General features: G+C 40.0%; 2 protein-coding genes across 2 annotated transcripts; both read right to left on the bottom strand.

The window, feature by feature from the left end:
- Positions 1-21,734: 21,734 nt before the first annotated feature.
- On the bottom strand, positions 21,735-25,427 carry POLR1F (RNA polymerase I subunit F). Its single transcript, XM_074150939.1, has 4 exons — positions 25,169-25,427; positions 24,865-25,006; positions 23,338-23,546; positions 21,735-22,199 (listed from the first exon to the last, which is right to left on the bottom strand). Exons 1-4 carry the CDS (start codon positions 25,384-25,386, stop codon positions 21,797-21,799), a joined length of 972 nt encoding a protein of 323 aa, XP_074007040.1. The 5' UTR covers positions 25,387-25,427; the 3' UTR covers positions 21,735-21,796.
- Positions 25,428-48,464: 23,037 nt separating this feature from the next.
- Positions 48,465-66,158, bottom strand: TMEM196 (transmembrane protein 196). Its single transcript, XM_074150908.1, has 4 exons — positions 66,012-66,158; positions 54,827-54,883; positions 52,761-53,015; positions 48,465-48,527 (listed from the first exon to the last, which is right to left on the bottom strand). Exons 1-4 carry the CDS (start codon positions 66,156-66,158, stop codon positions 48,465-48,467), a joined length of 522 nt encoding a protein of 173 aa, XP_074007009.1.
- Positions 66,159-72,089: the final 5,931 nt, after the last annotated feature.

The following is a 72,089-nucleotide window of genomic DNA, read 5'->3' as shown; positions in this document are numbered from 1 at the left end:
TTCTTTTCAGCCTAGACTATGTCAGAGTGGCAGGGACTCCTTGAAAACTTCTAAAGATTTTACTAATTATCCTAATATATATGGAAGATGCCCAGCTACTTTGGTAATGAGCAATAGGTAGGTTAGGAGTGTAACAGTAACTCCATTTTTCTAAAGAACTTATCTGATTTGACACCGCACCGCTTAGCACATGACATGAAACCTGATACCAGAATATACCAGTGTGTATATTCCATATTTCACGCCCCAGTTGATGTACCTGTACTGAACAGTTCATCAGTGCTGGTGCCTGTTACCTCCAAAACCAGATAAAGTAGTTCCTTCGTTATTTCATAGCTGTTGTGATAAGGATACTGGGACTCAGTGGGACCTCACCGATTTCTCCAGCTTCATCTTTCCTGAATTTTCAGCCCAGAAGAATGAATTTCAAAAAAAATAGTCACTTCTCTCTGCAGGTCTCAACGTCAAATTGCTAATCTAATTAACATCCGTAACAATTTAAACAATACATTGACTCGATTGTTCTTGGAGCCCCATGACACCTAGTTAAGTTACTTTCCAACACTGCTGTAAATCAAAAGAGAAAGGCTAAGGTCACTGTGTTTGCTGTACACTTCAGCTTGGGACCCTGATTGCTTTACCAACTGCTCATTGATCTTGTTTTTATAACTTGCTAAGGAATACTTCATTTCTTGGTCCAAGTTTTTTATTTGTATCCTCACCTGACACGCAAGGTAGCCTCTAGCTTGAATATATGCACAGATTTAAACACAAAAAACGATTCAGGAAAGTACTTGCAAAGAACAAAGTGTACAGCAAAGATTTAACATAATCAGCAGAAAAATACATATTTCTTCAGTGTTTTGCTTTTAAGGTTTCCATTCCAGCTGGGCATGATTCCCATTCTTACAGGGAGCATTATGGATGTATTCTTTGAGAGGGAAGTAAAAACTTGGACAAAATATTCAACAAGAGTTTCTGTTGAGGGAGTGGCCAGCAAAACAAAGCAATGGATAAATAGGGGATCACAATGTTATTGGCTTGAACTGATAGATGGCAATGGAAAAGCAGGAAGAGAGATTGTAGCCAGGCCCAGGGCAGGATCAGTTGTTGGGACAGTTGTCTGTCTGTGACAGTGTCAGAGACGTGGATGGGACCGTTCCTCTGCTCGGGGCTGGAGTGCAGCAATTTCCTTAGGGCATCAGAGATGCAGCATTGCACGAATCTCTCACCCAGAGTTTTGGGCAGGTCTGGGTAACGATGCTCACTGTATTTTAAACAATAATTTTTGTTGCGCTCAATAAGTGTTTGGGAAGCATCAGTTCAGTTCCCAGTTGTGGAAATTATGTCACAATGCAATTTCTAAACTAATATAAAAACTGACAGTGAAAAATTATTATCAGCAGCAGTAGATATTACAGATTCCCAAATAGCCGACCTTTAATGTTTTGTACCACTACAAGTTAAATTGGTTTTACCTGCCTTACATTTGTTCTGCCTTTCGTGTGATACTGTGAAAACCATTCTGTTCAATTTGAAGAAAAATAATAGCATAGTCAGGACTCAATACAAGCCCAAACTGTTGGTAAAATTCAACCAAGTCTATTCAGGGAGTGGGTCTTCCCTTAGAAAGTTTTCACTTATTTGTAGACAAGACTGTTTTACTTGAAAAAAACTGAGATTATGAAATCGGGCGAGTCTGATGTGGCCCTGTGAATTTGGGCACACAGATGAGTTGTCTTCCATTAAAACAGTTCTGCATAAGAAGTAGTAAGTCTGGGAATGAAACTTAGTATATTTGGTCATCCACACCTTTTTTACCGTTTGTTTGGTTTTTTTTTTTTGCAAATGTAAAAATTTACAGAATACAGCCTCTGTATTATTTTTTTTTGTGCAAATGCCTTTTTAAATACCTTTCCAAGACCCTCGCACTCTTGGCATGTCATGTCATTTAAACTTTGGCACTTTTTTGCGTATGTGTTTGTTTTCAACTATAAAATACCCCTGTATATTTCTTGGTCCTCTTTTAGCCCTCAGTGATTTTTTACTACCTCTTTTTTTAAGGTGTATGTCTGGAAGTAACCATTGTATTTGGGCTTGCATACTGCCCCATTGTCCCTACTGAAAGTTGTATACAGATTTTGCAGGGTGAATACATTGTTTTATTTATTTCTAAATTAATTAATAATCCTTTATTTACTCAAATGAATCACCTACTATGAGTATTAATTCTGAACCAAAGCACCTAAACTCAGGCTTCATCTAGTACTTTACATGGTTGGCTATTTCAGACATGGAAAAGACTTTATTTTAAAGACTCATTTAAGGAGAACACAGGACTCATAAATGATGTGGATTTGGGTTTGCGATGAACTCTACAAAGCCTCTGTTGCCACGATGTAAGCAAGCATCATGTTATCTCCTGACTTTGAAAACCATCCAACACTGTGTGAATCAGATTCTGATTTGGATGTGGGGATGTACTGTAGCACACTTTTCTTTTTTTTTTCGTTAGTATGTAAATGGATTTTCCTAAGTGTAAAATCTAGTTCAATATTTTTCAGACAACTTGACTACCTTGAGGGTTTTTGTTATTTAAGCTGACATATTTGATAATTCTTGGGCATATGTTTTCTATTAGCCTAGTTACTCCTTTCTAATTTTCATAGAGTCTATCAAACTGTAAATAGACATCAGATATTATTTTTCTATTCCCCTATGTCCAAACAAATTATAATTTAATGAATAACGTGCGGGTTTTAATTGAACTGGAAAAGAACCGAGGATCAGGTTTTGCAGCTGCGGTAAACACGGCCTAGCGCCACCCAGTGGGTTTTGTTAAAAAGATGTAATTTCAGCATGCCCCACGTTTCCAAAAATCTCCATAAAAGTTTCCATGACCAGCTGTGACTCCAAGCCCATCACAGATACAGCTACAGAATGAGTGGGATTTACCGCAGCCTCCTTTTCTTAATCTCCAGAGGATTTCTACTTACTGTCTAAACAGCTCACCACATGAAATTGTAAAGCAACTCTAAGGCTGCTCATGGTACCGTGAGATGATGGGTTTGCACTGGCTGCTCTTCCAGCAAAGCTCCCGGGAGCTGATGCGGCTGCGGCAGAGCTCAGGGCTCCCGCCGGGCTGCTGCTGCGTGTCCTCCACCGAGGGCTTTGATGGAAAACCATGGCTCAGCCCTTTGGACTTGTCACTGGGGACGATCAACCTGTGGGAGAGTTAACGGCAGGGCAGAAAAAGTCAGCCAAGCTATTGGGATAAGCGCATCAAACCTCTGTCGGGGCTGCTGGTTTCGGAGTCATACCCCACCTGAAATACGCCCTCCTAAGCTTCTCCTCCAGTTTCTGGAAGTGATGGTTATTTCAGAAGAAATCAATAAATGTCAGTGTGCATAAAATATGGGACAGATCAAATAAAGGTATTTCAGTATTAAAAGCTATTAATTTTGTGCAACATACATTTGAATTACAATATTATTAAATTCCATTAAGCTAAAATGATATATTTAACTCAGACTTCAGAGTGTTAATTTCATAGTCTCCTCCAAGCTGTTCCTGCAAAGGTGTTAGGGGTAATTAACTGCCATTTTCTCAGTAATTCGGAATCTGCAATTAATCAAAATGCAGGGCCTGAGTGATTGTAGAAAACAGTAACACTTAGTTTATTATGTAGCACATTCTCATTCTGGTTGTTTTATGATGGGATCAGCTACACTTTTCCTCCAGAATTTATTATGCTTACCCTTCAGCCAATTAGTTTTTCTCACTTTACTTTAACTTAAAACCTGGTGAGTTTGTTATATATATGTGTAAGGTTGCTTGTCAGTTATACTGGTCGGAGACCTGCAGGACTGCATGTGTTTAAGCAATTAGGAACCCGGTATTGTCCAGAAAAATGGCAACTTTGCTTTCTTAAAGCGATGGTTTTTCTTTAAAAACTGGCAATGGAAAAATGAGAGCAACGAGAAAACTCTGTTTGCTGCAGCTGTAAGTGACCGGCATGGAGGGACACGCAGAGTTGGCTGCTGGGACAAGCTGTGGAGTCCACGTCTACAGTTGTTCTATTGTGGATACAGCCATGCTTCCAGATCACACAGGCAGTGCAAAATTAATTGGTACCAAGGCATTGTGACAATGATGGAGCAGAAACGTTTCATTTCCGTATTCAAAATCAAACTTAAAGGTACCGTTTTCACCGAGGTTCTCGTGTGTTGTTGGAACTAAATCCTGGTGCTTTGGCACATGTTGATTTTACAGCTAGTCTCACGGGGAAGGAGATTTTAAAATTATAGCCAGTTAAGTGACTAGTTCGCCGAATGCTACTTGTGTGGATAATAGCAGTAGGCCTCCAAGATGGCCTGATGGGATAGTTGTAATGGGCTTAGTTCATTTTTGCTTCCTAGCCATTTAAACCTGCATGTGGGATTCCTTCTCTAATTTCACCACTGTGATGCTGAAACACATACTGTGGCGGGGGGGGGGGGGGGCAGTGGAGTTTAATCAGTGTTAAAAAAGATGGAAAGTCTGGAGCAAACCAAACCTTAGCAAGATAATTACCAATGTAAAATCATAAAAAGGACAATACTGAAAGACTCCTGCTGTTCCTAAGAGTGATGGTAGGAGTTAATGTCCCACTTTGATAGGATTAACGCTGACCGAATGGTAGGCAGTATGTCAGACACCCACAGCCCTACAACCTCTTTGACCAGGACATTAATGTAACATGATTATCACTTAAAAATCTCTGCTGCTGGAGATTCCTTCCTAACCTGTGTTACTAACCCCATCTCTCTGGGTGCTCAGAAAACCAGGCCTTTATGATTAAAAACAGCTCCTGGGTGGGGCTCGTGCTCTTATTCTGCCACTGTGATAAGAGGGGCCTTGTGTGAACGCATTCAGAAGTCCTTCTCTGCGCTGGTTTTTTTCATTGTTTTTGATTTATAGGAGCCTGGTTAACGCATTTGGCAAACCTATAGGATAGTCCTTTAGGGTTAATTCCTACTATACTGGTGTTAGTGCTGCCCTCTACTGAGAGCAGAGCCCACTCTCAGCTAAAGGATGGGGTTCGTGTTTGGCTCCTACCAGCTATTGCTTTCCCTTACTGATCTACAGCAGCCAAAAGACACTTTTTGATGGGGTCACAGACTAGGTCAAGAGTGGCCTAGCTCACAGCGGCACGACACAGTGTACTGACAAGTGGAAGACCCAAATACATCTACAGAGTACAGGTTTGGTGCACAAAGCCATCCTTCCAACAGCCAACGCCAAGGAATGTGGAGGCAGAGGTTCTTCAGTTTGTAGATGGCATCACTAAATATAACACTGTGGGGATGCACAACAGAAAGTGAGAGGATCAAAACCAAACCCCTGACTTGAAATAAGTGCGGTTTTAAAGATATTCCTTTTTGACTCCTGTATCCTCTTTAGATCTGGATAATCCTAATGACTTCGCAAAGTATCTGAGAGCACTCAATTTGGCACAAATTTGGCAAGATAAATTGAATACTTAATTCCCAGGGAGCCTAAAGAGAGGTGATATTGAAGGAAATGACACAAAGTTGAGATTTCACAGCATTTTAGGTAGATGTTAGATACACACGAGAAGTATCAGTATTATCCTAGTGATTGTTGCAGTGATGTAGTCAAAAAATGACAAGTGGTATTTCAGTCTATCTTGCATGGCACCACACAGTCTCATTACTTTTTTTTCTTGAAAAAATAGTGCCAATATATATTTCTGTTTCTTGGTTCCAAAAATATAAAATTATATAGAAAGAGGAAAAAAAAAAGGTCTTGTATTTCTTTTAGGCTGAAAGAGAAACGCACAGGAAAGTGAAGTAATAGAGAAATTTAGAGAAAAGGAAAACTTAGGAACAGATGTCATTGTTTATTTTTATTTCTCTCTCCCCCTCCTTATGATTATAATAAATTATCTCTTTATGCAATGATTAGGGAAGAAGGGGATTACAGCAAGGTTGGACAGAAGCAGCAGATAAAACAGAATATAACCCCACTAAAATCCTCTATTCAACCTCACTCCGAGATGGAATTCAAGCTACTGTGTGAATCTGGTGCTTTAAATGAGTGAAGCTGGCAGGGTAGAGAACTGTCTTTAGACACACTAAAAAAATCTGAGGTGATTTTCTATCTGGTCCTTGAATTGATTTTTATATTCTGTTGTGGATTAACTAGATCAGCCACATATCTGGCTATTTTATGTTTCTTAAATTTTGAAGAATAGGAAAGGCAAGTAAGGATTCAGAGATGTCAAAAGCAAAGGTCACGTCAAAAAAATGGGGCCATTCCACATATTTCTGTGCAACCGACAGTATAAAAGACATTTATATTGTTGATGAGAAGGCTAGTTTGTCTGAACTGTTTGTAACACTTTAAATTACTAATGTTGAAGAAACAATTCAGTCAGCTACATTTTTAACTGTTCATCCTGTTTGCCTGCTTTTTTCGTATCTGAACTTGGAAAATCAAAACAGACATTTTTACAGCAGATTTTTAGCTCTTTGTTCCAAGTGTATTTGTCACATTCCAGAGTTAGAATAAGATCCAAGTCCACTCCATGACATAATCCACCCCTAAAGGTTTCTAGGCTGCATAAAAGTATTGTTAATCACCTTCACGTTATTTTCTAATGCAAGCACGGAGATCAAGTAGATAGCAAAAAGTACAAATCCTAGAAACAAACCTCTGTGTTTTCATGAACATGAATATGACAAATTGTTTTCAAACTTCAGTGACACTAACTTCTGTGATAAATGCATGGGCTTATTGGAAATTTCCACTTTGGAAACCCTCCTGTGTTAGAACACAAATAAAAGGTTTTTCGGTTTGGGGGGATTTTTTTGTTTTGTTTTGTTTTGTTTTGTTTTTCTTTATAGTCAGACAAGTCATGTTATTTATCTATCCTGTAGAGGAAAACCATTATGTGGTTTCAGCAAGCTGTAACTGAGCGGAGACTCTCAGGTCATGGAAAGCCAAGAAGGTCTCGAAAAATTGATATCGATGAACTAAAAACAAAATTATTGGGAGCGTCTCCGCCTAGCCTGAATCACTTGGAAAATCTTAAGCCGGGTCAAAATGTGTGTGGATTGTCACGAGCCACACAAATTCACCTTTTAAAAGGAATTGTTAAGTTTCCTTTTAATTTATGAACTATTACTTCTCACAAAAACATAGGACAAATGGCTTCTTACCTTCTCCTCCCACAAAACCATATGAAGCTTTATGCCAGGCTAGTAAGCATTAGCAAAAATGTTAGTTTTGTATTGTAGGAATCTATCTCCTGGGATACAGATACAGTAGCATGATTTACAGCTTTACCGTATTAAGGTTCTTTAAGTTTCTGCACACGCTGCAATTTTAATAGAATGTGTACATTCTTTCTGCACTCAAATGTTTTTTGTATTATACTTTGTTCTATGAAAAAAATGACACATATGAAACTGCACTTAGGATTAAGATATGACTACTTCATTATATAATTCTCATACTTTAAGGAACGATTTCCTTAAAAATGGTTCAAGCTGAAACTTGGCATACAGTGCTCTAGTTTGGGAAAGGCTGGGATGCAGAGTGGTTTTACAAAGTTTCACGTAAATCAGCCTTGTCGTTTTTTTATTATTTTTACAGAAGACCACAACACTCATTTGAGTACCATTTCTTGTTCTCTTAATATTTACCGAGTCTTAAATAGAAATAAGTTATTTTTCTGAGTTGTTTTCACAGTCTTTTCTTGTCAGTTTAAATGATTGTTTCATCTTAAATAGAAAGTTTACCGAGTCTCAAATCCTACTTAGCACTTGTTTTGCTTCTCTCAAAGCCTGTGTAGTGATGAATGTTTTAAGTTAATTTAATGCTGTGAAAGGTGCCAAACTGTCAGACATGGAAACTAAAATAGTCTATTTGTGCTGAGAATGTTTATTTTATTTTATTGTTAAAATTGCAGTTGGAAGCGTCTCCCGCTTTGTGCAGCCACGGAGACCTGTAACATTGGCGGACATGGGAGCTGGTGACAGGGATGAGGCTGTAAATGGAAGTTTGCTGGCTGATCTGTGCAATGGAAAAGATGACCTGGCACAGAGCACTGCATTTTAAGTACTTCTAGGATACTCATCTCCCTCCTCGCCAGTTTATCCAAAATTTTTCTGAAGGCAAAGGAAATCGCACTGGGATAAAACAGTGTTTGATAGAAACTCAATGCCAATATACAGCAAAAAGATCATTAAAGTAATTTCCCATGATTAAGCACAGTGCAAGCTACTGTCGAAACCTCTTAGCTAGAAACTGTCCCCAGTTGCTCCCCTGCAAATCTAATTATTCACCTAATTTTCCAGTCAGAAAAGCAAAATAATAAGATATGAATTTTCTCTGGTTAAGGATAGCAACTTCAGTTCATTTTGTACCAGTCCAGTACAAAGTACATCCTTCCTTCTTCTATCTCCTTATGATTTTAATTTTTTTATTTGTTTGGGGGTTTTTTTGGGGTTTTTTTTTAGGTTAGGAAGGAATTAACCTATGTCTTCTAAATATGTACATCCAAAATGACTAGTAACTGACAGATTTGTGCAGACATATATTTCTTGGTGCTGTTGAATTGGGAATTTATTCCCATTTTAGTTGTATCTTGTTATTATTTTGCATTTAAAACAGTACAGTACAGAAAGAGTGGACTCTTTCACTCCTTGGGCAAGGACCTACATTCTCAGTAAAAACCACTAGAATTATGTGAGTTAGAGAATATGTCCCAATTTACCTTTAACAAACCACTGTTTGTTATTTTTCATTAAGTTTATATTCTCTTACCAGAAGCGTTTTGTTGGTAACAAATTCATAAAAATAACTCCAGCCCTTTGGGTGGGGGGACTTTTTTGGTAGTTCTTATATCTGCTACAGTCTGTTCAATGTCAGTGTGTTAGTGCAGGGATACGGCTATAACATTCTTGCATGTGAAGCTGTACATCAGGCACACTTTAACAGATTTATGTCATCAACCCCCACACAGTATTAATCATTCTTCAAGGTCATTTTTAGCTATCAAAGTAAGTGCCTTAGTAAAATTGTCAAGGCAGCTTTCAAACCAGGCCAGTTGCAAGTTTTCAGGTGCTGGAAAAGGAAAAAAAAAAAAGAAAAAGGGAAAGAAAAAAAAAAAAAAAGCTGAGGAATTCACAAAACAAGTTTCTTGGCAAAGTGTCCATAAAGGTCTGTGATGGGAGAGTAACCATTCATCAGCATACATGCAAGCTGTCTCTGTTATGGAAACCAGGGCACATTTAAAGGAAAAATAAACAGATTTATCAGTCTGGTTACAATTTTATGAAGTACAACGTTGAAAGGTTTCCCCTGTCTGTTTCAGACACTGACAAGATAAACTAGACATGGCTCAGGCTGAATGTGTCCCTTCTGTCAGGTGCTATGATAAGTATGAAAAGCCAGGTATGCTTCACACACGGTCTCCAAATAAATCTCAGACAAGGTTTATGTTCTTTCATTTTGTTTTCCATATTTCATCATCGCTGAAGCCAAACAATCAGTGACATAAGATTTGGGGATGTTTATTACCACACCAAATGGCTGAAGCCTGCAAGTATGGAAAAACACATCAAATTGTTGGTTTTATGGGAGATCATGCTGACATTTAGTAAAAAATATTTCACTTAAAATCACTTGGGAATTCCTCTCTTTCCTTTACATTTTGGAGAACTCGGTGACAAGAAGATGATGGTTTTCTGGGTGAAATTCAATTATAAAGGCTGTGCAGGCACAAGAGGCAGCCTGGAGAACAGTTAAAATACACTAGCATTTTACCAGCATACGGGTACCAAATACTTGCTGTTGAGCAAATTCAAGAGCTGATCAACGCTTGCAGTGTTTCTACATTAAGTTTAGGATTATTTTTCACATAAATAAAGCTTGCAGGTATTGTTATTAGGAAGACAGAACAGAAATGTTACAAGTAAGGATATCTGCAATGAGCTCCTTTTTCTCCTGCTTCTTCCTCTTCTACATTTTGTTCCCAGAAGCCCTTTTTTAAAAAAGAGACAGAAAATGTCACACTAAAAAGAACTTTAGTTCTTTTAGTTTTAGTTCTTTTCAATTCTGGTATGGTGAGGTGTCTCTGCCCATGGCAGGGGGATTGGAACTCGATGGTCTTTAAGATCCCTTCCAACCTGAACCATTCTGTGATTCTATGAAAAATTACTGAAGGTGAGAGTTTAGTGTCAGGTTTATTTTCTAGACTGAGCTCTTCAGTATTCACCTGTTTTTCTTATCCCATGCTCCTCTGAGATAATTCATGCAACTGAGCTCTTGGGCTTTTGCCTCAATTTTTTAAAAAAACAGAGCTGGTGTGTTCACTTTGATGTGCTTGTGAACCTCACTGCAGCGCTGGCAGGTGTCTCAGCAAGTTTGGCAAGATGCTCAAACCACCTTAGAGCCAAGGCCATGAGCTGCACAGGAGCCTGCTATGTGGGCTCTCAGGTTCACAGTCGCCTTTGCTGGCACCCACCCTGTTTGAACAAAGCTGACATCGAATATGGAGTATTTCCATTGCCCAGTCCTTCCTTTATAGCAGCTGGGGTTACATGAACTTGTGGAGCTCAGTGGCTTTTATTGCATGATGCACAAAAAAAACGGCTCGATCATAGAGGGTCAAAATAACACCCAGCTTAAATACGAATAAAAAATCTAGACCAAAACAAACAGGGGGGAGTGAGGCAGCAGAAAAGCTCTGTTTTAATTAGAGCAATGATGTTCTGATTCAGGACAGGATGGGAAAGCTGTGTGAGACATGATGTTGAGAAGCCAGCCAGAGATTAAACCATAACTTTGCACCCAATACACAGAAATAATCCAAAAATTATTCTGAGAGACCTGAGCATCAGAAAAATCTGTCAAAGAGTACCACTTGGTGACAAGTAGGAAAAACATGCTTTTTTTTCCCTGATGTGTACATTAAGTCATTTTAAATAAAATTACATAATTTTCTGATAAGAAATTTTTACCTTTACCAAAGTCCAACTTTCTCCAAGAGCAAGCACTTCAGCAGAAGAAAAGTAATATGCCATCTGTTACTGTGTAGGAATAAAGGACATCATGTTACATCAGAATGGGGACTGCAGACACTTTTTTGTGCTGAGCTTTTTAACGGCTTGACGCTGCCGATTACATGTTCATAAAGAAGAATGGAGATATTTTCTACCACTCAGGAGAATGAAAAGAGTTGATTTCATCCAGCTACCCTGCCAACATCTTCAAATAGGGAACCATAACGAACTGACTATTTATGGGCTCCATCTACCCACAATGAGAATTACACTCCCTGTTAAGGAGCAGTTGACTGTTGGTACTTTCTAATGAAGATCATGGTCGTTTTCCTCTATTTGCTGGATCCTCAGGTACATAATCTTGGGTTTGACTTCAAAATTTGCTATTTAGGTTCTTGTGATCAGTTTTAAGGACTGGAGAATGTAAAAAAACAAATTTTCTTATGTAAATATGTTTGTTATTTATGAAAATGAAAGGGAAAACCATACAAAGCAACAGATTGGTAGATTTACACTATAAATACAGAAAAATGGAAAGGTTTTTCATAAAAAAAAAGTTAGTTCTTAGAACTAGAGAAAAAAAATGAAGTATTCAGAAGAGATATTTACTCAGTTATGCATAAAGATAAAAAACTTTTTAAGTCTAAAAAAGAAATTAAAATAAGCTGACTTCCATGAACTTTATTTCCACCTCTGCTAACTGACTGAACACCTTAAGTCTATTTTGCCATATTAAAATTCAGTACTGTTACAAAGACAATAATGACGGAAACAAGAAGAGGCAACCTGATGTTCACAGATAAAAATGAGCAATAAAAATGTATCTGCTGGGATTCTGGGTTTGATTTCAGTAGCCCCACTGCTCTGTGGCAAAAATCCTATTGACTTGATCAAGACTAGACTTTCACCCTTGGCTTTTAAAAGGGAGAAATAATTTTAAAGAAATAACAGAGGCATTGTGCCAAGTGCACATTAAATACAGATGGGGATTCCCATTTAACTTCAGCTTCAGCTGCAGAAACCAGGCGTTCATGATTAGAAAAGTAAAGGAAATCTGTGATTCTTTGAAGACTGCAAGAAATAGGATTAATTTGTTGGGGTCATGTTGAGAAAAACAGAGTGACAGAAAGAGCACCTAGTGAGTGGAATCAAAACTGAGAGTTGGGGATGGTGCTACCTCCTGAAGCACAGATGAATCAATAAATAGAAAGCTGAGAAACACTTCTAGAAGTTGTTATACTAATACAATTAATCAACTATAACATACTGTGCTCTAAACAGCAATTTTAAAGCTGAATAAGATGAGGAAAAAAAAAGTATAACACATATCACTGTCAAATCCTCCTAAATCTAACTCACCGTCTCACAAAGCTGAGGCAGGTGTGGTCTCCTTGCACCCAGGATGCTTGTATGTGTGCTACCCTCTGACCTACTTACCCTGAAAGCCTGCCCTTGGACTGCTCCAGGTAAGAACCTTCCTTATGATTCTCAAAAATTAGTTTTGCCTCTTTCAACTCCTGTCTCAGGAGTAGCTGTTAATGACCAGAACATGATGAAATATCATTTATGTAACTGAGACATACAAGTTTAGCGTGATATGAAGAAGGATACCAAAGGGCCAGCTCCCTTCCCAATTCATGACAGTTCTAAGTTTTTCTTTCTGTTGTTTTTTTTTTTTTAATTATTTCAGAATTTTAATTAATCCAGAATATACTTGGCTCTTGGGTGGCACACATTTCTCCAGCTAGAGTCACGCTTTGAATTGAGATGGGGTTTACACATACACCTCTAGCCCATGGAGAGGAAAGCTGAGGTTGAGGCTGGATGGGGGCAGCAACACACCCCGACAGCCCCCTGACTGATCCTCAACAGCAGGATCCAGCTGGTGAAGCATGTGGCAGAGCCCCTGGCATAGCCATAAATTACCTACAGTGTGTGTGACTATGATTAGCTGTTTGACTTCTCGTTAAGCAACACTTACAATATCTGTAGGTGCACAGTAAGCAGTTTGGAATCGCTGATTGCACTCTGATTTATGAGGGGTGGTGCAGAGGGATGAAGAGAGACATGAATCTCGTTACTCTTACTGCAGCTTGGAAATGGGTAGCAAAACTTAACTCACAAGGAAACTAGAGAAAAATTTAGTTGTCACACCACAATAAGTATATTTGGGGCTTGCCTTTTATTTATGTAATTTTTTTAAGTAATTAATGCACCATTTCTCTTACTAGTTTCAGCTGGAAAGAAGAGTACCAAAACAGAGAAAAAAAGCTCTCCATATAGCATTCAATTACTATCCAACCTAAGCAAAACCAATACTGATAAGTGTAAGTTCAAAGCACAGTTCAGATTTGTGATATTTCCAGACAAAACAAGGTTAAATGTGCTTGGAAGAAGTTCGGCTATAGATCTGCATTTTGGACACGTCTCTTCATAACTTCCAAGCTGTTGGACACTTGCTCATCGTTTCTTTCTCAAATGGTGTTTCCAGATCAACAAACTTATCCTTCCCTGGGATCAATCACTTCCTAAGTCTTGCCTTTTAGAACGCAACCCTTTTTCTGTCTGTTTTATGACAACTAGTAATGCTCTGTGCTTCAGCTCTGTATTATTCTTCTGAGAATGTTATTTATTTTACAGTATTGGCACAGCAGGAGACTTTCCTCTGCTTTTGTCGAGGGGCCCTGGAGACAGCTGACACACCACTAGCACCGTGCCAAAACAATACTGTAGGACCTTCAGTCTAAATGAGCATAAAATATTAAGATAACACATTCATTTCTTTTTCTTCTGATATTGATCAGATTGGTATATTATGTTATGAAGAGTGGACTGAAATCAAAGCTTTACTCTCCTGTAACCTCCTAACCATACCCTCTTAAACTGTCTTAGCTTCAGGTCTTCAGCAGAAGTCCTGCGATTCCCCATCCTGGCCCTGCTGCACAGTACTGTGAATCATAATACATAAATTGCACAGACACACGAAAGTAAGAATTTACTTTATTTGCCACTTAAACAATATTTTAGTCCTGATCTCACAAACAGCCTGTTAATTTTATATTAAACTAGTGAGAATGCTACTCTCCTTATAGTTTGTGCATAAAGCTTTTGCAATTACAAAACCTGCCAACTCAAAGGGGAAAAAAGTGGTTTGGATTAAATTTAGTACCTGAAAACAAAGAAACACTGCCAATTTGCTAATACTAAAGACCTTTCACAAAAAGACATTTTTTATTTCAAAATATATTGTTGGTGTTTCAAGATTAAGAGCAAATGAAAGAGCTCAGTGGTGAAAGGCTCTTTTTAGTAAGACTAATAGAATGAAAGTCTTTAAGCACGGATAGTATCTGTCAAAGAGAAGCTCCTGTTTTCTAGAGTTTTAATAAGCAGAGTTGCATGAACACTGGTCCCACATAGACTTTTTCTTGATAGGGTCCTACACTAATTTTAATATCCCATCCCACTAGAAGGCAGTGTGAACATCTTTAGTAGTTTAGTTTATATCCCATTAGCTGCCTTTCACAGCAGATTTATTCAGTGCTGCCTCTAAAGTTATGAATTAGCCTTTTTAGATTTGAGATTTTAGACAATCCCCTTAATTCCACTCTCTAGTTAACCTCAAAAAAACACTGCAATTCCTAAACTAAGTCAATGGATACTTTCATGACTAAGCTTGAAGCAATCAGAACCAGATCCACATCCACTCCAGAGCCCAGACATACCACAAGCATAGTCACATACTCTATCACCAATATATTCACACTCATGGCAGAGTCATACTGATGTTTTTAAGTCCCTGCACACACAAGCCTGAAATCCCTCTCAAACACAAATCCCAGCAACCATTCCATAAGCAGAGCTCGGTTTGCTCTCAAAATGTAATTCATTCCTAGAGGTAAAGATTTTGTTATCCACCTTTTCTGCCAGATTCTAATGGTTACATTGCCTGCATGCAAAACACATGGATTTATATTCAGGTGGGAACATCACTCAACATGCTAAACAGGATTAAGACACCTTTTAACCTTCCCAGTGAAACAAGCACTTAGGACACACAGACAAGCACTTAAGACACTCTTATCCAAAACAAGGACAAGCGGAACTGGGCACATTACCATAGTTCAGGGCAGTCAAGTGGGTTATGGTCTCAGCTGCCAGGACAGGTTCTGTATGTTACTTTGTGACTGATATAGTGCAGAGGGCGAAAAGCGTAATCTGATGTCATTCTTTTTACATTAATATAATACCAATGTGACAGGTGGCGTTGTCACAGCACAGCAGCCTATGCAGGTTGGCAGTTCACAGAGAAATTCCCCCCCCTCCAAATTGCTCCTTAAAATCTGAATTCCAGGTTTTGCATCAGCCATTGAGACTTGACATGATCAATACTGAACTTTTGATGATTAACAGTGGCCTTATGTGAAAACTAAAATGCCTTGATGAACTGAAGACTAGAGACTTTTCAGCCTCTTTGTCCCACATAAACAAAGGAGAACAGATTAGTATACAGCAAACCCAGAAAAACAGAGAAGTCTGAATAAACACAAAATAATTACATGTTGTAAAAAAAACACAAGTGCAGTAAAGACAAAACCAAGTTGTTTCCTCAGCACCAGAGCCAAGGATGCCTCCCTTCCCACCCCCTTGTGCCTAAGGTGCATAAGGTGCAAAGTTCTGCCCAAAGTTTTTCCCACTGCTGTGGAGTCCACAGAAGGGTTAGGGCTCACCACAGCTGAACTTGGGTCACTTTTTCCTCAACAGGGGAACAAATATAATTTCTCTCCCCTGCCCAATGACTTGTTTCCATGCAACTTATAGGAATTCAGTATTTCAGTTAAGTAAACAGAAGTCTGCAAACTGGCCAATAACTAAAAATTTGCTAAGGAAGGACAAACAAGTGTACCTACACATCACAGCATTTGCTTGAGCTTGTACTCACAGCATGGCCACATAAGCCTCTTTCCATATACAACCAAATTAAGGAAAGGATCTGAAATACAAACAGTGAAAAACTGTATGAATGCATGTATTAACTGCACTTTCAGATATATGAAAACTAGAAACTAAACTAACATGGTCACAGCAGCCAGTGTATATACAAAGGTTTTGATGCTGAAATACAGAGCATATACAAGTTCTGTTTGCCTCTACCAGTCTTATTTCAGTTAGCTCACTAGCCCTCTCTGCTGTGGCTGTATTATACTTCATCCTGCTAAAATATTATTTAGACTAAAAAAAAAAAATGCTGCTTTACATATTAGTTCATTTTTCACCTGAATAAACAAGTTTTCTTTACAGTCGACTGTAATACAGAAGTACCCTGCTATGTCGCAAAGGAAGGAATGAAATAAATCTGCTGGCTCTCACTGACTTTATTAATTTAAAGGAGGCATTATGAATGTCATCCAAGGCTGGAACAGCAGCAGTCAAAAAGTACAACAAAGTGCAGAAGTGTCCTTTGTCATTCAGAACCCTTTGTGTTTTTGACAAGGGACTTTGTAATTGCTCCAGTAGCACAGCACTAATAGAAAGTAATGCTCTGAAGTTAAAACACTTACTAGAAACTTCCTCTCATCAAATACAAGTTCACAGAAGTTTTGAGTACTTTAGATGACAGATGTGGTGGAAAAGCCTGACAGAAAAAGCAATACTCCACCGTGTGGCATAAGGTGAGAACTGGCAGAACCCTCCTGCAAACCAGACTGTTCCAAGTCCTACGTTGATTTGACATATAAAGTGTAAATTCATAGTAGATCAGAGCAGTTTTCTTGGAACCACATTCTGACACATTTTCAAAAAAAAAAAATCAGGCAATTTCACCAGAATATGAATTGGGAGAAAAAAACCCTCTTGGTTCCTTGTTTAACAATGTCATTCAGATACCTAGAACAGAATTCTTCTCTACTTGAAATGACTATTTGCACATTTTTAATATGCTATGTCACACTTCCAAAAAATAGAGAAGCATTTTAAATTGACTGAAAACCTTCTGGTGGAGAGAGAAACTTCTTTTAAGAGAAGTCTTTGAGTTTCCTTCTGTTCTTAGGAAGATTTTGAGGTTTCAAAAATTTCCTTAAACTGAAATTTCACCCTTTGTACTCTGGGTTTATGAAGAGATTCCCAGCTTTTTTTTTTTTTTTTTAAATTCCTTCTGTCCTTGTCAGTTTTCTATAAAATTCATTGAATTGTCTTAGACCATTTTCCTAAGTGTGGTCCAGTAAAGAAACAAAATTCTAACCATAAATAACTGCAATCATTAAAAAGAAAAGCACCCAAACAAAACCTGAAGTATCAGAACTCTCTGTACTCAAGTTTTCCTAACCACTAGAAACATTATTTAAAGAATAGCTTTTTATTCAGTGGTAACAAAAAAGCATCACCACCAAAATAAAAGTGCTACAGAAAATTAAAATATAGGGGTTCTTCCTTTTTACATTTATCATTATAGAATTAGAATCGTTCGATAGAAAAACACTGAGGGAAAGAATCCGTCACCGAGTTTTCACCCAATCTTTATGATATGAAGAAGTGCTGCTACTACCGACGGTCCCTTGCTGGTGACGTTGAAGTGCCTTGCTGTATCGCAACCTGAAAACGTTTAAGACTGAAACTTACCTCAAGCCTAGTGAGAACTCTCAGAGTGATACATTGCAGAGATATTCAGTCTATTTTTTCTCTTTACATCTACAGCTACTATTCAGCTAAAAATTGTCAATCTTTTTTTTTTTTATTTCTTCATGAAACAGAGATCTGTCTTATTGACGGTATTTAAATTCCATCCAGTTCATTAACATCTTCCAACTATCTTTTCTTTCAAGCGTAATTCAGAAACTTGGTTGTCTGTCTCACAAATACAGTAATTACTCTTCTATTTCTAAGACTTGTTCATAAAATGAGAAAACAGCCTTTGGAGAATTCGTTGTGCCTGAGAAAAGACACTTGCTGTACTTAATTAGTAGGAAGATAAAAAGTTATTTGCAACAGCTTGTCCTCACATTCATCATCATAATATTGCGCAACCACAGATTTACAGAATGGAGGGTAGGTAAAGTGAGAAAACTAAAGCTCATTCCTTCTTACCCATCTTTACTTGGGACAGTCGGCTCCAGGGGAATTTGAATCAGGTCAATTGAATGGCTTGCTACAAGACTTACATCTGAACTTAACCCAGCTCTAACTTAGTTATGTGTAAAGTCATGATGAAGGAAACAAAAGTCATGATCCGTGTCTGTAAAAAACTGACAATGTCGGAGAATTGCAAAGCTTGATTTTCAGAATCTTATTTTTGTTCACATGAATCCAGAAGACAAAGTATCCTCTCCCTATAAACAGACTAAGTCTAATGGATGCTGAAGTCCTTCAAGCTTTACTGAAATTACAGAATTTCTGAAAGCTAAGTAGCAGAATAGAATCAACATTATGGTAAAAAAAATATATGCCTTATTAGAAAGAAACTATTTCAGTCCTTTCATAGCCAACCCTAATAATCCTGAGAGCATCAGATCACATAAGCTCTTCATAGATATATGGAAAAAAAATACAACTCCAACAGTTTGGCTACATAACTACCCCCATGCTTTTTACAGCAAAGGTCTGTACTGTCTGAGGGCTATCAAAAGTTGGGATTCTTCCAAAGGCAAACTGTTTATTCAGAGGCAGATTTGATCAAGGCTCATGTTTTCCAAAAGGCAGCTAGCTTAGGCCCTTTAAAAAAAAAATCCTTTCCCTAGAACTCATCCTCTGGGCGGTTTGGGCTGCATATTTTAAGCAGGAGAAATCTGCCAAGTCAAAAGTAAAGAATTTGTTTCTAAGCAAAGCAAGGAAAAGACAAAGAGCAAAAGTTAACACTGCAGATCATTGCAAGCTTCAGAGAGTACAAGACAATTGTTTTAATGAGGGCTAAAAATACTTTCTTCTAAGAGCGCTTGCTCTTCTGCCAAAGGCACGCAATACACTGAGAAGTATGTTTGCAGAATCAAAATATTTATAATTCTACAAAGAAACAGTCCCTACTTTAGAAACTTATGGCTGGTTAAGTTGGAACTACAGTTTTCATAATCCAGACAAAAGATTATCAACCACAGACAGAAGTGAATATTGGCTTTGTTGCCAACAATGTTAAAACATTAGGAAAAAGAAGAGCATATATTTTCTCTAGATCACCTGATAGTTACATTGGTGTAACTATTAATATAGTTATAGGACAAAATACAATTTGACTTTCTAGCCTTCTCTTTGTTATGTGACAGGAATGAGCTATACTAGAATGCAAATGAGAAGAGGGAACAGAAGGGCCATGCAAACAAATATGAAGTCACCTGGCCTCACCAGAAGCTTTACAAATGTTTGTTCTCTACATTCAAAAATCTCAGCTCAACTCAAAATTCAACACAACTCATTTGTAGTCCAGTGGAACACAGAAAGCTAAACATCTATAATAATCAAACCTCAGCGAGCCACAAAGATATCAGAGGAATGGAGCACCTCTCCTATGAAGACAGGCTGAGAGAGCTGGGGTTGTTCAGCCTGGAGAAGAGAAGGCTCCGGGGAGACCTTATAGCAGCCTTCCAATATCTGAAGGGAGCCTACAGGAGAGCCAGAGAGGGACTCTGTCAGAAAGCGTAGTGACAGGACAAGGGGTAATGGTTTTAAATTGGAAGAGGGGAGATTTAGATTAGATACCAGAAAGACATTCTTTCCTGTGAGGGTGGTGAGACACTGGAACAGGTTGCCCAGAGAAGCTGTGGATGCCCCATCCCTGAAGGTGTTCAAGGCCGGGCTGGATGGGGCTTTGAGCAACCTGGTCCGGTGGGAGGTGTCCCTGCCCATGGCAAGGGGGTTGGAACTAGATGATCTTTAAGGTCCCTTCCAACTCTAACTGTTCTATGATTCTATAGAAATGTGTATGTGAAGCATCAAGTTCGGCTTCTTTCCTTTGTCAATTTGAAGCATTGGAAAATCTTTTTTTTTTTAAGGGGACAAAACAGAAGTGATTTAAAGTCATGAATAGAGTAACAATTTACTTTTGAAAATCCAAGTTTTCTTGCCATATTTAGCTAATGCTGAAACACAGACTACAGCAACATCGACAGTGCAGCTGTGAGGCTGCCAATACTGGCTCCAACTTGTGAAAAGCACTTTTCTTCAAGTCTTTTCTTCACTTTTCCCCTTCCAAAGACACAAAAAAGCAGAAAACCACCGACTGCTTCCTACAATTGTCAGACAATGGAATCTATAATTTTATTTTGTAGCACAGTTGCTATTTACCTATTAACCTAGCAAGAGTTGAATGTAGCGTTACATTTAATGTAACAAAGTTTGCAACATTGGAGCAACAACTTGCTCAGCTATCACGAAGTTCCTGCATTTAATTTATTTTTTAATTGCTCTCGTGTGTTGTAAGCCAAGAAGGAAAATTTAAAAAAATTATACAAAAGGGTGCTGGTCACACTTGCGTGCAAAAAAAACCCCTGCCTTTAAATAAAGCGCGTAACTGAGACAGGATACATTAGGCTTTCAGAAAATTTGCTTAATACTGTCAAAACTCCAGTTTGCATAGTTTGTTAAATTACAGTAGGCAATCCCTTTTCAGTAAGAGAATGGAAAAGCAGCAAAAGAGCATTCAAAGTGCTGAAAAGCATTTATACTCTTTATGTTACTCTATTCCTTAGTTGCAACTTCAGCTCTTCCCCTCCAAAGGTCTCCCCTCTCTCCACGCTGATGAAATACTGGAACAGAGCAAGACAAAACTCATGGTGCTACAGGCTGGTTCTACAGACTGGTGGGGCTTGGCTCATGCTGCAGCCACCAATAGCGGGTCTGCTGGAGATGGGTTTCCCTTCCGTAGAAGGGAAAGTGAGCTATAACGATTATTATGGACTGACAGACACAGTCACACAACTCTCACAGCCTTTGGTTCATCTGCAGTAGCAACTGCCTCCACCTTTCTCTTCCTGTAGGCATCAACAAAAAATGCCATCCACCTCTCTGATATATCCTCCATACCTACCCACCCAACTTCTTCCCTCTACATCAATTTATTTAAAATAAAAATGAGGGGGAGAGCCAACCGCTTTCTGGGTCTGTATCTCAGTGGTACGTCATTACACCAGATTACATTAATCTTCTCCCATCTTCCCTGCTTGCTCTGGATCAACTGATCATACTGTTTTTCCTTGAGTACCACAAAAGGTGTTTTGAAAGATTCAAGACACTAGAGTTTGCTTAACCTTTAAGTCAGGCTGCAGAGTCTCATTCACAGGCATTCATGGCCCCTCACTAAAATAAAAAAATAAAAATAAAAATAATCTCTTCTCAGCCCCTGGGGAATTGAGGTTTATTTCCCAGAATCTCAAACATAAGCCTCATCTACTCATAAAATCCAGACACTGAGCAGCAAAGATGGAATTAGAGTAGCAAAGACCACAGGTAGCTACTGATTAATGCGTGGAACCAGGAAGCAGACCCTGTAATTACGTGCCACTCTTCTTCTGTGCTTTATTTTTCCAGTAAATAAAACAGGCAGATATTGCTTCTATCCCATTTCCTCTATCACTTCTTCAAAAACTGCTGCCTTTAGAGCTGTTGGTGCACATATTCACACAAACATCACCTCACCTAGCAGAGCAGATTGTTTAGTAAAGAAATATACACATGCATTTTGAAAACAGGATTTTATTGGAAGCATAGCAAAACCATCTGAAATCTTATTTAGGAAAGGCACTTCAGACTTTGTCCCTTTTCTTTTTAGCTTTGGGTTCTTGGAACAGCTGAGATAGTTCCATTTCTTCGACTTCCTCACAATGCTTTCTTTTCTTTTTCTTTGACTTTTTATGGTCACTTTGGTAACCACTGGAGTCACTGGTAGGCAGTACAGGTTCCTGTTCTTCTTGCTTATGCTTTTTCTTCTTCTTCTTCTTCTTGCTTTTATCATCACATAATCCATTAACAGCATCAACACTTTGCTCTTCTGCATTTTCCATTCCAGCGTTATCCGTCTCACCTAGAGGCTCCCCTGTGACATTGTCCCCCCCAGAGTCGTTCAAGCCATTTCCTTGGTGGTCAAGCTTTTGAATTTCATCTCCATTTGTACTGTCAGTAACGGTCACAGACTGTTTGGGCCGCATGCTGTAAAGAAATATACAGAATAAGCCGAAGTAGAGACATCTAAGCGCACCTCACCCAGTGAACGTCAGAATTTGCTAAAACACAGCATTTACAGCAAGTAAATAAAAGATAAGCATTTGCTAAAAAACCACAACAAATGGAGAACATGATACTGTAGTTACAGGCAATCATAAAGCCAGCTTAATACTTTGATGGCAACTTCTATTACATGACTAGCTTCCTTCTTACCACGCAATCAATATTCTCTTCCAAATCTTAGCCTAAATTTCTTCCCTAAAATGCTGTACAGCCCATTTTGATATTTCCACTTTTCTTGTACTCCTTCATCCATGAATTCATAGTTACACATTATGTAGTAAAGCTTTTTTTTTTTTTTTAAGTTATTCACAAACATGCACAGCCTGTTCAATCATACATGAGACACACTGTGGGTTTTACCAAGCAAATGGCTTCCAAAAGTCTATACACTTAAAACAAAGGTGATGCCAGAAAAGTCAAAAAGCGAAGAAGAAAAAAAAAAAACCCAAACAAAAATTAAAAAATCCAGCAGATACCTTGCAACTGAGAGCGCTGGAGAAAATGTCCAGGAAGACAAATATGGAAAGAATGCAGTTAAAAACCATGGAGGAGGAGATGTCCCCAGAGGCACCAAGGACAAAATCATTATGTTTCATTGTAAGTTCACTGAAACAATCCAGAACATCCTTCCAGATTAAAAAAAGAAAAACCAAACAAAAATATTATGATTTTGTCAGTAGTAGGACAGTGTGTGTGTCTTCATTTTTTTCATTTTCATTTGTGTTTTCATTTGAAAAGCGTATGCACGCTCATGAACACAGCTACTGAAGACATTTGGGAGTGCTGTTTGGAATATATATTATTTATGCAATCAAGAGTTCATAGCTCAGCACACTCAAGATTTTTAAAACTCAAAAAAATCTAATTTTATTTTTCCAGAGAAAACTTCTATGCAAGTCCTTAGCACTAGAAAGTTTAGTTTAAGATAATACAGGCTATATATAGATGTGGGCTTGTATAAAAATAAGAAAGCTTAAAAACTAAGATGTTAATTCAAATCATTTAGCTTGTAATAAACCCATTAAAACAGTTAAAAATATTCTCTAGTAGGGCACAATACCTGCTCTTAGTGAGTCCTCCTCGAATGAAGAACACCCCAGCTGCATCAGAATCCAAGTGCAATACTTGAAATTTCAGTTCATCCCCTATTTTTAACCCCAGCTCTTGCCACTGTACAATCGACATTTGTTCGGGCTTAGGGATAGAAGCATTGAAGCATCCATGTATCAGGCAGCCAATATGACTAGGGGCCACTTTATTAATTATACCCTGAAACAGAAAAGGAATGTCATACAAAGCTCCAGTAAAGATCACCCCTTCAAATGCATACATGATATATATTTAGTTTCCTATATGGACACTTTTCAACAAGACATTATTTGCACAAGTTAAAAACTCAGTTTATCTAGCAAACAAGCTAACTCTTCTTCACTAAAATCAAAGCTGTTCCTACATACTCTCCATACAATTCCTCCCAAAATAGAAACGATCCTGTATCGGGCAAGAGAAAGAAAGTCAAAACATGGGATTTGGCCACAGTGAGTACCTGAATAGAATCATAGAATCGTCTAGGTTGGAAGAGACCCTTGGGATCATCGAGTCCAACCATCTACCCTACTCTTACAAAGTTCTCCCCTATACTAAAACATAAGCTGCTTTGCTTTTCCTTCCAGCTGTTGAGGCAGATAGAACAGGTAACTCTTTCCTCACAGAGTTGACAGCCATCAACTTTGCTTTAAAGCATTTTCAAGTCTGATTTACTTGCCTAAAATGGCCTTCATGCTGGAACAGCACTACTGAGCAGCTAAAAATAGAGATGACACATTAAAAGCATTTAAGTATTCCATTCAGTGGGTTTCTGACACATTTGCACGCCAAATGTTATTCACCTTTGTTTTCCCCAAGGCTGAATGAAAGCCTGAATGAAAGACAGGGAGGGTTTTTCCATTCTCTTCCTAGCATGGGGACACATCCATTTCACAATCACAATTAGAAAGACACAGGTAACGCTGCAAAAGGTATGGCCCAACAGCACATGGAAGCCATTTCTCAACTTATTTTTCCCCCAAGTACTGAAGCAAGGGTGTTAACAAGCTTAAAGCTGTTCTGTGAGCCACACATCCCGTTTTACTGAAAGGCGGGCTTCAACGCGATGTGCTGCCTCTTGTACTTGAAGGAAATAAACTCGTGAGAACATCCTAAACATTCCTGCCACTATTAAATAAGAACAAACACACCTATTTGAGAATTATCTGGTCTTCAGAAAGAAGCATTGGTATAAATGATATACAAAATTATGACACAGTATTTAATAATATATAAACCTTATGAGCCAAAAATTTATTTAATATTTAGTCTAACAAATATAGGGACAGATAATACAGATAGATGAAAATAAAAACTATTAGTACAAACTGCTAATAAAGTACTGTAAACTACTCATATGTGAATAAACTACTAATATAAACTAAACTAAACTAAAACTCCACCTAAATGCCAGACCTGTGCTGACGACAGAGATAAGCCAAGTTGTGATCACTTAATTAAAAAAGAAACGCCCCATGAGACGTCAACGTCAACTACCTACCACCAGTTTCTTCCCTTTTTTGGGGCTGAAGATGACGAAGTCCGCCTCGATGTTTAGGTGGATGAACCCTTGGTCGTCGTAAATGTCCCCGAGCTCGCCCACCACTTTGATGTTGTCGTAAGCCACCGGCACACCCTGAAGGCTGGAAGGGGAAGGGGAAGGAGGGCGGAGGGGGGGGAGGACACCGTTAGCTCTTAGGCCCGAGACAACCACCACCGAGCCGGGGGGGGGGCGGCGGGCCCAGGTGGCGGCGTGGAGCCCCGAGCCGGGCCGCCGAGCCGAGCCCCCCGCTCCCCGGCCGCACCTTTCCGAGTAGCGCAGGAGCTCGGCGTCCAGCTGGGCGCGGATGCCGCTGCGCTTGCGGCCCAGGTAGCGCGGAGCCAGGGCGACGTGCCGGCGGTGCGGCGCCACCACCAGGCAGGAGTAGCGCCGCCCCACCAGGCCGCGGGCCACGGCGAATGAAGGGATGGCGGCGGCGGGCAGCGCCGGGGCGAGCGGCGGCGGCTCTCCAGCCACGGCCATGCTGCGGGCGGCGGAAGCAGTCCCGGTGCACGCCACGGCGCCTTGTGATGGCGTCACGCAGGGCAGGAGCGCGGAGTGGTGGGGTCCCGGCCACGGGAAGTGACGCACTTCCGAGTAGCGGGGGGAGGTGGGGAAGTGGGGCTCGCCGTGTGGCCCGGTTGTGACAGGGCCGCGGTGCTGGGTCTCCCGGGCAGGTGGCGGGCCCGGGGGAGGCGGGGAAGCCGCCCCGAGCAACTGCGGCGGTTGTTTCGGTGTCAGAGGGCCCCGGGGCTTGTGGGTGTCCAGGGTCGCGGCCCCCCAGGCTCCTGCCGGCCACCAGTGCTACAGCCCCGGGCCGGTGGGGTGGCCTGTGGCAACACCTGGAAGCAGGGGTTTGTCTTCCCAGCTCGTCTGTACGGCCTCAGGCGCACCTTTTACTGCCTCTTCAGATTACACCTCTGTGATCGGCATCACTTATTCTCTCTTTTCAAATGATTTTGTGTCCAAGGACCGCCTCCCCCCACCCCGCCTCACGGGGGTTCAGTTACTCCATAAACCTAACTCAAATGTTTGGTAGTGTAGACATAAGACTGTTGTGATGTCGTTATAAATTTAAGTTGAACATACGATGATTCAGACAAAAGACATCAAATTACCTTAAATGCTCTTCTTCATATATGGCAGTTCCAAGTGCAAAATTTGTTTTCTCTTACTGGGGCCTAGGTCTAATTTGTGCATATAATGAGCAATTTCTTAACACTTATTAACCACATACTAAAAGAAGGAGAAGAAAGAGAAAACTTAACAAAATCATAAAAAGGGATGCAGGTGAACTGTACACTCCAATTATTTAGTTCCATCTAAACATGAGGAGGACCTTCTTTGAGGGTGGCAGAGCACTGGATGAGGCTGCCCAGAGAGGTGGTGGGAGTCTCCTTCTCTGGACACATTCAAAACTCACCTGGACACGTTCCTGTGCAACCTGCTCTGGGTGACCCTGCTTTGGCAGGGGGGTTGGAGTAGATGATCTCCAGAGGTCCCTTCCAACCCCGTATCATTCTGTCGTTCTGTAATTCTGTGACCTACAAAGTGAGACACAGGAATAGCAAAAAAAAAAAAAGCTTGTTTTCCTGTTGTAACAAATGGAACTTGTGGCTGATGAGTGAAGACTTTGTCCAGGAAAGTCAGTCAGGCTTTATATAAGCACAGAGTTGCACAGTGTTGCTTGAAGAATTAATTTTAACCTGATTTAACTGAACTGGTGCAAAACATTGAAAAATTATTTTTGCTTGGATTTAAATCTCATATCGGCTTGTTCTCGTATCGGCTCGGCTTGTTTTAGTAAATATACACTGTCAAGCTGATTGAATCCACATGGGGAGTTATAAAAATAATTTTTTGATATATCAATTCTATTAAAAGTGTTAACATTTCTTTACATTGTGGAGGCTTCAGAAACACTGTTGTTCTATGAAAACAAGCCTTACATCAGATGACAGAAATCCTTGAACTCCCTATAAAACGTTAAGTGATGCAAAAGCCTTTGAAACTACTCAAATACTATATCAGCAGGTTTTCTTTGCCTGAATGCGCTGTGAAGACAGGGCCTTGTTAGTTTTCACAGGTAAAGCAAACAGTATCATTTGCAGTGCTTTACTCAAGCTAAGTTGGATTAGTGTGAAAGAACTGACATAATGGCTTTCAGATGTCAGACTGAACTTGCTAAATTGAAAGAGAAAATGTCTAGAACTACTGTAATCTGCATTCTCTCGTGGCTTTAATCCTCCAAGGTATTTTACGTCGAAATTAATTGTATGGTTTATACTCTCAGCTTTTATGGAAAAAATATCTGTACTTTTTATTTCATCTCTTCAGATCATATTTAATCCTTGCAATGTGCTTTCAATCTTGGTTAAAGACCTCATACAACAACTGCATCCACTTCTATTTCTAAATGAAATATACATTTTATAACTCTTATTTATGAGTGGATTTAGTTTGCAGTGAGAACATATAATGCACCAAGGCTTACACTCAACTTTATCCGGAATAATAAAAAACTAGCTCTGCTCCTTAAATAAAAACTCTGGACAAGATGGAAAGGCAGCTTGAACGAAAATGTGGGCTTTTGTCTTTCCCCCTGTAGGCAGGTTGGACAAGATGGTGCCAGAAGGGTTTCCCCCCTCTGCTCCTGCAGGAGTCGGGGATTATCCCCATGGACTTCTGTCCCCAGAAAAGTCCTTACTCTTGCGTGCCGTACCCCGGAGCACGCAGCATGTCTCCTCTCTGGCAGCCTACGCAAAGTCTCACTCTGACAGGCTGCAAAAATTTTTTTTGCTTTGTGTCAGGCACTGTAAACTGAAAACCCGCAGCAAAATAATAACATCTTAAAACCTAGAGATACTGTATGGGGCCTACAGAGGACTGGGCTACACCCTGAACTGTGTGGACAAGGCCAGTAGTCTTCAAAGAGGGTGGTGTTTTAGCATCCGCTCTGTCACTTGGCCTGGAAGCCAATAAACCCAACTCATAAACTAAATCCACTTGGCCTGGAAGCCAAGAGTCGCTCCCCAAGGCAGATGGTGCTGTGGTCACGTGTAGATATGTTAGTTGAGATCAGGTCTGCACTTTCTAGTTGAATCTCCATTTATCCCTGGTACTGTGCCTTGGTTTTCATTGCAAAGTGCTCTTGGGTCTTCCAGATCTCCTTTCAGGCTAAAGTAACCTGGAGAATGAACTGAGAACTTTGTAGAGTAGGGTAGATGGTTGGACTCGATGATCCCAAGAGTCTCTTCCAACCTAGACGATTCTATGATTCTGATTCTGTAAATCCTAATGGCCACTAAGTGTATGGGGTCAGGCCAGAGCTAATTCAAAATAGTCCTCTTGAAACTCTTTTTGTGTAGATACCTGATCCCAACACTAGCTTTTTTTTTTTCTCTGTGAGTCCACACCTGCCGGGTCACACTGCTTGCTGATGCAACACAGCCTGTCTCAACCAAAAGCAGCATTGTCTTGCGGTCTCCTAGAGACTTCAGACCTACCGTATGACTTGGGCTTTCATTACCTGATTGTAAAAGGTGTCCTGACAAAAGAGAGGGATCTCAATCCAGCTGCCACCTCGCCCTGTCACAGTTCAGTTCTTAAAACCACCTGGACCGTAACATTTAAATCCTGATATCCTCACATGCATTTCTAGTCTTCTTTTTTCTTCCCTAGTTGTATATCTTCTTTTCACTTCTCGATGTTAGCTTTCAGTTTAAAAACAGTCTGTCTCAGCTGACTTTTTAGCAGCACTGACTGCAGTGAGCCTGTGTCCAAAGAGGCAGCTAAAATCAATGTCTAAAACAGCACAGCGTTGGTGTGTTTGCCAAGTCTCACAGTGGCTGATAAAACTCTGCTGAGCCTGTTTTCGTCTAGCGGTCAGGTTGCCAGTAACAATCAGGACCAAAAATAAAAGCTGCATTTTCAATCACTGCTGTTCTTTTCCTTTCTGTTTTATCTGTGTTTGTCTTGTTTTCTCTTTATGGAAAGGAGGCCAGCCTCCAGTCAGGAGACTCATTAACAGCCACATATCCAGCACCTCTCAGCTGATCTTTGCTTTTATTCCCATATGGTCATTGCCATCTTCAATCCAGGTTTCTGAATTGACATCGTATGTTGGGTAGAAGCCTTGTCCAACTGCCCATTCATGCTCTTTTGTGGCAGTTGCAGCTCATTCATTCAGAGGGCAGCCTCCATCCAGCATTAAAATCCTGGAAATGTTAGCTGCCATGGAATGTACTCCATCTCGTGCAGAGTGGAAGGGTGCCTGTGGCACTTTGCTGGAGTAGAAGATACACCCCCTCTTAGGGCCATGTGCTACCAGGACTTAGCGCATTTTGAAATTGAATCCATTCCAGGTTCCTCATCACACAACTCGTGCTCTATAAAAAAAGAGAAATGAAGAAATGCCTCACAGTTACAAAGAAAGGGTGGAGAAAACTCATGCTCAGGTTATTTTTTTTCAAATATTTTAGCCACGTTTTTCAGATGATATCATAAAAACCTACAGTATTTTTAATGGCAAATGTTGCTGTGGTACTTAGAATGAAGAATCAGTACTCAAACTCTCAGTTCTGTTTGAAGTTGCATTGTATGGCTTCAATATCTTTGACCCTCATCCCAAATAGAGACTAATCCTAGGATGTTTGGCCAGTGAGAATTAAGCATCTAAATTACATATAGGGTCTCAACACGTGGCCCTAAATATGGAAGTCTGTTGGGCTAGTTTTTTAAAGTGTTTTTGAGAGAGCCACCATTCAACACACAAAATCAGTCAATGTTAAGGGGTAAGGTAAAGTTACAATAGTTACAGGAGTAAAAACTCATTTGTCTGGAAATATGAGAGGAATTAAGTTATTATTCTCAGGCAAAAATCTAATTTGAGCAAATAAGGGATGATAAGGTGAATACTGTTTTTTCTCTAAGAAAGGCATTGACCAAAGAAGGTAGATTCTCCTGTCAGTACGTTGGGCATCTCTGTATTATTGGGTTTGTACATAATGAAAAGGTACCAAATACTGCTGAAAATCCACCAGATGGCACACTAAAGCCTTGATACTGAAAAGTGCCGTCATCCAAGAGAAGGATAGTAACTGCATGGCAGGCTGAAAATTTAAAGTGCCTATGCAGACTGTGATGTGTAGGTCAATCTTTAATAGCTAGGAAATTACTTAAAGAAACATTAAGGGGAAGAAATGCGATAAGACAGGGATTATGTTAATTTTTTTGCAGCTAATAATTTGTCTTGATTTGTAGTGACATTTATGATTATTGTGGTTTAACCCCAGCTGGGAACTAAGCACCACAGCACCACTCGCTCACTCTGCCCTGGTGGGATGGGGGAGAGAATCAGGAGGGAAAAGTGAGAAAACCCATGGGCTGAGATAAAGACAGTTTTATAGGTAAAGCCAAAGCCATACATACAGGCAAAGCAAAACAAGGAATTCATTCACTGCTTCCCATGGGCAGGCAGCTGTTCAGCCATCTCCAGGAGTGCAGGGCTCCATCACATGGAACGGTTACTTGGGAAGACAAATGTCGTAACTCCAAACGTCCCCCTCTTCCTTCTTCTTCCCCCAGCTTTGTATTGCTGAGCATGATGCCACATGGTATGGAATATCCCTTTGGTCGGTTGGGGTCAGCTGTCCCAACTGTGTCCCCAGCCAACTTCTTGTGCACCCCCAGCCTGCTCGCTAGTGGAGTGGGGTGAGAAGCAGAAAAGGCTTTGACTCTGTGTAAGTCCTGCTCAGCAATAAGGAAAAAATCCCTGTATTATCAATGCTGTTTCCATCAGAAATCAAAAATGTAGCCCCATACTAGCTACTATGAAGAAAATTAACTCTATCCCAGCCAAGACCAGCACAATGATGTCTGGGATGGACATCTCCTAGAAGTTGGGGACTGACTAGATTTGCCTTTGGGCCCTTGATTCTCCAAGTAGGTTGCTGCCTTCCAGGAAATGGCTGATATGGCTGGCCGTCAGTATTGCCAACATTGTGAATAACTCTTCTGGAGATAAAACATCTCATCTATAAATATATTACTGAGAGAAATGTGTCCAAGTAGCTTGGCCTTACATCTGTGGAAAAGAGAGAACAGCCTTCTGTGGCTGTGGTGCCCCTCTCCAGCTTTGCTGATGTTTGAAGGCATAGTTTCAATGATAGAGACATCATGACCTGTGGAGATCTGGCTGTTGATCTGATGCCGAGTCTCTCCTCCGTATTTCCAGGGAGTGGGTGAAGTGTGTTCAGATACTGGCTGAAAGTATAGCAAATAATGTGACAATGTGACTTTTCCCGTGCATACAAGAGGTGATGTTGCCACAGAAACAAGGGAGGGAAACAGCCTGTGCCAACAGAAAGAGCAGTAAGGCCTATCTACAGCATTATAAATATAAATTCTGACAAATTGTGCTAACAAATGAGATGGATGCACAGGTTGTAAATGGGGTAAGTGTGGTGTCTCAACAATCTGGCTGTGTTATTTTGCTGTTCATACTCTACGAGACTTCAAGCAACCGTTTACTCCAGCTCTTTTAAAATTGCAAGGAAAGATAGGAATTAAGGATCAACAGGGGATTGCCTCCAGAAAAGCCAGCTGTTATTAATTTTAAGAGTTGAAGATGTCTTTTTGCCATCCTGCTTTATGACTCCTGTACTTCTTCAAGATACTACAGAAGACAAAATAATACTAGTTCTCTGTCTTCTGTGTGTCCGTATCGTGTTAAATCATGTAAAGAATTGTGAAGACATTTATAATGAAATTAAGAACATTCAGACATTTATACCTATATCCTTGCTCAGACAAAACTCTAGAAATTATATAGTGTTTGCTGAGGCACAGAAATTTATAACTTACAGTGCCATTCCAAATTTTGCATCTCTTACCATAGGGGTTTTTTTAATGGAAAACTGTTAATCCTTCTGGCCTGGAGACCAGGTCCCTAACCTGAGGAGTTTGCCATTTAAGAGAGATCCAAAGTAACCACCCATTTGATCGAAAGATATTTGATTTTATCTGCTAGGCTGCTTTCAAACTAAAGCCCCAGTCCTGCAGTCTGATTTTTGCAAGTGAGTTTCAGGAGGGTTGACACTTGAGAAGCGTTAAAAACAAGGGCAAGGAATTCAGTTATGTGGATATTTGTTTTCTGTTCAACTACAGACTTTAACAGGTAGATTATCACCTGTATTTATGGTAACATATTATTCTGCTTTCTTTTGTCTGTATTTTCTTCTGCAGTTAGAAGTATATGCTTTTCTATTGAAAGACTGGAAAAACGAAGCCTTTACCCCAAGTGTAATGGAAATGGAAAATGGAGAGACAAGTCTTTTTTGAGGTTCAAAAACGTGACCAGTTTTTGTTTTGTGACTATATAGTTTTGTTTTGGATCAAATATGGACTTGTTGGAATATCATTGAAAAAGTCCTCATTGTATTTCCAGCCTACAAGAATGAGAAAAAATACTTCAAATCTGATGGGAATTTTGTTCTCATATTGTAAACCAAAGAGGCTGAGTAAGCATCATAACATTTGGCTGTTTATTCTGTTTATTCTCCCCAAATACTGGGATTCCTGTTCCAGGAATATCCTTTGTTAACTGAAAGACAATATTTTAATTATTTTGAATTAGTATATGATATATAAAGATCTGCCTAAATTATGAAGAAATTCTTCCTCAATCTCTGCTTGGAGGTGAGCATTAAAAAAAATGTCATCGGTGGAAAACAATTCCAGATTTATTATTTTTCTGCTGCCCTTCTTAGGCAGTGTATACAACTTCAGAAAATCTGTAATGTCATTGATTTTCTTAGAAGAGCTGAGCCTTTGACTATCAATAGCAGCATTATCTACCTTCAGGCAAATAAAGGATAGTAGTCATTATTCTGAGTGGATACTGAAGAGCTCCATGTCACCATTTGCATCTGAGCAGAGCAGCTCCAGGTACTGAAGCAAATGCACCCGTAGTAATTTAGATAATCTCCAATGTACTGTGCCTATAGTAGCTCTTACCTTGTAAACTATTTCAGTGTCCCTCACCTCTAAGTGATTCAGTCCTAGGTATCTCTTTGTGCCTGAATGATATCTCTGAATGATAGGGCTTAAGAACAGACCTAGGATAATTTTTAGGCAATTGTCAGGTTGTCCTAGTTTAAAGAGAGAATTTTCTGTTCTCTCTTAACTTCCTGCTGAGTTCATGGTTTAGTTTGGCAGCTCACAGGGTTCTCATTGAACTGATTCAACTAGTTACCATCACATCCATCCACCCACATGCAAAAATCCCAAGATAACGTAAGTCATGGTTATAGTAAAAAAAAAAAAAAAAAATCAAAACAAAAAACACAACAAACAAGCCAGCCACCCAACAACCAAAGCAAAACAAAACAGGAGAATCAGGGATTCTTCCGTGAGAGTCATGACAAAAGTACAATTTTAGTGTTCCCTAGACTGGTGAAAGTAGTAAAAAAATAAATGCAGCGTGGACAAAATGCTGCTCTCATTTCAGATTCTCTTTCACTTACCCAAATCCCTTAAGAGCATGAGAAATTTCTGAAGTGCAGCATTGTCCTTTATGTAAATTTAAATGTGACATTAATCACAAGGTTCTCATCGTTATTTTTACCATCACCATCTTCCTGGAAGCAAATGAGATGCAATAGTCAAATCCCAAGATACATGTTAGTCTTCACTCAAGCAAATTTCAACTGAAGCCAAAGGAATTAGTCTGAGTAAAGACCAGTGCGACGTGCTTGCTCCATTGTAGAGGTACCTCAGTGTGTCCCTCAACGTCACACCCATTCTCCAAGGCAAAGGTGTCTGTCTGATAGAAGTGTAGCCCTTAGTTGCCATCTGGACCATGCGGTGCTCTGCGTTTCCACTCCTGCCCAACATGCGGTATCCTGCCAGCTCTGCCAGTACCAACTCACACACAGCACAGGCATTTACTTACCCACCAAGTAGCTAGAGAAGAAGTCCCTTGTGTGTGATGGAGGGAAGGTGTAATGCCTGCGGTGCTGCCGTTTGCTCTAGAGGTGGACCCCTTGAGCTGACCTATATTAATGCATATAGCCAGCAATTATTCATGTCATTTTAAAACACACAGAAGACAAGAAATTTGAATGGCATCTTCATGAAACAATGGCAACTTGGAAAAGTGTGTAGTTACTAACGTCATATAGAGTAATAAAATATTATGATGCAGTGGATCTGCTTCTCTTTGGGCCTTAGAAATCTACAGAGGGATCTGAAGACTTAAGAATATATTATGAGAGTACATCTCTTCTGTATGTGAGTAATAGAATCATAGAATAGTTCAGGTTGGAAGGGACCTTAAAGATCATCGAGTTCCAACCCCCCTGCCATGGGCAGGGACACCTCCCACTAGACCAGGTTGCTCAGAGCCCCATCCAGCCTGGTCTTGAGAATAACCTACTTTGTCTCTAGTTCTTGTTTCTGCATAATACAGTGGAACTCTTTTCAAGTGTTTGTTGGACCTATTCAAAAAATACCAACTTGACTCTGAATGGAGAGAACTCTTTTTCTGTTTCATTGTGAAAAGAGATGTAAAGGCTCTGTAAACTGAAGTGTCTTGACTTAAAGCCAAGACTGAGTTTTTACTTTGATTTCAGTATGTTCTGGATGGGGCCTTTAGAAATGGTTTCTGCCCCTGCTACAGGGGATTAACATGGCAGCAATCTTTGAGCACTCTGGCTAGTAAGACACAGACAGTTGAGTCCCACTTAGCCAGGTTTGCCTCATCAGTAAATATGGTTAATGAAATATTACTAATATCTTCAGTGCGTAAAGGACATACACTGCTGTGCCATATTTGACGCAGAGAAGTGATAGTACAATGGCTATATAATGGAGAGGCTGAGAGAGTTGGGCTTGTTTGGTCTGGAGAAGAGAAGGCCAAGAGGGGAATTAATTGGCTCTCTTCAACAACCTAATGTTTAGTTATGGAGAAGATGGACCTGTAGACTTCCTGGCAGTGCACAGTGAAAGAATGAGAGGTAGTGGGTGCACATTGTAGCAGGGAAAATTCTTGCTAGATACGAGGAAAGGTTTCTTTACAGTTAGGGTGATCACACACTAGAACAGGTTGCCTGGAGAAGCTGTGGGATCTCTGTTCTTTGAAATACTAAAAAAATGCTTTGGACCAGATGGCCTCCGAAGGTCCCATCTGACTTGAATTATTCTATGAGTCTAGATTAAATGACAGCTTCATTACAGAAAAATAAGTATTTGGCAGTGACACAAACAGGGCCATGGCAGTCTTTTAAATCAGAGTTCATACTAATAAAAGCTGAGGAAAGCAGAACAGATAGAACTGTGCCCTGCAGCAGCCCTCAATCTGCTGCCTCAGTCCTGTGGTCTGAGACATATTTATACATCAACATTTATACATTTACAAGGCAGACATCAGCAGAAGCATTCTAGATGCCTCAGGGAGTGCTTAGAAAGTACTCTCTAGTTGCAAGCTGAGACAGTATAGGATACACATTAATATACTCCTCCTGCTCTTGGGACAAATAGAGACCATCGCTCCATTGTGTCAATTTGTCATGGACAGAGACTTCTCCAGAGACCCTGGTGGTTGTAAGTTGTATTCCAGGTGTGGTCTCACCAGTTGTGAGTAGAAGGGAAGGATCATCTCCCTCAACCTGCTGGCAATATGTTGTCTGCTGTAGCCGAGGATACCATTTTCCACCTTTGCAGCAAGGGCATATTGCTGGCTCATGTTCAACATGGTGTCCGCCAGGACCACCAGGTCATCTTTTACCAAGCTGCTTTCCAGCTGGGTGGCCCCCAGCATGTACTGGAGCATGGGATTGTTTCTCCACAGATGCATGACTTTGCACTTCTCTGTGTTGAACTTCATGAGGTTCCTGTCAGCCCATTTCTCACAACCGTCAAGGTCCCTCTGGATGGCAGCACAACCCTGTGGCACATCAGCCACCCCTCCTCCTCTTGTGTTATCTGCAAACTTGCTGAGGTTACAGTGTGCCCCATCATCCAGATCATTAATTAAGATGTTCAACAGGATGCCATTGCTCGGCTAAATAGATGTTAAACAGTAATGCCACTGTGGTTGTTATCCATAAAATATCAACCACCTTTCACCAAAAATTGCAACACTGCAGTTGCTGAGTTCTGTAGTATTCATCTCAACTTGAATCAGGAAATAAATGTCCTAGATGCCCCTCTGTGGTTACTCTTGGTTCACTGACATTTAATTAATGACGTTTGTTGTACTGCTGCTCAGCAGATATTTCGGATTGCGTAGTATATGGTGGATGAGGCAAAGCGTAACTAACATGTTTACTCAGCACAACAGCAGGGTATTACATGGGCGTACTTCGCAAATTGAAATAGGCCTTCTCAAAGTACTCTGTCCTCCAAAAATAACGTGACCCTCCAATTGCAACTCTCATCACTGCTCAGTATTCTGACATTGCTGATATTTGCTAATGATCAGGTGCTGAAAGAAATTCGGAAATATCACATTGCGAGGCTCCAGTTGGACAACATTCTAAATCTCAGCTCTTCAACACTTAGGCACACAAATCACTTTGCTCTGAAAATGGACTTCAGTGAAACCACTTGTGCTGGCTGATAAACACACGCCAAAGGCTTGGCAAGGGCTGGACGCTTAGGTGGAGTCCACAGGCAATGTAGCTGCCCAGGCTAGGCTGGCCTTTGACAAAAAGGGCAATTCAGTAAGAATTTGAATTAGGAGTTTAAATTATTCTCTCACCAGTGAACCAGTCTCCTGGGCTCATCCAACACTCTGCAGTCTCCCCACAGAAGTTTGGAGGACAGGAGTCTAGACCAGGGCAGCTGGGCACAGAGCAGTCATTTTAACTGCTTGTGCTTAATGCTGATCTGGCATATAATATACAGATCCCATATTCCCCTTATATATTCTTATAAGTCTTGTAAGACATATAAATGAGAACTTTTATTGAAATCAGTGTAGCCTCTCACAGAATGTTTCTTCATTGCATGCATTTTTGTGTATTAGATATATGTGAAAGATGAGAGACATGAGTGGGAAGCTGAAATGCTAAGTGTATTTATTTATATAAGTTTATATTTGGAGCTTAGTGAGCTAATAGTGAAAGAATTTAAAGAACACATATACATTTTAAGGAGGAATTTGAATCTACAGACAGCTTGATTGAATTGTGCAATTAGAATAATTTGCACTTACCACATAGACATTATCCATGATTTATACTTTGTAAACATCTATATTAGTGTGTTTTGCATGGCTTTAAGAGTATTTGCTTTTGTTTTCTTTAATTAAATTAATTTCTTGTAAATATCTCCAGCTATTTGTGATACTTGTGAGTACTCCTATCAACAAAGGAACTCAAATATGCTGAAAGAAAATTATCTGATTTCCTGAAATACATCAGTTAAACATGCAGCTTAGCTGTTTGAGTATTCTATCAGCAAAATCAACTAAAAAGCATTCCTCTTGGGGCTGGCTACTATTATTATGGCATTATTTGAGATTAGTAAGAAGCTCATGGTGTGTGATTTCCATTTTTATTTTTTATTTGTCACTACTGGTTAGGTTAATAAGCAGCTAAAGGGTATAATAGTCCTGTTGAACTGGTGAGGCAGAGCACGCTGGAACTTCATTCTGGTAGAGATAAGAAGCCATATGTTACTGCTGTTCAAACACTTCTTTTTGCTGTTGCCATAAAGAGTTTCTCAAACACCTAACACTCTAGAAATACAATAAGTTTTTCTTTTAAAATTATGATCATGTAAATGGTGGTTTCCTATACCATTTTTGTAAGCCTAACTTTGTGTTTATGTTGAAATGTGTGTACGTGTGTCTGTAAGGCATGCTGCCTAGTAGTTAAAGTTAAAATTAGATGTTTGGTTCATTCAGTTGGCCCTGTTAATGACTGCCAAGGGAGCAAGGGCACTGTCCCACAAAAAGGATCACATCCTATGAAAGACTTAAACAGCTAAAATGGGATTGAGAGGGATTTCCTCAGAAATTCCATTTTAATCCTGGGACAAAACTCAGTATGAGCTGTTCTGTGCTGCCTGAAGCTCAGCATGATGCACTGGGCTGACCTGCCCAACTTCATAAGGCTCCTTCTCAACCTCCATCCTAAACCTTGCTGAGACCCAACGTCTAAGAAGAACAGGTCTTGACAGCCCTAATCTGTGGCGTGTGATGAGAATACTTGTAAAATCTGTGGATGGTATCAGCTGTCTGCTCCCCCCAACACATTTGTAGTCTTTTTTTCGAATGGAGGTGGATGACAAGCCCTTATTTTATGCAGTGGCCAGAAGAGTGAGCCAGGGCTTTGATGCCCTTCCCAGCCAGAGGAGATGCAAACCTGCAGTATTAGGAGGTGCTTTAACAACCCAGCTGGATGGCTGAGAGAGGACAGGGAAAAAGATTGGGGTTGAAACTGAGCTGCCCTGCAGCTGCTGGAGAGGGAGGTGGCATTGGGTAATGCTGCTTTTTTTCAGTAGTCTGCTTCGGCTTTGCGGTTTGCTGAGGCAGCCATGGAGGAAAAAAAACCCCAACACCCAAACCTGAAATAAACGGTGCGACAAACTGACAGCAAAATTCAGGGCTTGTAGCTGACTCTCCTAATCAGTAGCTTCCAGAGCTGTGCTCCTCTGTGTGCAGTAAATTATGCATGCTTCGTTTGGACGGAAGAGGGCCTCCCAGCTTAACCTTTAGCGAGACATTTGGTGAACACTCCTGAGACATGGGGGTAGGAGCTGGAATGCAGTCAGGCTGAGCAAAGTGGGCTCTTGCTGTCGAGGTGCGATTCAAGAGGTAGAACCATGAAGTCCTCTCAAGGCAGACTGAGTTAAGTGCTCTGTTCCTTCACAGGTTCCTGATTTAAGGCAAAGATTCAGAGCTGTGGATCCCGAGAGGAGGAAGTATTTCCTTTGCAGGAGCAAAGCTCATCCCTTTCTCCCTGACTAGCCTTAAGAATATCTTAAGAAACTTTGGATATTCCGCTTTGAGAGTGAGGCACAGAAGATTTCAGGCTTGCAAGGCCTAGTTTACAGCTACCCAAAATGTTTATCAGAATCTAATCCCTTTTAAGCCTGTACTAGATTAATCAATGGGATTTAAGTTTACCTGACCTTAAATTATGCTTGGCCTCAGTTCGAGTCCATGTTACACTGTTTCCACTGGAGGCTAAGAAAACCCAGACTTGTTAACACACTGGGGATCACCAGCACAACCAAGCTGAAGCCAAACTCTAGAGAAGAGCGGTGTGAGGACATGGTGTGCTTTACTACACGCCCAACTTCTTCATGGCCAGATGAGCCAGGGGTGGTGTGAGAGCGTCCAGCCCGGTTCGCTCACAGGCAGCCAAGGATCAGCTCTTCCAAAGCAACGTGGCTGCAGTGGTGATGAACAGTGAGGGCCACAGGGTTCAGCACACTTAAACCCATGCTCAAGCCTGCTCCTAATCTCTTGCTGCTGACCTATCCAAAAATCCAACTAATCTGGGCTAAAACAGCACTGCGCTCATTCTCAGTGAGTGGCATCCGCTTCTGCAATCACTCCCCGTGCAATCAGTGGGGCTGTTCTTGTGGCAGTGTGTATTGGGGGGGTCAGTTGGAAAAATACACCTTTTTTTTCTCATTCTGTTTTCATTCTGTGTGTCGGAGCAGAAGGCAAGATGCTTATATCAGTGTTGCGCATCTTTGGACAGTTGCTTGCTAACAGGAGGAACTGAATGCTTGTTTTCACTACAACTATATTCTGATGAAACCTATGGGATATTCTGACATACAGTATAATTTTCCTGGCAAATCACTGCTACTATTTCATACATAGAGGGTATTTATTTATTTCCCTCTGCTGGACATGTATATTTGTAATTATGCCTAAGTTGATGCTTTATTTTGGATGAGTTGTCCTACACAGATTTATAAATTGAGACTAATTGAACTTCTTGGCTGTCACACACTTTTGGTAGGAAATATTGCACATGTTTATATGGAAAAGGATTTAAAGTTCTTATATTTATAAAGCAAGCATGAGCCTGCCAAGTTATGAAACTTTATTTGGAAATAAAGGTTCTACTTAAGTGTTCTTAAGACAGTAGTATAAACATTGGAAATGTAAATGCCAAAGATATGATTGTCGCCAAAGAAGGAGATTTAAAATTAGATTCTTAATTCCAAATAAATATGCTGTTTTGACAGAACCTCTTCTCTTTGCCAGTAAGCTGATGGGCATCTGTTATGTTTTCATTCCTTGACAGACCCAATGAATATTCTGGAAGTCCCCAGAATGTACATTTACTTGAAATCAAAAGTAAACCCTTCCAAACAAACCTTCAGAGTTCAAGCATGAACCTTTTTGGGGGTTAAGAGCAGTGCATTTGGAGGAACCATTAAAAAGAGTCATCTTAAAGACTTGCAAGTATTGCAGACTATAAATGTAGGTGCCGTGAGGGGTGAAGGACAGTGCAGGCGACCTCGGGGGACTGTTCAGGCAAGGCAGCAGTGATTGCATTGACTGATAGAAAAGGGCATTTTTCACTACTGGGTGCTGATGGAAATGTGGGGAGAAGGCAGTAGAAATCTCTTTGTTTGTCCTTTTACTTTTTCTTTTTTTTTTTTTTTTTGTGTGTCCAGTAAAACTGTACTTATTCATTTATTGTGATTGATCACTTCTGTGCCTTTCGTCTGCACAGCCAGTTGCTATTTTTGCAGAGTTCCAGGTGAAGCAGATTAAGGGCCTGATTCTCCCATTGACACCACTGCAAAGTTACTAGTCATTGGACTCATCTCAATGTTAGTCGTTCACAAAAGAATCCTTGTTTGAGACAGTTGTCCAGGTTTAACTTCAATCATAAGTCTTAGTCCCGATGCTCTCAGTGGAAGCAGTTCCTTAAACACATATTTATATATAGCCCTCAAAAGGGACATTAATTTAGTATTTGAGAAGTTGGGCCCCAAGGTACATGTGCAAACTACCCTTTGTTCATAAAGCATGAACAATTAATTGAAAATCTTTTTCATTATTTTTTATATGTGTGGGATTTTCAAACCAAATATTGAATGTAATACTGTACAGCATAGGGGAGTCCCAAACGTGTGACATAAAAGAATAAATTGAACACAAAAAAAATTTGTTAAAGAATGTAAAGATATATTAAACAAACCTACCTCATTTCCCCTCTCCCCCCCTGCCCCCCCCTTTTTTTTTTTTAACTGCCGGTAGATGTATGAGGTGCCAATACATCATTTAACCCTTTTCCTCAGAATTAGGTTTTTTTTCCAAATTTTCAAGTCATGCAACAGGGATGCAATCAGTTCCTTTGTGCCTACACAAAGCTCATCGCTGCAGCCATAGAATGACCACAGAGTTGAGAATGTTGCAACACTTTCTTGAATGGCAAATTGCAACAAATAAGTATTTATACATCCTTGAAGCTGTTTTGTTGGATGCTCATTCTGGCTGCATTACTTGCCAAGAGGCTGCCATGATCCAAGTCTGTAGCATAGACTCTGAAAAAGCTAACATATATCATAAGAGCGGGGAAAGAAAGGTCATTCCCTCTCGAGCAAGCCATTTAACATAAGGCAAACATCTTTCTTTTGACAGATGGAAACGTAATCTCCATCTTTGTTGCACAGTTGGCTTTGAAAGCTCAAGAGAGCAGAGCTCCCTGTGCAGAGCTAGGCATGGGTTTGAGGCTGAATAGGTGTGCCCGTGCCACACAATGCATTACTGTACATGATCTGTAATGTTCAGAGGCAATATATTCGTACGTGCATGGTTCTGTGATCCTAGGTGTATAGGCATCAGTGTTAGAGTAAACTTGCCAGCCTGAAAGAAATTCACACAAGAGATCTGTCTATTCATTGATTGAAATCAGGGAAGGAGACAGATTCTAAAACATAAAGAATTCCTTATTTTCCTCATTACTTCTAGGGGTAAAATAAATCATTTTTCTGAGAAGAAACTGGGGAAAGAAAACCAAGAGAGTACAAAATTTTATGCAATTTTAAAATCCTTGTAGTATAAAGATTAGTTCAAAGCAATCAGGGAAAGAGATTCTGTGATTCTGTGAGATGAGATGAGAACTCTTAGCCTGCTTGCTCTTGGTCCAATGTAACTTTGTTAAAGCGTGGGATGAATGGGTTAAATAATTAAAGATACTGTCATAATTTCTATGCACAGGAAAGAAAATATAAGTTCACATGGAAAAATTTGAAAGGGTTTAGAAAAAAAGTAAAATATATATATATACATTTGATGTCTGGAAATCTGCCGCACAGTGAGGGAATTTAAGAACCTCACCCAAGAGAAGGTTAAGACATGACTTGATCCCAGTTTCTCCCAGGCTCCTTAATTTAGCAGACAATAGTGTAGTGAGAGCCAGTACCTGAGAAATAAAGCAAAAAAATTCTTCATAGAAACAAATCACTTGGTTGGTATAAGGGAGGTAATAGAATACATCTTCTGAAGTCTTTAAATAAAGATCATATTTAATTCTAAAAATATATGTTGCTTACCCAGACGTTATGTGATTGATACAAGAATTGTCAGGTGAAGTATCATGTCTTGTGCTATACAGAAGCAAAAACTGGTTGTTCATAAGGTGCTTTCTAGTCTTAAAATCCATTCAGCATTCAAGTATTCTTAATGTTTGAATGTCTTAATTTAAAAAATTAACAGTTTTATTCATGGTTTTATACAATATTTTTAGTAAACGTAAAATAAAACCAAAATAATCCCTTGCATAAATACGATCATACAGAATTCCGTGCCTTTTGTAGTGTTAGATCCAGAACTCTTGGGCCATTTCAAGATCTCTGCTGCTGCCACCACAGTGTGGGTATCAATATTGACCTACTGTCCTTCATGTGTAATGGTTACCAAAGGAGCTGTGAAACACGTATTTTTCCAGGGTGCTACACAGTTAATAAATAGTCCTCAGAAAAATATTAGCTGTCAGCATTCCTGGAGTTTATGCCTGGATTTAGGGGGGAAGATGGCAAAGATACCAGTAAGTGTAGCAAACCACAGGAATTTAATGCTGTCAGTCTGGGTGTTTGGACTTCAGGGTTTAGATTTAGATCTGCTTTTTTTGCAGTCTCTCTGTGAAATGAATGCAGTGATCTGTGTTTGCTTTCCTTGGGCAGGGAAGGTAAGAATTTATTCAATACTAAAGACTTTAAAGGATACAGCTGTATTTTAAGAGAAGAGAAGAGATAAGGGAAGAAATAAGACATGACCTCCTAGCTTGAACCAGCATGAAGTGGGAGGGAGAGAAAAAAGCATTCACCTAATGATGTAGGAGAGGAGCTGCACAAGTTTGTGGTCCCAGTTACATCATTTGATTTGTCTCATACTAGCTACTAGTAATGGGATGTGAGAAAGAGGGCAGGAAATCCTAACGGCTCTTAGCTCCTTCTAAATCTATGTCTGCTTTCTTAAGGGTACAAAGAGAAGTTGTGTAGACTCATCTACCTGGCTTATATCAGTGGAATTATATGCAGCACCATGGTGACACTTTGCAGTTCAAAGCTTTTTCTTTCTGTGCTTGTGGTCCCTCTTCCTGCCTGCCTTCCTAGCATGCTACCATTGCACATTATGCCTGTTCATCAACACAGCTATTTTCATGGATGTAGGGTTATTTTTAATTAATGTACATGGTCAACCTGTACAACATGCCATAACTGTATATATTTTTAGAAGGACACGTTGCAGCTTATGGCAGGATTCAAACTGGATTTCAGAAGGGATCTCTGGGAAAAAAACACCTTGTACTGATTAGAAAGTAAAATTACAGTGATGTGGAGAACATTAAAATAACCTGCTGTGACTCAATGGTTAAAGGACATAAAAGATACCTTACAGCAAATCAAATGTAATGCAAGGGGAAAAAAAACAACCCAAATTGCCAATTCTGTATGTGCTCAGGGCTCATTTGAGGGAACACCAGAGCAATTGTGAGGATGTTCTGCAGAGTTTATTATTAGTTCCCTGGCAGAAGTAGATGTGTCTATCCCGTGTCTTCGATGTTTCTTTGACTACTTTGTAGAGAGGTTGCAAGAGAGACCTTGGTGCAGCCCTCTGGACTTTTTACTCCAAATCAAAGCTGCTTCTTTCTGAAGCAGAACAACATTTCCACAGCCAAACAAATCTCTCCAGACATGCAACTTTCTGCTGAAATTCTACCTACTGATTCATCCCACCCAGTTCACTCTTTTCCTTCAAAACACTGAATCACATTTTCATAACTGTATAATTAGGGGGAAAAAAAGGCCTTCCTGAACAAGCTTCCCAGGTTCACCCAGAGTTCCTCAGGCTGACAATATTAAATTAGGGTGAATTTAGCATCTTCACTGCAATCAAATTATGTTTTACCAAAACCATTTTTTATTTCTTTTTCCCTTGGAGATTGTGAGTCTGTCTGCCTAGCCCTTGTACAAGTTCTCAAAATATTCTTCAAAATCTGTCTCCAGATGCATGTATAACAACCTTGGGGAACTTGTTGGAGGTTTATAGTTGAGCTAAAGATGTCACTTTGATACAGGAAGGGAAAGCTAGCTAGAATCGTTCTAGGCAGAAAGATTATGCAGTAATAACTACAATTATATGGTAGTCTAATACCAATCTGCTTTTAGATAGATATTTCTAAGCCTTTTAATTATAAAAGGCTTCTTTTAACTCTTTAACCTGCGTGGGACTGGGATCTGAAAGGATTCAAAGTGGCTTTTACCATTATACTCTCTTTTCTCTGTATCTTCAAAATCACACTTTCAAGGAAAATTTTGGTATAAATATAATTATTTGTGATTATAGCTAACTGCATATGAATTTCCTACTGAATCTGACCTGCTCCACAGTCCTTCTTACCTCCCCAGACCATCTGAAGGGAAATTCCTATGTGCTAATGCAGCAAATATATATTGAAGATTGTGCAAGACAAAGATTTAAAACATATTATATGCACTTTTCTCCACAGTTTGCAATAAGAACTGTTGATTGTTGTAAATTCAAAACATGTGTGTGTGTCTCATAGGCTGAGGTTCTATGAAATGCCAAGCATAGCCTAAAATATAGCCTAAAATATTAAAACATACATTAAGGACTTACCAGCTAAATCTTACGCACAAAGTTCAATAAGTAACCCCCTTCAGGAAGAGTGTTTCTTGACCTAGTGAATAACAGCTGAATATCTCTGAGAGAATCTGAGCCAGCATCTGCTTTTACAGCAGGATGAATCAGAAATAACTGCGTCAAGGACAATACATGCTTCATCTTCTTTAGATTAAAATGAATTTTGGTGCCCAGCCTTCAAGCTATTTGTGCAGATATGTTGGCTGGTCACATTCTGAAAACTTACGGTTTTCATACAGTTGGGTAAGTGGAATGAGTGTCCTTTCAACTGTACCAGTAATGAAAACATACAGGAAATATTTCCATTACAGTTGAACTCTGTATGCAGTTGTGGGACAAAACTTCATTAAACAAAGTGAAACATTTCCTAGAATTTCCCTACCACATCCTTATATTATGGTAATTTACTTTGAATTTAAGAATTTTGATTCTCTTTGTATGTTTTGCTTTGTAGGAGCAGTTGTTTTCGTCACATTTGTTCCCAAGTCTTTTCACTGAATTTCACTGAATTTTTAGAGTTGGAAGGGACCATAAAGATCATCTAGTCCAACTCCCCTGCTGAAGCAGGATTGCCCAGAGCATGTTAGAGCATGTTTTTGATGTCAGATGAGGATGTTTTTGAATGTCAGCATTACATTTTCAAGGATTTTATGAATGCAGGGACCAGACAGTTTTCTGCACTTTACAGACTTGGCAGCAAAAGAAGAAAAAAATAACCGCACCAAACAATTGAATCTTTTGTTCTCTGGGGTCCAGATCTTTTCTCTCTTCCAGTACCCCCTGAAAAGCAGCAAAAGTGGTGTGGTTGTATTTGATAGGTTACAGTAAGGCTTCAAACATTGTGAGCTTAGAGAATGTATCCACCTTTCCTTTCCAAAGCATGAGAAAGTGGCTGTTGCACTGGACTACTATGTTGGATATAGAAGAATCACCCATTCCCCTGCTCCATCCCATACTATTACTACCATGCCGGGAAATAAAGTATTTGTGATAACTAAATGGATAGTGTTGTGGTGTGTTGTTTCATGTCATTCCTAAGCAGATTCTGAACTGCAATTACAAACCACTCTCTAGGATCCAAAGCTACTATTCCGTGTCCTGAAGTGTCCTGAAGTGTCACAAGATACCTCTGTACGAACCGTGATTTTACAATTGTACAGAGCTAATGAACCTCTGCCAGGTAGTCCTAAGGTAGATTTTTGAGCCTTTTTTTTGTTTTTTTCTTGCATTTCTTTTATAAGGCCCTTTGATACTCTGTGTACGGATGTAGTGAAGAGGGGAATCTTGTAGGGAATCTTGCAGAACCATTTCCTCTGGTTCTATGTCCACTATGGATTTCTTCAACTCTGCAGCCCATTTAGGTGCTAGTCCTGCCATTGACAGGTTGTGTCCAGAACTGCAGCAAAAGTGATTCTAGAAGGGGCAGAAGCCGAGGATGGATTTATCCCATGTTTCCCATTGCTGAGGAAGGGCAGCATCAAGCTGAAGAGGCAATGGCACCTATAAAGAGCCCAAACAAGCTGAAATGTAGTAGAGGGACAGTCTAAAGGCTGGTAGGATCAGGAAAGGGAGCACTTTCCTTGAGCAGAGATGATTTAACATCTAATTCTTTGCTATGACAGTATCTATATTCTTTATGAACTGGAACAGTCTCGTTAGCAATTACTAATGTACATAATACATAGTATATCAGGGGCTTAGAGAGGATTCAAAAGCCCTTTGAGACAGCAGATAAGTAAAGAGAAGCCTTATAAGGTGGACCAATTTTTAACTCACAAGCTTAATTTTCATGACGTTTAAGTAAGCACCTTAAATTACAGTGAAGATGTTTCCTATGTTGTAATTAGATGGGAAACTCTAGTTATAGACTTAGAAAATCTTAAAATAATTTAATTAAAGATTATTTTATACCATATAGATTCACCAAACAACTTAATATAATTTCTAGAGGTTTTTATAGCATGGCTTGAATAATAATAAGATTCTATTCACACTTGTCTGGGAACATGGTATAAATAACCAGTCATCAATAATGCTCACATCTCAAACTTATATTGAAGTGCTGGGCTTTACAATGCAGTCATAGACTCACTATGTAACATATGAGTGATTTTACATGAATATTTTATATAAATATTATGCTGGATGTGTTCTGTTACAGATTACATCTTCCATTTTTCATGACTGTATGAAACAGTAGGTCCTACAGTAACGTTTGCGGTCAGTTCAAGCTGCTGCCTTAACATACACACTGCTTTAGAATCATAGAATCGTTTTGGTTGGAAGAAGCCTTTAAGACTTTAAGATCATCAAGTCCAGCCGTTAACTTAGCACTGCCAAGTTACCACTAAGTGATGTGCCTCTAAACCCATGTCCCCTACCACTAAACCTGTCACTTTAACAGACCCCAAACTATTATGTGTGTGCAGAATTGCCAGCGTGTTCTGACCTTGACCATACCTCTGTTCAGCCTTTATTTTTCTCCTTTCTGAGCCTGCTTCACCCCTTTAGGAACCTTTCAATGTGTTGTGCAAAAATACAAACATGATAGTTCAGCTTTGCAAGATCTTTCAAACAAGGAAAAAAAAAAACACAAAAAGGTCTCTCTAAAATATCTGGTTTAGATTTCATTTTATTTGTCTTTTATGAACAAATTACGAAATATACTTAATTCACAAATTGGAAATATTTACAATTTCTTTACAACAAGGCATTGTTGAGGTTTTGATTTATGGCGTTCTTAGAGCATTCTGTCTTTCAAAACAAAGACGTCGGTGTTGGTTTCAGCACACTGTTCATTTACACTCTGAATGTGAAATGGGAGCCGTTTGGAAGAGTAATTTGCGCTCTCTTTTGATATGATCTACTGGGAAAACTGAGGCTTGATGCATTCACAATGTGGGAAGGGGGACTGTGCAGATGCGTTGCTGGTACCATGCCACATGATCTGAAGCCGTCATATTACACCAGATGCTGCTAAGTGGGAAGGAGAAAAAGATTCTCCTGAGCCAATCCTTCCTCTGCCCTCTTCTCTTTAGGAATTCTGTGACCAGGCTAAATGTGGTCCAGTGTAATTATTTTTTTTTTTCTAGTTTTTGAGTCTTTATGAGAAGAAAAGTCTTGAGAAGTCTATTTCAAATACTATCACAATTCTGAAAAGTTATTCAGAAAAAAAAAAAAAAAAAAAAAAAAGAGTAACCAGGAAGTGAATAAATATTGTATATCCGCAAAATGTTTAGGAGACAAATTTTGAACATGTTTCTAAAAGGGAAATGCAACTGTGCTGTTCTGCAGTTGTGACATTTGAGCCATAAGAGCTAAGAGAGTTCCATTTTCTCAATTTCTTGGAGTCCATTTTTTTCCTGAAGAAAATTCTAAACGCACTTCTTTCCATGGAACTTTTAAAAATCTCTTAATATACACTTCCATTATAAATCAGATGTGGGCCACCATTGCTTAGGTTGTCTGTCATTTCCTGGAACAAGAATAGAAAAGACTAATTAAAATTACAATTATTTTATGGTGTTTGAAAGTCAGTTAGCTAAGGTTGTAACAAAAATTTAACAAACTCTGAATTTCAATCAGTCAGAAAAACTTTACATTTTTTATTTGGCTTCATAAATCTCACCGTAAAAAGAAAAAAAAAGAAATCAGATTTCTTCCTACATAAATTAAGTACATTTGAAAGCTGATAGAATCATTGATATTGACTGAGTTGGACATTACTCTCAGACCACACATATAGCACTGATGGCATCTGTGCAAGTTTTGTGACGTTGTTCTTTGAAAGTGCATGAACTCAAGCTTGTGTGGTAATCTACAAAGGAACAAGATGGTAATTAAGTCTTCGTTTCCATTCAAACCTTTTTCTGTGCTGACACGCTACAAACAGATGCCATTCGATGCTAGCTGGGATAGACATTTGGGAAGTAGGTGTAGGTCTAGATCCAAACAGGAACTAAGGGGTTTGACTGCTTGTCTTGTGATGGGACTGATTTTGGTTTTCCCTTAATATGCCAGACTACAATTTTTAGCAGTTCAGCATCTGCCGCTCAAGTGGCAGATGAGTCATCTCGGAGTAAGCTGACCTGATCATGAGTCAGAATCCTAAAGCGCCTAAACCAAGATGTGTTTGGAGTTAGATTTTCTAATTCTCAAATGGCAATGCAAACAATACTTACTTAGCAGCTGTTTAAGCCTGGAGATGTCTACATTAATTAAGCAGTTCTCTGACCTTCAAGGCTGCAAAGCTACATAGAGTTTATGCTCAGAACTGCCTTATTCTGAGCAGTCCTAGGCCTATTTCATACCAAATTGAATTTGGATGCAGAAATGATCTGTTGCTTATGTCCAATGGCATATCCTAGAGAACATCCAATTATGCCAAGAGGAATGGGCACACATAAAAGTGCAGTTTGGGCTATTATTTTTGAAATTCAGGTAGATGAGGCGGAGGTGCCACTGTCGGGCTAGTTCTAAAATATTTGCATGAGAACCAGAAGCTCTTTGCACAGAAAGATTAAATTCATCTCTTCTACCTCCTGTGTACACTTGGAGAAAATGTGGAAGAAGAGGGATCTGATTGTCCCCCTTCTTGTGGAAGTTTCTGTGAAGAAAGTAAAGCAAGATTCACTGGGCTAAACAGAGAGAGAGAGAAAATCAGAAAGAGCGAGCCTGACTCTATAGAATAGTTGCTGAGATTCTTGGTAAAGAGAAGAAAATTCTGGGACCTGGTCTTTATTCCTAGTCTGACTCTTTCTCTCTCTTCTTTTAATCCACAATATTTGATTTTATAAATAGTTTGGGAGGCAGAGACAGGAACTCAGAGTTCAACATGAAGTGGAAGCACTGGTGCCTTCTCTCTCAGGTGTTACCAGCTACATTTTAAAGTAGATCACAAGACTTAATTGTTCCCTGCGCAGTTTTTGAAAGAAAGGATGTCCTATTCCTCTCTACAAAGTAAACTTAGGGCCATCAAACCAAGTAGCCTTGCCAATTAATACTCCTGTGTCAAGTCTAAGCTTCAAAGAAAAGAAGTTGTATAAACTTACTGATTTTTGAGCATTTTCTACCACCCACCTCTCCATTTGGCAGGTGATGGTGTTGGATGTTTTTGTACAGTGCCTTATTCTCCTCATATACTGAAGAGGAACATGCATGCCTAACACTGGACCCTGGATCCCAGTTTGGAGGCTGTCTGCTCTGAAATGAGGCGCTGTGTTTTGCCCCTTTGTAGGTGCCTAAACCCTTTGTTGGATCTACGCTGAAGATACCAGTCAGCTGGGAAAGGGACCAAGAATACCAAAGCAATTTAATACTAACTACCAGTCAACCACAGGTTGGTAGTAATGGTCTGTCAGAAGGCTACTCATGAGTGAGTGTAAGTTTCCTTTTGTCAGCTTTATCACTTCAATCCTCTGCAGACATCAGCTATTAGAATATCATCATCATTTCAGAAAATATTGAAAACCATTTATTTCCCCCAATATTTCTATTTTCAAAAATAAAATTATTAAGAAATTAAAAAATGTTGCTGAATTCAAGAAATGAAGGAGCACACAGATTAGAAGCGGAGTGAGTCAATGGTGGCAACATCCAAATAGGAGCATTTGGATGTCTATAACTAGGGTGAATATTTTAAATACTCAACTTACTTCCAGATTGCAGCTTTCACCACGTAGAATTATGTCACTACCTGGAAGCACCGATCCTGACTCAGAGTGACATCACAGCATCAGCCAACTTTGATTAGCTGAAACTATGACTTGCTCTTAGAGGTGGCCCTTCCTGAAGTGACATAACAAGATGGTAGCTCCCTAGTGTTCAGCGTACCTTGGAGGTAACTCTGGTGTCGGGGGAACCACCGGGCAGCTGGGCAGGTCGGTTATTTCAATACCCCTCAATCTCTAACATAAATATAACAATTATACAATAAATATAGCACAAAAAAATGCACATGCAGTACATGTCTATATTACTGTATATAGTATAAGTATACAAAATAGTCTTATATATAAAACACTTTAAAGCTATTTCTAAATCAGGGCCTAATTTAATGTAAGCTTTTAAGTATCCTTCATTGTTTTTTAGGGGCATGCCTTGAGCTAATGTACTCAAACCTGCCAGCAGCAGGCTGTCCACAGGCTGTAGGTCTGTAAAGTCCCAGATCGGACCATCTATGCATGCATACTGGATTCTACAACACACACGCAGGGAGTCCACCATAGGTGGGGCACATCCCACATTCGCTGAGCATGTGCTCTGCACACGGATCATGGCCCTTCACCCACGATAAGTGGGCATCTGGCGGTCCCCACTGCTAAGTGTCTAAAAGCTCAGGAGGTCAACAGGCCAGGAAAGGAGACAGTGAACTGCTGCTGTACATGGTCATCTTCAGCCTCTCTCTTTTTCTCTCAAATGGGCTTCATCTTTGTCCTTGTTGAGGAAAGAGTGTCTTTGGAAGGCAGGATCTAGCCTACAATCTGCAAGACCGTGGTCATACTTGCCTACATAGCTCAACAGAATTCTGCTTCATTTTAAAATGAGAGGGAGAAATTTATTTCTTCCCTTGATTTTATCACCCTGTTTTGTTACTGTTGTAACCAATACTGTTTAACTTTTAAAAACATGTTTCAAATGTCTTCTAAGGTGTATTCAGTCTATATGTCTGCTTGGAGTCTCATCTCGGTTAAGAAACCAAAGAGTAGCGACAAGTAATTTTTACCTAATGGACAATTAACTGCTGTATCATGTTTTGTCAGGGAGTCTGAAAACATTCCACAGTCCAAATGAATTAATCCTTGCTCTGCTGTTCAGAGGTCTCAATAGTTATGATACAGACTGCTGAACTTAACTGTCATGCCAACTTGCACATGGCAGTTTAGATGGACAGTCCACTTGACTTTTGTTCCCTTCTCTACACATTTTTTGAAAGGTATTGGGTACAAAGTCCAAATGTAAAGCACAGGGTGTCAGTGAACATTTTACTTCTCAAGTATGAACCAGATCTCTAACTCCAAGGAGCCAATTTCAAGAATTCTTTTCAATTAATTCTTTTGGCCCTACGTGCTCAACTTTAGGAGCTTAATTTTCAGCACTTAAACATGGACTTTGATACCTCAGTAAGCTTCCTTTTAACAGAGAAAGGCAGTAAATGCTGCAAACGCTCAGTGCTGCTGCAAATCAGATCAGTTTCATTTAGGTGTCTAAATGTGCCCTTAGGTGCTTAGGTTTAGTCATCTAGGTTTGTGAACTGTGGCTTTTGTGTTTAAATAACCCACTTTATAAGCTGAGTGCTTGGGAGAGGAAGAAATTGATTAAATCCTTGAAGCATGCAATGATGTGGTTACAGAAAGCATTCTGTGCTTTTTCACAGTACAATACATGATAATCCATATTAATAAGGCTTCCAATTATTTATGAAGTGCTATATTTAGCAGCTAAGCCCTTGAACAGCTATACAATGGAATTATGTTGAAAATGGATGTACTTCATTGAAATGGATGTACTGCAAATATACAGTACCTAAAAATAGCTCCGTATAATGCAACATAATAAAGCTTACACAGAATGGCAGCGTTTCATTTCCCAGAAGCTCTTTCTCATATAACACTGAAAACTGAATACATCTCTTGCCAATTGTAAATGTTAACACGTACAGTAGCATTTTAGGAGAAGCACAACAAATAAAGGAGGACACACAACTCACTTTTTCTGCCATTTCATGGGAGTGATGCAATGAATGTTCTCTTTCTGAGAACATTCGCCTTTGTTCATAGCTGGCTAGCCGACAAGTGAGCCATGAAGAAAGGGTGCAACCACCAATTCCAATGCATGCAAGAGACATGGAGGCAAGATGCAAAGAATAGAGAGCAGACGACTTCTTTGTCAGAGCACGAAGAAATTGAAAATTTAAGATTCCTCCAATTAGTCCACAGATGCAACAGGCAGAAAAAAGTATCATCTGTCAAGAAAGACAAGAGAGGTTATGTCACAGTAACATTTTTCTGAGACAGATTCATTCATATAAAAATGAGACTAACCGTAATTCAATGCTTCGATAGCATCATGGGCTGCAAAACACTACACAGACACTCATTTTTATCTCCCTCAGCTCCTACAGAGCTCCAAGGGAATACAATACCTTCTGGTGTACAAGAGTTAAGATTGATGTTGCATGTAAGATAAAGCTGGGTAGAATGAGTTGCTCATGTTAAGAGCTAGTCAAATCTTTTGATTTCCAGGGTTCCATTCAAAACAGTATCCTGAAAGAATGTGTCGTAATTTTCTATTGTGCAGTTTCTCACCACTCCTCAGGAGAGAACGCCTCATGTAAATGCCTCACAGTGAATCTCTCTTGCTTTGTGTGTCATCTGACTATGCCTCCTGTTCAGTTCTAATTTGTGCAGTCAGACAGCAGTTGGAGACTTTCTACAGCTTTTGTGGGGACTTCAGAAGTGTTCAAGGTGAATGTGCTGGACAAAGAAGCAAGAGAAATGACGAAGAAATCTGTGATACAGCTCTACAGAAGGTCAGTGTGGTGACTGTGTTTGGTTGGTTGGTTGGTTGGTTTTAACTTTGTTAAAATGTTTTTGGGAACTTTAGAAGGGTGTGAAACAGGCTGCAATTAATGAGACATGTTAAAGACATCCTATCACTTTAATCACAGAGATGCCACCCTGGTTCAGGATGTCCTTGAGCCACAAATGACTTGAAGGCAAAAGACCTTATTATGGAGACAATGCTAAATTATCGTCTCCTTGACTGATGGCCTGTCAGATGTTGATCTAGATGGGCCTTTGATGTTACTCAATATGGCTTTGTATATGTGCTTATCCTACTGTGGTAGGAACAATTTATGGAGCCTTACAGACCACTTTTGTACACAATTGGGATGAGAATTTCATCCAGAATGTGGCATTCAGGCTGTATGCTGCTGTCCACTGGGAAGTGACTGTTCCATGAGACCACCAGAACAGACAGCTTTTAGAAACTGGTTTATGGTCCACATGCTTTAAGAAATGAGACTGTCATTGTAACAGGTTTCAGGATAGCTCGTTGATAGGCAAAAATAATCCGAGAGAGATCTTGATTCCTCTCACACTTATGCTGGTTTTACATGACTTCCATCTGTACATGCCAGAATAATCAAGCTGACAGAAAATTAAGCCAGACATTATCACTTACAATAGGATCATGTCTTTAACATAAAGTTCAGTGGTGACACCATTTTTCTTCAGTCAGAAAAATTGCTGTACTTCTGATTCTTAGAAGAGACAGAAAACATCCGCCATCACTTTAAAACTGGCTTATTCATGATTCTGATTGCAAAAAGAACTTATTAAAACATGAACAGCTGTGATATCTAAGGATCCAAGCTGGTCAGCAGCCTCATTGAGGTGGCAGCCCGGTCATGTCGCACTTCACAGAAAGAGGTTTTTGGAGGCGAGAAGTTAAAATCTGGTGAAGTTATTGGGGAACTTTGTATTGAATTGGCAAAAATTTGTGTCAACAGGTTTTCCATCCATATTTATCCAGACAGGGATAAATAGGGATGTGTGCCTTAAATAGGCATGGCCTAAATAGGCCATTTCAGAACTGCTTTGTTTTGCTTGATTAACCCAAAGTGCTGATTACTTTTTTGGACTGCTGACTTGCAATTTTTACTGACTTTTTATCAAAAAACACTTGGACTTTGCCCCCAGTAAGGAGTTCGAGTTAGATAAGTACGCCTTTCAGACACTTATGTGTTACATATGCAGTGGAAAAACTTACAACAAGTCCAGATTTTTTTTTGGCGCACAGTATTCCACATATACCACAAAGCAGAAACTGCAAAGAAAAAAAAAAACACCAATTATTTCATAATTTAAGGTCTTAAGTTTAAATCCTGCTGTGTTGCTGTAGTGGTGACCACAACAGTAGGTTAGGCAATGGTTACGGTTGTTGTCAGCATTTTTATCACAAACCTTATGTTTCAGGAAGTTGTAACTCAACCATAAACACACTTATCCGAGAAGAAGAAACTGGAATGAGAAGTCAGACTGAGGATGATGATTACTCATAAAAAAAAAAAAAAAAAAAAGAAAAGAAAAAAAATCCTACTTTTAAGCTGCATGGGTAAACAAAACATGAAAAAACCACCCAGTGTTGCAAGCAAAACTCTTTTTTTTCTACGAAAAGTTTATCAGGGTAGTAGTCAAAGTAGATGCAAATCACCTACTTCCAAGAATCGCTGAGGTACTTAATGCCCTGACCCTACAGTGTGAACTGCTGAGGGATCAGACATGGATTGTTGTCCTCTAGGCAGTGGAACTCTGGGCAAGAATGGCATTCAGTCATCTCCGTGGGTGCAGGTGTAAACGTGAGTACCTCTGTCAGTGTGGCTACACTCAACATGCAAGAAAATCTGTTTCAGATTCTAGATAGCCCACTTTGCAAGAGATAGCATGAAGGCATCTGTACTTTTTTCAGATAGTGCCCTTTCACAAACTGGTCTGCTAATTGTTGCATCAAGCATTAAGCAAAAACTAATTAACAAAAACAGAAACACCCCCTCCCAGATGATATGAATAGATGTTAATGCTTTTTAGCGACCTGTGCAAAGACCGATGATATTCTCTGATGTCTCTTTTTCCTCCTCCAAAGAAGTTTAACAAGGGGAACAGTGAGCAGTCCCTGAGGGAGCAGTCGTGGTAGGAACTAGAGTAGTCATATGAAAGCAATAAGGCCTTCTCCAGGTGTTTGTAATACTGTCAAAAGATTTCTTCGATACCTCATAAACTCCTTTATTAAGAAATCCGTGCTACTTATTTTCAGTAAAGTGAACCCTACACCCCTGTTGGGAAGTAATTTCGGAGTTTTAAAACTGGATTTTTCCACATCGTTTTTTGTGCTGAGGTGGTATTTCTAGCAAAAGGCTCTGCTTGACCTTGATTTAGGATTAAATCACAGAACAGACCTGGCTGCTACATAAGAAGTGAAAAAAAATTAAGCAGTTTCTAGACAGCATTTAGAGTCCATGTAATATATTGCATGTACATCTCATTTACCCTCCAAAATTTTGCAACTTCAGTACCTCAGTTCAGGAGGTGCTTTAACACCTAGTTTATCTCTCTCCAACTAAAGTAGTTCGTGCATATAGCTAAGCATAAGCCTTTTTCTCTGAGTTAGGCCCATTGAACCAGTTTCTACAATTAATATGATTATATTTTTTTTATATTCTTTAAATCTATACTAAGCTTGGGATCTGGACTTAATACCAATCCAATTACAGAGAGGGCTCAGTCAGGTAGACCATGGCACTGTATGGCTCAGGACATACAACTGGTAATTGCTACTAGAGTTCATCCATCAGAATAACAATCAAAAACCCAGTGGGTAGGACTCTCCTGCCCCTCTCCCACAGGCAGAGGAGATTTCAGCTCAGAACTATCACACCTGCCTTGTAAGTTTTCACTCAGGCTTTCTGTGAAGCTTTGGAGTTTCACTCCCAATCTTGTCATTTCAGGTTGCCTTCAAATGAAGGCATGCTTCACATTTTCACATGTAGTATTTTGTATTTCTCAGCATTAATGCAGGAATGTCAAAAAAAAATTATTCAAGACATCGTTCTAATTAAGTTCTATTCAGTCAGACTTGATAAAGCAGATTAATAGTATCATTTCTCTCTGTAGTGATTGAATAGGATTAAAAGGAAAATTTTGTCTAAGAAAAAATTTATGAGTTCTGGAGAGCTTACAGAAAGGATCTGGAAGATACCATCAAAGCTAGTTTCATAACAAGTGTATGTTAACTATTTTAAAAAGCTGGGGTTTGGGTAATTTGCCTTCAAAGATGAAAGGTCACTTGTTTTGTCAAAAATGCTCTAATTCTGCTTCTGTTAGAGTCAATGGATTTTTTTACCATTGATTTCAGTCAGAGAAGACTTTCTATTTCCATTGTACAGTCTTTGCTAGCCAGAAGGGAATGTAATGAACTAATTATATTAGCCTTGCATATGACCAAAGGAACAACAAGAAAATTACAGATTCATTCAGCATTAGCACCCACCAGTTTGGGCAGTTCTGCTATTCTTTAATGTTTTGCAAGGACAGGACACACACCTTTCCAAACCACCTTTAGGTAGTGCCACATACACATACATTACCTAAAATATTTCCCAGTTGATATCCAAAGAATAGTGAATGAGCTAATCTGAAATCCCTAAAATATTGGCTTCTCAAAACCAAGGAGTGACTACTGTATTCCAGAGTTGCTAAAGTATCTGAGGGACTCCCTGGACTAATGATCTGGATGCAGGAGTCAAAGTTTGCTGATGATACTAAATTAGGAGGAGCTGTGGACTCCCTCGAGGGCAGGGAGGCCTTACAGAGAGATCTGGATATACTAGACAGCTGGGCAATCACCAACCGTATGAAATTTAACAAGAGCAAGTGCCAGATTCTGCACCTGGGACAGGGTAACCCTAGTTATACGTACAAACTGGGGGACAAGAGGTTGGGGAGCAGCCCCATGGAAAAAGATCTGGGGGTATGGGCTGATGGCAAGTTGAATATGAGTCAACAGTGTGCCCTGGCAGCCAAAAGAGCCAACCATGTCCTGGGGTGCATCAAGCACAGCACAGCCAGCTGCCCGAGGGAGGTGACTGTCCCACTCTACACTGTGCTGGCGCAGCCCCACCTTGAGTGCTGTGTGCAGTTTTGGGCGCTTCAATATAAGATGGACATCAGACTATTAGAGTGTGTGCAGAGGAGGGCGACCAAGATGATGAAAGGTCTTGGGGTAGGACTTATGAGGAGCAGCTAAGGTCACTTGGTTTGTTCAGCTTGGGGAGGAGAAGGCTGAGGGGTGACCACATCACAGTCTACAACTTCCTCAAGGTGGGCAGCGGAGGGGGAGGTGCTGATCTCCTATCTCTGGTGACCAGCCACAGGAAATGGAATGAAGCTGTGTAAGAGGAAGTTCAGTTTGGACATTAGGAGAAGATTCTTCACTGAGAGGGTGGTCAGTCAATGGAACAGGCTCCCCAGGGAAGTAGTCGTGGCACCAAGCCTGTCAGAGTTCAAGGAGCATCTGGATGATGCTCTTAGTCATATGGTTTGGTTTTAGGTAGTCCTGTGAGGAGCAGGGAGTTGGAGTCAATGAACCTTATGGGTCCCCTCCAATTTGAAATATTCTATGATTATATGATTCTATGATAATATTGCATTGTGTCACAGTCTGTATGTATAGTCTGTATTTTCTCTCTCTGTACATCTACAATAATTACACATATACACAAGGAATAAGGTGTTCTGTCATTAATGAGCTCAAGAGAGAGCCAACTGAAATGTTCTAGTCTATTCTAGTCTAGTCTATTCTAGTCTAGTCTATTCTATTCTCAGAGGAGCTGGGTATTCCTGGTTCTTCCACTTTCTTCTGTGTAGCTTGAGAAAGTCATGCCAAAGTTTTATAAACCATGTGACTAAGAGACAAACAAGTTGTGAAACTGAATACACTAGTGTGCCTGAACATGTTAAAAACCTTGGAAGAAAAGCACTTGGGCAGTAGCAAAGGATTAATGTTATTTTGGGTTTTTTTTAGATGACATTATGTGTTATATTCACAGAGAAAAGGCTTGCTCAAGAAGCAGTACGGTTATTTATTTATGACAGCAGGCATTTTGCGATTAAAACCAATGGATGAATTTGAGCCACAGTGTCAGGCAATTAATCCTCATGCAAAGCTTTGAAAATGATAAGCCAAGTTTACCACTCTCTTCTGAGGCCGCAGAGGGTTCTAATTCACTGGAAGCAGTGGAAACCTGCTTTACAGAGAGAATATTAGCAATACCCAGGGCTCAGCAACTCTGCTCATGTGGAGACCTCTAGAAAGGTTAGGAAGTCAGTGCAGCATTATGTGATTGACTCTGATCATTGCTTTTTGATGGAATAGCTAGGGACTCGGGGAATTTTTTTGTTGGTGCTATAGTAATTTCCTGTAAATTATTTGATGTCTGAGTGTTGTGATCAGCAGTAGTGAGAAGTGAATGGGAGAAACTACACTGGCTCTTTGTACCAGAAAAAGAATATGAGTACAAATCAGACTCAAAAGGAATTTCCTATGTTTGTTCCTCTTTGTCTTTTAATTTTAACTCTTCTAATTTATAATACTGTTAACTGGAATACAGCCATGAGGGGCTCTGCTGTCTTGCCACTCTCTCTCTGTTCTTAGCTATCCTGAAGGATTTCATCTGCATGAAACCATTTAAACTCTACACACAGTACCTTGTATTTACTAAAGTCTAGTTAGACAACATCCACAGCCTCTCCCTCATCCACTGAGTCACCTTGTCATAGAAGATCAGGTTAGTCAAGCAGGACCTGCCTTTCATGAACTCATGCTGACTGGGCCTGATTGCATGGCTGTCCTGTGCATGCCATGTGATGGCACTCAAGATGGTCTGGTCCATAACCTTCCCCAGCACTGAGCTCAGACTAAGAGACCTGTAGTTCCCCACATCCTCCTTGTGGACTTTCTTGTAGATGGGTGTCACATTTGCTAACTTCTAGTGAACTGGAACCTCCCCGGTTAGGCAGGACTGATGTTAAATGGTGGAAATCTCTCTTTTGGTCTGTTGAACTTTGGAATCAAGAACCAAGGACCTCCAGGAAAGGAGAATGTTTATTTTGAGCCTGCTTTAATTTACTTTATATTAAATATGGCCTTGAAACAAAACCTCAGAGCCAAACACTGAGAAATTTCAGTAAGGAGGCTAAAATCTCAATTTAGATTCAAGTTTTGTGGTTTGGATCCATCCCTATTTCATATTTTCTGGAAAAAAAGGACTTGGCCTCTTTCACTTTCTCCTGAAAAAAAGGAGGCTTTCTTACTGGTAGTCTGAAAAAAAGATTCAGTTTTAGTTATATCTGCAGAGAGCCACAGATTTGTTGGTTTCCACCATGCAGAAGAAAAGCAACTATTTTTATATTGTATGTTGAAGCTAAGAAACCTTTCTTTCTTCTGTTTTGAGGAGGCAAAAGCAATGGTGAGTGTAATTCCCTTGAGAAAATGAAGACTGTCTATGGAAAAGCTTTCTGGAGAGACGCTGAAGAAAATAGTAGAGAAAACCTGTTGAATGTAAGGACTGCTTGATCCCTAGTTATTGTTCATGACAAAGAAGCAGCCCAAACTACATACGTTCTCTGGAAAGCTCTCCAGCATTCTGGGTCATCCTTATGTATCTGATGCAATAGAGGAAGGGAAATTATTCCAAATTTGAATCTAACACAGTGACAATGCAAGCATATCATACCTATTAAAATAATCCCCCATGTGGAAGAATAAACCATCAAAACAGAATGAACAGCTTCACTTCTATGTACTCCTGTTATGTGGTAAACCAGAAAATCTGTGTTTTACCCTAAAACTGTATAAACATGTGAATACCATGAGAATATCCAGGAATTTGAAATTAGTAATGTCTAGAAAGGACCAATCTGTTTCATAATCTTGTTGCTTCAACACCATCCAAATGAGAAAAAAGCTGAAATCCCTAAAGGACAAACTGAGCAGAGAAGGCATCTCTAATTGTAACTCTCCTTCAAAGCAGTATTTCAGAACAAGGATTAAGTTTTCTTAGTGCACGCATAAAGGGCACGGAATCCACTCATGAAAACAAAGGCATCAAACTAAAGAAAAATGGCAACAGGCAAAAAGAGCAAGCCCAGGTAGTAGGTTTGCCTGTTACCCCCACAGAGAAACACAATAATCTTTGCAAAAGGGGGGTGGAAATCTCTAACGATGTGGTTGTCCCATGCAAGGAGTTGTGGGGGCAGGAATGTTTAGCTGGTTGCAAGGCACCCAGGCTCAGAACCAGAAGCAACAGCATTGCCACAACCCAACCCTGTGTCCCACCAAATCTGTCATGCTGAGAGGGGTGCTCTGCTATTTGAAGTGAGACATAGCGTTAAAACCTGTCTAATCTGAGCTAATACCTTGACCTGGCAGTGTGCTGTTTGGTCATATCAGCCCAGGTGGTGCTACAATTCCCAACGATTCCAGCCATATTCAAGCAGTTTAAATTCCATCCCAGTCCCTGAGATTAGTGTTTCCATTCATCTGGTTCCAGGCCTGCGGAGATCCTTTAAAAATGGGAAACGGGATCCTTTAAAAATGGGAATGGTTTTAGAAACACTCAAGGAAATTTAGAAGAGGGTCTCTGAACCCTAAAGTCTACCTGTCATCAGTGATTCAAAAAACCTCTGGTCATCTGGAAAAACACTCAAATTCTCAGCACAAAATTATAATATTTATTTACTTGTTAAGGGCCTATCAGAATAACAAATAGTAAATAATGCTTTTTGTTGGTGGTGTTCAAATATTTAGTTTAGAGTATGACTGCTTTCACCTCAGAAATTAATAAATTAAAGATTATTCCCTGTAGGTGAAAAGAAGTCTTATCTCAGCAAAACGTTTAAGCATATGCTTAAGTCAGTCTATATTCAACAGATCCTCTGAAATATAATCCAGGAACGCCATACAAGTCATCTTGGACAGACCATCTTCCAGATTGGTTTATGCTTCTGGAGTGTCTGAATGATAAAGAAAACCTACTGAAAGACTTCTCAGCTGCAGCGAATCCTCCTGGTTCCATGCAAGGCAAGAAGCTCCCACGCTTGGTACATCCTCCCTCATCTATAGGTGCAGAATTCTCTTCTGCTTCCACTGAGCTCACTGAGTGCTGCGATTCATTTCATCAGGAGCAGGAGCCAGCCAGAATTATGGTCAGTTTGATGAAAATGCAATGCACATGTTAAAATAAAGTATATCACATCTGTATTTTGTCTGCATACGGAACAATAATGTGGATTTTTTAGTGTTCTTTTGAAAAAAAAATAGTTTGACTGTTCTTTCCAAAGGAAACTTGGCAGTAGTAAAAACTAGATGCAAAATTTAATGTTTTTTAAAATTTTAGGCCACCAGCATTGATTTAACAGTCTAAAATGATGTTCTTGCTCTGGGAGAGTTCCATACTGACTGACCCTTTTTCTTTTCCTTCAAATTCTGGGTAAAAAAAATAATCAAATATTTCAAGTGCCAACTTGGAGCAAATTTCTGTAGCCAAACTATAAATGCAGATTTTTAATGGGCAGGCAGACTTCCACTGTGCTAAAATCACAAATCATGGAAACAATAACTCTACCTCTATAGACAGACAAACCAATCAACATCCAGAGAAGGTGTATCTCTCAAATACATTTAGATATTTGTCTTTATAAGGGATGAAACTATTACTCTTGAGGGGCATAGCCCCAAGTGAATCATCAGGTATGTCTCTTGCATATGAAGATAGATGGCATATTTGACTAAAGATGTGGCTTTTGTCTCTCATTCTCTCTCTCTCTCTCTCTCTCTCTCTGAATCTCATTTATAGTAAGAATTTGTTCACCACTGCAGAATAAATGAGTATTAGAACCATATACATGTGTGTGTATGAATATATAGTCACTACTCCTAGTGATAGTGATGAAACCATTATGTTCTAAATATAGATGGGAAAGTATGTGAACATTTTAGAATATCTGTGAACACCTTTTGAATTATTATCTTCTGATATTTTTTTTTTATTTATTTATTTTTTGCAAAAGCCTTTGCTATGGATGCTGTTATTCTTGCTATATTTGTGTGAGCAGTTCAGTGTGCTCATTGGTTGGATCATTTCTATGGTACGTCTTATAACCAAATTGGAATGGTGGATTTTATACCTCAATTTCTGGAAGAAAGAAGTCTGAGAGACACTGAGTGGAGTAGATTATACCAATACAATCATAGCAAACAGAAAGAACATCCATAAATCAACATCATGTTCATGGGACTGGTTTGGGGGGTTGGGTTTTGGGGTTTTTTTATTTTCAATTTAGCAGCCATGGCCTATTTTAAAAAGAACAGATTGGACATGATGTAAAATAAATTGGATAGTCATCTCCACATCCTCCAGAAAATTTGAGAAGTCAGTCACACCTTCAGTTGTTTTCTTTTGACTACTTTTTAAACAACTCTTACTTTCATAAGCCAACTCAACTCCAATGAGAACAACTAATTTAGAAACTGTTTTCCCATTTCCATGCATTTTTGATGTAGACATTGTCTAGGCTTTCCTTTTTTTTTCATTCTTGTCTACTCCACTTTCCCTGGCTTGCTTATACATAATGCAGGGCATGCAATGATCAGAACATTTCGGCCTGTGCTAAACTTCACTTGTGTCTCTAATCCTATGGGTGGGATTCACATGCTTAGAGTTACGTTAGTAAATTATCTGGCTGAACGGAGGCAGTGAACAATAAGAAAACTCATTTAAGAAGAAAGATAATGTGCCTCAAATGCAAAGCATCAAAGGGAGGCTATACTATTAAAGTATAGGGGATAGAATGTACATGATTTTAAGATGCCCAAATTTTAGGAATTCAGGTTAAGGTTTCCATGGTGATGCTATCTTCATCTACTTCCTTATGAACTTGGGCCTCTGCTGATTTCCACCCACATAAAGGATAGAACAGGGTCAAAAGTTTTCAGTATATTTCCAGGTATATTATAACAGGAGACATGATACTCTTTAACTTAACTCCAGTGTTTTGTATCCTAAAATGTCAAAATACTAGTTATTGCTTTAATGTCCTTTTCTTCTCCTTATGGAAAAGAACATTAACGTCCATTTCTCAAAGGAAATCCTTGATTCAAGCATGTGAATTGGAAAACAATAACATATTTTATGCAAGACATATTCTTTAATACAGACAGCATGAGCTCAGTGCAAGATCCAGCGAGCAGAAAGGTGGCTTATACCATTTCTGCAGCAGGACAATTCTGAGGATTGTGCAAACATACCTTTCTCCCATTGCTTTAATTTGGACCCAGTTACCCATGGCCCTAAGCACCCCTGGAGGACAGTAGATCTCTGGCCCCTTCCAGTCCTGTCTCACCTGCTAGTACTCTAGTCAGAAGAAAACAACCTGACAGACAATTTGAACTGTTGGAATAGTACAAAGAGGGTGCCATAGTGGTGACAATATAGACCAAGGATCTTTAGTTCAAGGCAAAGTAAGTAAGGCTTTATAACCATCTCACCCCACTCTGCACATGGCTGTGATTTCTCATTTCCCCTTCTATGTGAAGCAGAAACTGCTTGCTTCCACTTTGCAGTTTCTCTGTGGCCTGTCTCTGCCTACCCAACCTGCAGTTGTTTGCACAGTCCCTAGCAGCTGATGCCTGCCTCTGCTGGCTCTGCTTGTGGACATCCTTCGCCCACTTGCTACAAGTCCATTTGGGTTCCCTTGCATGCCTCTGCACTCACATATGGGGAAAATTTCCTATAGACGTCTGCAAAATCACTTCATTGTTCTCTGTCTTATTCCTTTCTAAAACTCTACCTATGAATAGCTTGAAATCAGCCAGACTGCTGATGTGTTAATGCAACCACCTGTTATACCAATCAATTTGGGTTTGTTGTTTCGTTATACTCCTTTACATCCTTTTATCCTACATCTGTCTCTTGCTTTGATTGTAAGGTCCTTGGAGTCCACATGTAATAGAATAGGATCTTGATCTATGGATAGTACAAACTCTGGGGTAACAGAAACCATAAAAATGAATGAGGCAGTTGTGCAGAAAATGTGCATCGTCATGAAATGGCATCAGCTGTGATAGCGTTGTCACAAAATGCAATCACTGCATAAAATACTGATCTTACTGACTGGTCAAAACTCTTTGACTTCAGTGAAACCCAGGATATTGCCGTCTGTCATTAAATCTTCAGATAGACACTGGTTTTGAGTAATTTTTTTCTTCATCAGCAATGATCAGAAATCTCCCTCTCTGAAGTGATTTTGATAATATCATTACCTGTTGGCCACTGCCTTATCTTATCTTGTCATCATTCTCATTTCTCACCTATCTGTTCTGCAGTATAGAATTATGTGTGTGTTTATATACTGCCAAAAATATTTACGACTGTTGTCAATAATTAATAATTATTGGTAGTGAGAATATTACATGAAGCACTTTGTCAGAATGAATGTATAAATTACTCTGATGAATAATCAAGAGTGTTTTGCATTTATCATCTTATCTCAAACAAAGCAAACAATCCTTTTTGAAATACTGCTGTACAATGTAAGCTGGCCAAAACCAGCTTTGGAGTTCAAAAATGCCCACTCATGTTTAGGCTGAATATTCAATATTTCTTACTCTCTGTTTCATAAACATAAACAACCATTTGGAGGAAAATTCTTCCTAGAAACATGCATAGCTCAAACTGAAAAAATAAGAAAGGTTTTTGAGAAGTGAGAAATATTCTGTGATATGAACATGATGCTTCTATTAACCCATTACTGGTGTTTGATTCTTTTGTTCATTTTACAAGAAGCTCAGGGTGCCCAGATCATGGGAACATATCTTTCCTTTTCCTTCCCGTTTCGTCTTTCTCTTTTTCCTCCAAAAGCTCAGAACTCATCTGACATACCCTCGACATTATTTTAAAACACCTTTTGACAGTCTTGTCGTAAGGGACAGGGCTGTTCTTTTTAAAAGCAAAACTCAGTGTCAATTTAAAGATTGTAAGCTATGGCCCGTGTTCCACTGGAGGCATCGGGCTTTCCCAGGTGAGAGAATGGGTTCACAGAAAGTTCAATTGTTCACAGCAAAATTGAAAAATGAAAAGGAGCAAGAAAGAAGAGGTCTCCCTCCCCCCTTCCTTCCCACCCAACACACATATACATCTCTGCCCCCAGTGCCTCCCCCCTCGCCCCACGAGTATGCAGACTGTACCCCATGCACATCGGAAATGGACCCGGCGAGGCTCTCGGCGCAGCATGCACACGCGGAAGGGAAGGGAGGGGGATGCCTTCACACGGTCTGATCATCGCCATAAAGAGTTAAAGAGAGAGTGAAATGGCTAACGTACACACACCCCGCTCCATACCGGAGAAGAGTCTCCCAGCTGAGGTTTATGCTCTGTGAGGACCAGGCTGAAACTGACCGCCCCCACGGCCACGCTGGACACCCCTAACCCTATCTCCAGCACGGAGAGCACCAGGAGGCTCCCGATGATCTGGCTGCTGGTGCACATCCTCCCTCGGTCATCCTTCCTTCCCGATCAGCCGGGGAAACCGCGCATCCTCCTTCTCCTCCGGCGCTCCCGCGGCCCTAAGTCGCCCCCAAACTTTTCTTCCTTCGCCGGCAGCCGGGGCGGAGCGGCGCATCCGCGGCCGGCGGGGCGCTGCCGAGGGGCGGCGGGGCGGCTCCGGGCGCCGCCGGGGCTCCGCGCAGCGCCGCGCAGCCCCCGCGCAGCCCCCGCGCAGCGCCGCGCCGGCAGCGGAGCGCGGCCCCCCGCCGCCGCCGCGGAGCTCTCCAAGGTGCCGGCCCGGCGGCGGGGCCGGGGCGCGGCGGCCGGCTGGGCAGCGCGGCCGGCGATACGTGCAGCACCAGCCGCCTCCTCAGGGGCTGCGCCTCCTCCGGAAAAGTCGACCTTGTCTGATCGCCTCCTGCGCTCTCATTGAAATGACCTCACTGGGATTATTTTTTTTTTCTTTTTTTTTCTTTTTTTTTTCTTTTTTTTTTTTTTTTTATTTCCCCCCCACACCTCTTATTTCTCTCCCCCGCTCTCTTCCTGGGTTGGGGGTGGGGAGGGGGAGAGGAGTGTGGCGAGCCCACCCCGGCTATATTTATGTATGAATCTAGACCCAATGCACAGGCGAGACGCTACGGCAGCCCCGCCCCAGGGCCACAAGGCACAGCACCTTCCTCCGGTCCTCCCCCCCGGCACCCACCCCGGCTCGCACACCTTCTCCGTCCCGCACCCGAGCGGGCTGGCGGCGGGATGCGGAGAGCCGGGGCAATGCCAGCTGCAGGCTGCTGCCGCGCAAAGCTTCCCTAACAGGTGAGCCCCTTCGATGGGGTGGGCACAGGACCCCTCCTCCCAGGTGCTGCTGTCAAAATTCAGGAGGAAGCCCATCTTTCTCTAGTATTAACAGTATAAAAGCTGGATCCTGTCATGTCTCACCATTGCAAAACTCTCTGGTGTCTTCCAAAACACTGTTGCTGAAATAGGCAACTACTGTAGCCATTCTTGTCACTCTGACAACAGCCAGAGCTATGTCAGTCCTAAAGCAAATGAGCAACAAAGCAAAATACGACGAGATCCAGAGCTGCTACTTGAGCCATACTGGATTGCTTGGTGCCGATCTCTATTTCTGCTGCTCGGATACAGGGAATGCTTTGCCATTCTGACTTCAGTTTGACAATCCAGATGTGCTGCACAACGTGGTAACACACAAACACTTAATCCAGCATCTTGTGTCTCCTAAATATGGATCACCCACCAACCTACGAACAGTTACCTTAACAACAGGACAAAAGCACTCCTTCAACAATTATGTCTCCAAAATCTAGATCATGATTAAAAAACATCAGTGTCCTGGGGCAGAATTTAGCTAATTTTCTTTATACACATTCTATATTTTTTTTTTTTTCAGTCTAAACTATACTTTATTCTAAAGTATATATGGAATTTTTCCTTGTATGCAAATCTAGAATTCCTAACCTGTACGGAAAACCTACACTCAGAAATCAGAATCCAGAAGGCCAGCTTAGGCTTTTCCATTATTTTAACGGTACAATTTGGGGGCAAGAGCATAATATTATCAAAGTCCTGATGGAACTTATTTTTGGGGCTCCAAAACCTGTGTCTTGTATTTTGAGAAGACAGACATTGAACCACTGTCGTGGGTGGAGACAGGATGCTAAAGTGCAAGAGAACAAGCTATACATAGGTATTATCTACACTTGAGGAGATTAGACCAACCATTACAGGCCAGAGTTTAGATCTCATTTGTAGAAATCTTGCATACTTATTTGCTGTGAGTGGAGTTAGACTGACATCAAAGTCTGCCACCTTAAGCTGTTTGTGTTCTTTAGGTATCTGAGAGTGAGAGAAAGGGGCCCTAAGATCTTAATGCTTTCTAGTTTAAAACTTTAGCTGTTTCATATTTGCTTACACTTTTCCCAGTTCACAGAAGCAGAACAGGCGACTACATCTTAAGGAAAGCTGCATTATAGTTAAAGCTGAATTGTCCCCTTTTCATCTCTTATGTTTTAAATGGTACCTGACATCCCTTATCATTAAAAATCAAGGCACAGCATAAAAGTTCCTAAGCTACTATATTTATGTAGGAGGATGGAGAAAGCACAGATTTTCAAGTACCCACATGGGTGTAGGAAGGTGTTTCTGCAATGACAGTATCCTTATTATGTCAGATTGTTATAAACGTTAAAGTGTGCTAAGGTGCAACGATTTTGCTGCTCAGAGTATATCTCACCAGGACTATAAAAACCAGTGGAGATAAGAGGGGAATTGCATAATGACAGATGTAATTAATATATTTAATACTTGCAGCCAGATAGAGGGCTGTCATATCAGGATAGAGCTCATGTGACAGAAATAAGATTTCCATAAACAGCTTGTTTTATGTAACATTTCCACTTCAGTCATAATAAGCTGTCAGAAAGATGGGGGGGAAGAGACCTTGTGAAAAGTGTGTCCTAGATGGAGATCACTTCATGCGACAGTTATCGAAACTGGAGGATATTAAAAAGGATATAAAACTGGAGTCCAATGGCAAGAGAGAAAGTGGTCTGGGCGTCTGTTTTCTAATCTGCAGACTGCAGAGAGGTGAAGAGCTAAGCAAGACCTCAGTCAGAGTTAATATGACTGCCCAGGAGGAGCTGTGTGAGTTATCTCTGTTTTGCACCCTTTCAAATAAAGACAGGAAGGAAATGTAATATTCGAATCATTATCTTTTTACAGTGAAAAGATACAGTCTTTGTCCATGTAATCACTTTAGTTTATTTGTACTATTGTGCTGCATCATCATTATATGCTGATTTAGGAAATTAATTTTACATATGGGACTATTCATCCATACATTTCAGCACATGCTTACATCTTTGCAGCATTAAGGCATTCTTTTCCAGAGTTATTTAACTGTTTACTGTCTCAACTGACTGGTTTTGAAATGTTTCCTGTATTTCTGATTCCCATAACAAAAAGATTATGATGAAATACCAGGGGGACAAAAATTTTAAAATCATTCAATGTGCAGGAAAGTTTTCATATACCTGCAGAAAGTTAAACATTGAAATCCCATCTCCAAAGTACAATTAACTAGAGTCACGAGGGCTTTGAATTTTTTAATTTAAACTATTGGATTCATGAACAAAAGTCATCAATCTTATTCTTCTTGACTTCTTTGAAGGCAAACTTTTTTTCCTCTTTTTTATCATTGTAGACTTTAAAAATGGTTCATGACAAAAAATTCTAGTCACACAGTGGGATGAAGGGTAATTGAATGACATAGTACTGGCAATGAAGAAATAGAAATCAGTACAAAGATTCATTTATACTAAGTCCATTTTATATGGCTCTAATGGCTGAAAGGAGAGACACCAAGAAGGTTATAGCTTCTCCGTTAGAAATGACCAGTTTTATGTAACACTTTTGAGCACGTATTCATAGCTGAAAACATAATGTTAAAGTGGTTGAATTTATTTACTCCCTAATTCCATGTGTCTTTAAAACAATTCATTAGAGAGCTTTATTGTGAATAAGAACTGGGCCTACAGCATTAAATCAGAATTCACGCCACTGAATCCAATTCACCCTAGGTAAATTGTGAATAAAATTGAAACTGTACAGACATACTGTGGCTGCTCAGAAGATGAGAAATAAGTTGGTGCAGTTCCAAGAGGGGAGGTACTCACTCCCTAAACATTGGTGTTACTAATGTGCAGCTATGAGGTAGCAGTCTTGGGCAAATAAACAGAAGTTTGAGTGATCCTGGAATCTGGATTACTCTTTTACCTTATGGATTTATTCTCTAGCCAGTTCCAAGAAATACCAGTTGAGCCACCTTGGAATAAATGACAGACTATTTGACTTCTACAAGGACCTTCTTTAGGAAATGGAAAAATTCAGTCTCAAGGGCAGCTTGCAAATCCTATTCTTTTCACAGGCACCTTCTGCTTTCACCTAACTTTGCAGATTCCATCTCTTTACACTGTTTTGTCACCTGGATCCCTTCAATTAAATTTGACTGAAGCAAAAGCAATGGAGAGCAGTACTCTAAAAAATGGTTTTTAAGTGTTTGGGGTGATACAGTGCCTTGGGTTCTACAAAGAGATGCCCATTGATTTCATTCTAAAACCAGCTGTATCAATTGCATCCTATCTATAGAAATGTGTACAAAACACTCTTTAGAACATTCCCTTTTTTTTTTTTTTTTGTGCAGATCAACTCTTAGTACATTTTACTCCTTAGTTTGTTCATACTCTAAATTAGCATGCACTGGTGTTCTAAAATGGGAAGCAAAACCCATCAGAATCTTGTACGGGAGAAGATAAGGGACTCATTGATTTTGTCTGTTTAAAATTCAATACTCAGACAAACTTTCTGCTGAATGGGTAGCTCAGCCCCAGCAGAGCTAGGATCTGTGGCACTTATGTGGCGGTTAAGGTTGTTAGGTCACAATTGTTTTTCTTGGATCAAGTCATTAAGGTATTGGTTTATAACACACAAAAACTCTGATGACATATTCTAAGAGTACTTGGCACGTTTTCATTCAAGAGAAGTTAGAGGATTTGTGACAGTCATTGATGTTGGGTGGAAAATTTCACGTTTTCAGGTTTTTGTTGGATAACGAAAATTGGATGTACTCTATATGCCCAAGTTAAAAGCGTGTATAAATGACTTTTTCTTGGATTTATTCTTAACTACCCCCTCTGTCTACAACTGTTAGAAAGTCTGTTCCCCTCAAGGCACCTTTTACTAGCTTGATTAGGTGGGAGAAGGATTCTCCTTCAGTAGAAGAGAAGTATCAGAAATCTGCGCACATATTCTATCACTCATCAAAATATTAATTAAGAGTGCATGTGAAATTGCTTACCCTCATGTTACACACAAGAATATGAGTCACAGGATCTTTAAAGTGACTTGCCTAACATTGTATATAAAGTCTGTAACTGAGCTGAGAAAGTCTCTTTCATCCAACATCAATGTCCTGTTAAATAAACACTCTTTCTACATTAATATGGTTTCTGTGGAAACTGCAAGAAAGGATTATCATCAGAAAAGACTAAATTTTCCCAGGAACTGTGATTGCCTGGCTGCACAGCAGATAATTCTCACCCAGTGAAGACCCTTGGACACATCTACAAACCCATCTTTGCCCAGCAGCTCAGTTCATGAGTATAGTATGCAGCCCTGAAATGCCTAATTAAAACAAGTATTCCTCTGTTACTAACATGAATTTAGTACTTGTAAAACAGTTCTTGTGCATTTCTTGGTGCAGCAGCGCAGTGCTAAACAGGCTGTCATAGAGAGCTGGGGAATATAAATCAGATGAAATGACATTCGGTAACCCAGAGGATGAGTTTTGTGGACACATCACCTCTGATTCACTACAAGGAGATGTCACCCACCGGGGAATCTGGGGCAGAATGGAAAACTGTTTGCTCTAGGAACTGTTTTGAACTGTATCGTCAAACACCATGTGTAAGGAATAAATATATATTTATCAGACAATCATTAAAATATTTACCTTCTTACACAGGATGGACAGGCTCTTTACTAGGGACACAAGAGAGTTCAGCTGTACACACTTTCCAAAGTGGCTTGGGCCAACAATGGCCCGTCAGCAGTTTCCTTTGAGAAGGAGCTCTCCCTGTTTGGTAGGAGGAAGTAATTTAATATATTAAAGGAAGGTTTTCTGGAGATGGTATCTGTCTAGGATTGTACCCTGCTAAGATATAGATGTAAAGAAAAATGATCTTGACGTGGGATTTCCAGGGGATTCAGGATTAAAGAAGAAAGAAGAAAAAGTTCTCCCTGACATGGAGAAGAAAGGCTTAGAGCTATTTGCTTTTGGGGGGCAGAAGCAAAGAGGGCTGGGGACCGACAAGACTGGAGGCCAGCAACTTATCATTCTGAGCTGAGCTGCTGTTTTAT

The sequence above is a fragment of the Numenius arquata genome, chromosome 7 (assembly GCF_964106895.1).
Source record: "Numenius arquata chromosome 7, bNumArq3.hap1.1, whole genome shotgun sequence".
Lineage (NCBI taxonomy): Eukaryota > Metazoa > Chordata > Aves > Charadriiformes > Scolopacidae > Numenius > Numenius arquata.
Note: the sequence above shows the minus strand (reverse complement) of the source record. Positions and strands in the feature narration are given on the sequence as shown.

Excerpts from the sequence above, each read along its gene's own strand:
- TMEM196 (XM_074150908.1), bottom strand. The coding sequence starts at position 66,158 with ATGTGCACCAGCAGCCAGATCATCGGGAGCCTCCTGGTGCTCTCCGTG. Across the intron at positions 54,884-66,011 it reads AGCTGGGAGACTCTTCTCCG|TTTCTGCTTTGTGGTATATG; the intron begins GTATGGAGCGGG and ends TTTTCTTTGCAG. Across the intron at positions 53,016-54,826 it reads AAAAAAAATCTGGACTTGTT|ATGATACTTTTTTCTGCCTG; the intron begins GTAAGTTTTTCC and ends CTTTCTTGACAG.
- POLR1F (XM_074150939.1), bottom strand. The coding sequence starts at position 25,386 with ATGGCCGTGGCTGGAGAGCCGCCGCCGCTCGCCCCGGCGCTGCCCGCC. Across the intron at positions 23,547-24,864 it reads AAAAAGGGAAGAAACTGGTG|GGTATAATTAATAAAGTGGC; the intron begins GTAGGTAGTTGA and ends TTTCTGTTTCAG. Across the intron at positions 22,200-23,337 it reads GGAGGACTCACTAAGAGCAG|CATGCGGCCCAAACAGTCTG; the intron begins GTATTGTGCCCT and ends ATTTCTTTACAG.